Genomic DNA, 71,918 nt, shown 5'->3' with positions numbered 1-71,918 from the left:
TTTCGAGATTAGGTTTTGTCACTCCGATTGTCGGAGAGGTATCTCTGGGCCCTCTTGATGGGGTCATGTACCTAGGGTAGGGTCATGGACCTGATCTAAGTACCTTACCCAAAGACGCCCTTAGAAGAGGTCGCCTTCCAGTCGACCAACAAGGGACTCACTCGACTGACTTGAAGGACTCGACCACGAAGACTCACTCGACCACCAGAAGGTCAAGAGGCACTCTGCACTGCAACGGCCTGTAATCAAGTAGACTTTATGATAGTAAAGGCACTTTATGTGGGGCGTTACCAGTAACGCCCCAGACTTAACTCACCTTAAACCCTCTCCTACGTGGGCTGGCTGGGGTCCTGGCGCACTCTATATAAGCCACCCCCCTCCACAGGCAGAAAGGTTCGGCACCTTGTAACTCATATACTCATAATCCACTCGACCGCCTCCGGGCTCCGAGACGTAGGGCTGTTACTTCCTCCGAGAAGGGCCTGAACTCGTACATCCTTTGTGTTTACAACCTCTCCATAGCTAGGACCTTGCCTCTCCATACCTACCCCCACTCTACTGTCAGGCTTAGAACCACGACAGTTGGCGCCCACCGTGGGGCAGGTGTTTTAGCGATTTTGTGGAGAAGTTGCGATTCTTCCGAGTACTTTCATCATGGTGTCTGCTGGAGTTTTGGTCGGGGGTCAAGAGATCCGTCTCGGCACTCTCACCTTCATCGCCGACAACTCCGCGTGGCTCCATGAGGCTCCACTCGACGTTGATGCGCTCCCCGTCCACGGTGTGACGCATTTCCGTGCATATGTCCGCGGCGTTCTGCTGCGGCAACCGTCGACCCAGTATCGGTCGGCTCCTCCATCGTCCACCCTCCCGGTATCCCGCCAGCGCAAGCGCTCGGGCCGGTCGAGGCTTCAGCGATGGGTGAGGCACGCGGTGGCTCGCCAATCGGCCACCACCCAAGTTGCGGCAATCGAGCCCGACGAATCTCTCTACGGCTTGTTCGATCTGTCGACTGGCTCCGTAGAGACTGCATCCGAGTGCGGTAGCAGTGATCCAGCGGCGGAAATCTTGATGGTCGACGGGCCCCACAGTCCCCCTGGCTTCGCCCGTGATGGTGGAGCAAGTGACGGCGGCGACCCTACACGAGGCTACGAAGAGTACCAGCCCGAGCCACTCGACTCTCTGCAAAGAGAGGAACTTCGCCGTAGGAACGAGGATCCCCTGCGTATTCCCATCGCAGGAGAAACCCCCGAGGCTCGTGCCTTGGAGGAGGCGCGTCTGGCCAATTTGGCCGAGCGCACTCGACTGGAGAACCTTCAGCGAGCACTCGACGAGCGCGCGCGGCAACGAGTTCCCGACACCAGTCGACGTCAACTCTTCCCGCCAACTCAGGTATATCGAACCCCAATTCAGAATTTAGCAGCTGCGACCCGTATAGCAGAGTCCATCCAGCCTTCGCAGTCGGAAGCTGGCAGAGGTTTGCTGCAGATCAGGGATCTGCTCCGGGCAGCAGGAGATCAGAATTCAGCCGTGTCTCAGTCGCGCAACAGAATTCACAGTCGATCCGTCACTGTGAATACGGTTCAGTCGGCTCACAGCCCCAGATCGCCTCCGCGGCGTGAAGGGCGCGAGAATCGGCGAGATCAATATGGCGACAGACTCGACCGAGATGATAGGCGTCGAGTGCCCAATTCCCCTCCGAGGGGTGGGTCTTACGCTCCTCGGCAGCCAGATGATAGGCGTCAGTACAGTACAGGGCGTAGGGTTCCAGTCGACCCCAGAGAACCAGGCTTCGACGCGCGATCCATTATCGTGCAAGGGTTGGTCGACCGGAACAGAGCCCATCGAGGTGGAATCGACAGAGATGTACCCACAAGCAGTCGAGTGCATGTTTCTAGTCCTGAATGCTTCAGCAGAGCTATCAGAGCCGCAGTTATCCCTCCCAATTTCAGGTTGGCAACAGGAGTCAGCAAGTTCACTGGTGAGTCTAAGCCTGAAACTTGGCTTGAAGACTACCGAGTGGCAGTTCAGATTGGTGGTGGGAACGACGAGGTGGCCATGAAGCACTTGCCCCTCATGCTGGAAGGTTCTGCCAGGGCATGGTTGACTCAATTACCTCCTAGCAGCATTTACACTTGGGAAGATCTGTCCCGAGTGTTCATCAGAACGTTTGAAGGAACTTGCAAGCGACCAGCTGGATTGACAGAGTTGCAAGTCTGCGTGCAGAAGGCTAATGAGACTCTCAGAGAGTATATTCAGAGGTGGATCACTTTGCACCATACTGTGGAGAATGTGTCTGATCATCAGGCAGTCTGCGCCTTCAAAGATGGTGTCAAGAACAGAGAACTGAGTTTGAAGTTTGGTCGAACCGGTGACATGACCTTGAGTCGGATGATGGAGATTGCTACCAAGTACGCCAACGGCAAAGAAGAAGACCGACTCCGAAGCGGCAAGCACAAGCCGAGTCAGTCGGAAAAAGGAAACACCAGTCGGAAACAGAAGCGGAAGGCTGAACCGGCAGCTCCTGGAGAGGCTCTGGCCGTGACTCAAGGAAAGTTTAAGGGGAAACCAAAAGGATCCTGGAACTCCAAGAAGGTAAAGGATAAAGAAGGGAACGACGTAATGGATATGCCATGTCACATCCATACGAAGAAAGACGAAGAGGGGAATATCATTTACCCAAAGCACACCACTCGCCAATGTCGACTCCTGATCCAGCAGTTTCAGGGAAAACAATCTAAGGACAAGGAGAAGGAGTCGGACAAGGCCGAAGACAAGGAGGACAGTGAGGAAGGATATCCGCATATCAACTCCACTCTGATGATCTTTGCAGATGTGGAAAGCAGGAGTCGACTGAAAGTGATTAACCGAGAGGTGAACATGGTTGCCCCAGCAAAAGCAAATTATCTGAAATGGTCTCAAACACCCATCACATTCGACCAATCTGATCACCCGACTCATATTGCCACCCCGGGGAGGCAAGCTTTGGTGGTCGATCCAGTTGTCGAAGGCACTCGACTGACAAAGGTGCTGATGGATGGTGGAAGTGGGCTGAATTTGTTGTATGTAGACACACTGAAAGGAATGGGCATTCCGATGTCCCGACTGAGCACTAGTAACATGAGCTTTCATGGAGTTATACCAGGGAAGAAAGCCGAGTCACTCGGCCAAATAGCTTTGGATGTGGTGTTTGGTGATTCGAAACACTTTCGCAAAGAAAAGTTGACGTTTGAGGCCGTGGATTTTCAGAGTGCATATCATGCCATTTTGGGGAGACCAGCTTACGCACGGTTCATGGCTCGACCATGCTACGTATACCTCAAATTGAAGATGCCCGGCCCCAAAGGAGTGATCACTGTCACCGGTGATCGGAAAAAGGCAGAAGAGTGCTTTCAGAAGGGCTCCAAGATTGTCGATTCCCAGGTGACAGCGGTCGAGTTCGAAGAATACAAGCAAAACGCAGATCCGAGTGACTTGCTGCGATCAAAGAAACCCGCCACAGAGTCTGCATTCTAGTCGTCCGGTGAGACGAAGCCTGTTCACATTCACCCGACCGACCCTATGCAGCTCCGACCCGCATCTCCACAACACTCGACCCAAAATAGGAAGAAGCGCTCATCCAGTTCCTCCGTGAGAACTGGGACATTTTTGCATGGAAGCCCGCTGACATGCCAGGTGTTCCCAGGGGACTGGCTGAGCATCGCCTAAGAGTCGACTCATCTGCAAAACCAGTCAAAGAGCATCTTCGGCGGTCCGCCGTCCAGAAGAGAAAAGCCATTGGTGAAGAAGTGGCTCGACTGTTGGCGGCAGGATTTATCCGAGAGATATACCACTCCGAGTGGCTCGCTAATGTCGTCATGGTTCCTAAGAAGGACAAGTCGCTCCGAATGTGCATTGATTTCAAGCACATCAACCGGGCCTGCCCGAAAGATCATTTTCCTCTCCCTCGCATAGATCAAATTGTTGACTCGACCGCGGGATGCGAGAGGCTATCTTTTTTAGATGCCTACTCCGGGTACCACCAGATCCGTCTGTACGGACCCGACAAGGTAAAAACAGCTTTCATCACTCCATTCGGGTGCTTCTGCTATATCACCATGCCATTCGGCCTCAAGAATGCCGGAGCCACATTTATGCGAATGATTCAGAAGTGTCTACTCACTCAAATCAGTCGGAATGTGGAAGCATATATGGATGATATCGTTGTCAAGTCACGAAAAGGTTCCGACCTGCTCGCTGATCTCGCCGAAACATTTGCCAACCTCAGAAGGTATGATATCAAGCTCAATCCATCAAAGTGCACATTTGGAGTTCCTGGTGGCAAGTTACTCGGTTTTCTCGTTTCCGAACGGGGAATCGACGCTAACCCAGAGAAGATTGGCACTATTCTCCGAATGAAACGCCCTGTGCGAGTGCACGATGTCCAGAAGCTTACTGGATGCTTGGCCGCATTAAGTCGATTCATCTCACGACTCGGTGAAAAGGCATTGCCTCTTTACCGACTGATGAAGAAGACAGACAAGTTCGAGTGGACTCCAGAAGCTGATGCAGCGTTTGCCGAGCTCAAAACTCTGCTCTCCACCCAGCCGGTGCTTGCTGCTCCAATCAGCAAAGAGCCTCTGTTGCTCTATATCGCAGCCACAGGACAAGTCGTCAGTACTGTGCTAACGGTCGAGCGGGAAGAAGAAGGAAAAGCTCTCAAAGTTCAGCGCCCAGTGTATTATTTGTCTGAAGTCTTGACTCCATCCAAGCAGAGATATCCTCATTATCAGAAGCTTGTGTATGGAATATACATGACCACAAAGAAGGTTGCTCATTATTTCTCTGATCATTCCATCACAGTCGTCAGCGATGCTCCACTATCAGAGATTTTGCACAACAGAGATGCAACTGGTCGAGTGGCCAAATGGGCGATTGAACTTCTTCCCCTTGATATCAAGTTTGAGGCAAAGAAAGCCATTAAGTCCCAGGCAATAGCAGATTTCCTCGCCGAGTGGATTGAACAGCAGCAGCCGACTGAAGTTCACTCGGAGCATTGGACAATGTTTTTGATGGCTCTAAGATGTTGAATGGTTCCGGTGCTGGGGTTGTCCTGGTTTCCCCCAGAGGAGATAAGCTCAGATATGTGCTCCAGATTCACTTTGATTCCTCCAACAATGAGGCAGAATATGAGGCCCTCTTATATGGGTTGCGCATGGCCATTTCACTCGGCGTCCGTCGCCTGATGGTCTATGGCGACTCGGATTTAGTGGTCAATCAGGTGATGAAAGAGTGGGACGTGAGAAGTCCAGCCATGACTGGATACTGCAGTGCAGTGAGGAAGCTGGAAAAGAAGTTCGAGGGGTTGGAGCTCCATCATATACCCCGACTGAAAAATCAAGCAGCTGATGATCTAGCAAAGATAGGTTCCAAGAGAGAAGCCATTCCGAGTGGTGTGTTCTTGGAGCATATACACACTCCGTCAGTCAAAGAAGATCCTTTCACCGAAGAAACTCCACAACCCAAAAGTGCCACAGATCCGACTGAAGTTGAAGTCCCAGCGGTGGTCGACTTGATCATGGAGGTTTTGGTGGTCATTCCCTACTGGACAGTTCCGTATGTCACTTATATCCTGAGAAAAGAGCTTCCGGAGGATGAGGAAGAGGCTCGACAGATCGTCCGTCGATCTAAGGCCTTTACCGTCATCAAAGGACAATTATACAGAGAAAGCGCGACTGGAGTTAGTCAGAAGTGCATAACACCAGAAGAAGGTCGACTCATCCTCAATGATATTCACTCGGGGACCTGTGGTCATCATGCCTCCTCTCGGACCATCGTGGCCAAAGCATACCGAGCCGGATTTTACTGGCCAAAGGCGAATGAGATGGCAAAAGATATAGTGGATAAGTGCGAGGGATGTCAGTTCTACTCGAATATGTCGCACAAGCCTGCGTCGGCCCTGAAGACCATCCCACTCGTTTGGCCTTTCGCAGTATGGGGACTGGACATGGTCGGTCCTTTGAGAACAGGACGAAGTGGCTTCACGCATGTACTGGTAGCAGTCGACAAGTTCACCAAGTGGATCGAGGCTAAACCAATCAAGAACCTTGACACCGGTACTGCTGTTAGCTTCATCAGGGAACTAATATTCAGATATGGAGTCCCGCACAGCATCATTACGGATAATGGGTCAAACTTTGACTCAGAGGAATTCAGAGATTTCTGCAACTCCCAAGGCACACGGGTCGACTACGCTTCAGTCGCCCATCCGCAGTCGAATGGACAAGCAGAGCGAGCTAATGGACTGATTCTTAAGGGATTGAAGCCTCGACTGATGCGTGATCTCAAACACGCGGCTGGAGCCTGGGTAGACGAACTTCCCTCAGTGCTTTGGGGGCTGCGGACCACGCCTAATCGGTCGACCGGAAGAACTCCATTCTTCTTGGTCTACGGAGCTGAAGCAGTCTTGCCGAGTGATCTTCTCCACAATGCTCCTCGAGTTGAAATCTACAACGAAGCAGAGCCTGAACAGGCGCGGCAGGACGCAGTCGACCTTTTAGAAGAAGAAAGGGAGATGGCTCTGATCCGCTCGACCATCTACCAACAAGATTTGCGTCATTTCCACGCCAGAAATGTGAGAGGTCGAGCCTTCCAGGAAGGGGATTTAGTTCTCCGAGTGGATCAGCACAAACCACACAAGCTTGCTCCTTCTTGGGAAGGCCCCTTCATCGTCACCAAGGTTCTCCACAACGGGGCGTACCGTCTTTACAACGTCGAGCATAATATCGACGAGCCCCGAGCTTGGAACGCGGAACTACTCCGCCCATTTTACACTTAAGTTTTATCACTCGGATGAGTTGCAATAAAGTACTTCTGTAGTTCATGGACCTCAAAATAATAGTGTCATAGTTCCTCCATAATTTCTGTCACTTTTTATTTTTGTCCAATAAAATTCCCCCTCAGTGGGTGACTTAGCTGCGAATCCGTTTCGCCTAAGTTTGTAAAAATCCTACCGAGTGGTGAGCCAGACTCCCACTCGAAGGCTTAGCTGCGAATCCGTTTCGCCTAAGTTATCAAAATCCTACCGAGTGGTAAGCCAGCCTTCCACTCGGAGGCTTAGCTGCAGTCCAAGGACTCGCCTAAGTTATCAAAATCCTACCGAGTGAAGAGCAAGCCTCTCACTCGGGGGCTTAGCTGCAGCCCTGTGCTCGCCTAAGTTATAAAAATCCTACCGAGTGAAGAGCAACCCTCTCACTCGGGGGCTTAGCTGCAGTCCAAGCACTCGCCTAAGTTATAAAAATCCTACCGAGTGAAGAGCAACCCTCTCACTCGGGGGCTTAGCTGCAGTCCAAGCACTCGCCTAAGTTATCAAAATCCTACCGAGTGAAGAGCAACCCTCTCACTCGGGGGCTTAGCTGCAGTCCAAGCACTCGCCTAAGTTATCAAAATCCTACCGAGTGAAGAGCAACCCTCTCATTCGGGGGCTTAGCTGCAGTCCAAGCACTCGCCTAAGTTATCAAAATCCTACCGAGTGAAGAACAACCCTCTCACTCGGGGGCTTAGCTGCAGTCCAAGCACTCGCCTAAGTTATAAAAATCCTACCGAGTGAAGAGCAACCCTCTCACTCGGAGGCTTAGTTGCAGTCCAAGCACTCGCCTAAGTTATCAAAATCCTATCGAGTGAAGAGCAACCCTCTCACTCGGGGGCTTAGCTGCAGTCCAAGCACTCGCCTAAGTTATCAAAATCCTACCGAGTGAAGAGCAACCCTCTCACTCGGGGGCTTAGCTGCAGTCGAAGCACTCGCCTAAGTTATAAAAATCCTACCGAGTGAAGAGTAAGCCTCTCACTCGGGGGCTTAGCTGCAGCCCTGTGCTCGCCTAAGTTATAAAAATCCTACCGAGTGAAGAGCAACCCTCTCACTCGGGGGCTTAGCTGCAGTCCAAGCACTCGCCTAAGTTATAAAAATCCTACCGAGTGAAGAGCAACCCTCTCACTCGGGGGCTTAGCTGCAGTCCAAGCACTCGCCTAAGTTATCAAAATCCTACCGAGTGGTAAGCCGGACTTTCACTCGGAGGCTTAGCTGCAGCCCTACGCTCGCCTAAGTTATAAAAATCCTACCGAGTGAAGAGCAACCCTCTCACTCGGAGGCTTAGCTGCAGTCCAAGCACTCGCCTAAGTTATCAAAATCCTGCCGAGTGAAGAGTAAACCTCTCACTCGGGGGCTTAGCTGCAGCACAGTGCTCGCCTAAGTGGACTGAAGAATAAGTCAATCGCAGTAAAGGCGCCTTGCTTTGAACCTGCAAAAGACATTTCGAGCCAAAGGCAATCGTATTCAAGCACCAAATTCAAGTTTGAATCGATATCTAAAGGAACCGAGAGTGCTCAGGCGTTAAGCCTGTTAAGGTTTATCGGTTACAATTCCACTCGGCATACCGAGGCAAATTTAAAGCGTCGAGCCAGAAGAAGTTTTTTACCCCTCCTGTGGAGGGCTGGAAGGAGCAACGAATTCATCAAGGTCAATTCCGTCGGCGATCCGAGTGGCAGCTGCAAGGAAAGTTTCCATAAAGGACCTGAAGTCGTGCTTCTTGGTGTTGGCCACCCGAAGAGCCGCCAGCTTCTCTTCTCGCGCATCTTTACAGTGGACTCGGGCCAGACACAGAGCAACATCCGCACCACACCGAGCCGAGGACTTCTTCCATTCCTGCACTCGACCAGGGATCGTATTTAAGCGGGCCATCAGCGACTCAAGGTCATTCTGAAGTGTCTCCTCAGGCCAGAGCGTCGAGTCGATGCGAGATGTGGCGGCCTTCAGCCTTGCGAGATAGTCCACGACAGCTGCAACACGAGACTCCAGTCGGAAAACATCCATGGCAACTTCGTCGTTCACCGGGGAATTGACGGGGTCGAGGTTTGGCTCCAGCCGGCTAGTTTCTTCTTCAAAGTTTTGACAAAATTCTGCAAGGATGATCACTAAGTCAAGGGGATGGTCGAATGGAAAAACCACAATTGGAAATGTTTGCCAAGCATAGAGGTTTACCTTCAAGCATAAGAAACAACTTCTTGGCAAGACTACTCAGGAAGGCCTCCAGATCAGTTTTCTTTCCAGTCAATTTGCTGACTTGGTCGGTCAGGGCAGCTTTATCAGTTTTTAGTCGACTGACCTCCTTGTTGGCGATCCCAAGGGCAGCTTTCAGATTGGTATTGTCTTGTTCAAGCTTGGTGACTGAAGCTAACTTCTCGTCAGCAAGCTTGATCTTCTCAGCGAGTTCGAGGTCTTTCTTCTGTTGGGCCTCCCTTACCTTACCTGCGAGTTACAGCAAGGTCAGATTTTGAAACAAGCAAGGGGAAAAGCAGTCGTCAAGGTCTCACCAAACATACCTTCGGTCTCCTCCTTTGCCTTCGTCAGCTTCTCTTGAACCAGCTTCAAGCTCAGCTCGAGTTGAGTGTGCTTGTTTTCCAGCTCAGAGTAGCGAGCCACAAGATCACAGGAGTTCTGCGAAGAACCAATCGACTAAATGTCAAATATAATTCACTTCCGAGTGAAAAAGGAAAAAACACACGATTCTAAGACTACAGCCGAATACAAGCATTTGACCGTAGTCTCGGGGACTACACCCAGTGGGTGCACTCAGCGTGCCCCCACTAATCCTGTTGAAGACAAAGTCGACCAGTCGACCTAAAAAAAAAACGAGATGTATTCTTTAAGACTGTGATCAACTGCAAGCAGTCGACCACAGTCTCGGGGACTACACCCAGTGGATGCACTCAGCGTGCCCCCACCGGTTTGTGAAATCCAGTCGACATAGTCGACTGACAGAAAAATTGACATCATAAAGCCTAAGGCCGACTGCCAGCAGTCGACCTTAGCCTTGGGGACTACACCCAGCGGGTGCACTCAGCGTGCCCCCGCTAACACGGAGTTTATTCGACACACCCAGTGGGTGACTACTATAAATTCCGGAAAGGAAAAGTTTTTGGTAGCATATCCAACAGAACAAACAGTGGTCGACTGACCTGGACATTGCTTTGGAGGGCAGAACTGGCGTCATAAGCCGCCTGGCTCGCATCCCGGATGGTCTTCAGCTGCTCCATCATGATCCCCGCCTGGAGTATCGCCTCCTTCGCTGCGCCAGCTTGGTCCTCTGGGACGTGGTGCGTCGTGAAGAGGGAGGGCTGCTGAGCACTCGTCAATGGATCTGCGAAGGACACCGTGTGTCGAGTGGTGTTCTCTTCCTCCACAGTCAGAATCTCAGGCGCCGTCACATCCTGAGGCACCTTACTGGCGGACGCTTTCCGACTCCTCCTGCGCTTCAGCGGCTCTTCATCCTCATCATCATCAGGGAGATTGATAACAGTATTGGGTGGAGCTACGGAGAAGAATCAGGATCAGAGATCACGAGTCAGTCGACATCAAGATCAGAGATCGCGAGTCAGTCGACTAAGAACGGCGTTAAGAATACAGTACTTGGGTTCGAAGTTGCTGCGTCCTCCATCTCGTGGTCATCAGCCCGGGCTGAGGTTTCAGAAGTAGCAGCACTGCAACTCCAAAGGGTCAGTCGACTAACTTCAGCGTCGACCAGAGACAAAGTCCACACAAAATAAGAAGATTCAGCAGCACGATTACCCTGATATGGTGGGGATGGACACCTTCATCTTCGGTAGGAGCTTGATCGTCTTCGACGAGGCCGCCCTGGGCTGCTTCGGCGCCTTTTCAGTCGGCACCGGAGAGGTGGTCCGAGGGCGCTTGGTCGACTGACAGCGGTCGCAACCCCCTTACCACGTTCAGTCGAAGGGTCGTGGACAAGCTTCGACCGCCTTTCTGAGCGCGGTGGTACGACCTCCTCCTCCTCTTCTTCCTCGTCCTCGACGTCATCTTCATCACCGTCATCATCATCATCGTCGTCATCATCCTCTGCAACATCCGAGTCCCATTCCTCCTCTTCCTGGCTCTCGCCCCCGCTCGCCTCGCCCTCCTCAGTCGAAGCTTGTGCCCCATTGGGCATCGAGTACAGCTCGGTGAGGGCCTAGCAGATGTCCAGACAAGGATCAGTCGACCAGTCGGCAGGGTAAACAGAAATGAATGCGACAAGAGCGCAGTGGAGAGCAGGGCAAGTGTACCTTGTTTGGATCGCTGTTGTGGTCGAGTGGAGGAATCCTTCTGACTCCGCGTGGGTTATCCTTGTTTCCGGTAACGGCTACCATCCATCTTTCCAGAGTGACGTCATCGACTGCTTCTGGATGGACTCTAGTCTCGTCTTCGGTCCCACGGTACAACCACATGCAGTGGCTCCGGAACTGAAGGGGCTGGATGCGACGCCTGAGGAAGACCTCCAGGAGGTCCATGCCCGTCACTCCCTCCCGAACCAACTGCACCACGCGCTCCATCAACATCTTCACGTCAGCTTTCTCCTCCGGAATCAGCTTCAGAGGGGAGGGCTTGTTCACTCGGTCCATGGTAAACGGAGGGAGTCCACTCGACTGCCCTGGCATCGACTGGACCTGGCAGTAGAACCAAGTCGACTGCCAGCCTCTGACGGACTCGGGAAAGGTCATGGGCGGGAAGGTGCTCTTATTCCTCACCTGGATCCCCAGACCCCCACACATTTGGACGACTCGGGTCCTCTCATCACCTGGGCTCGCCTTCTTCACGGTCTGAGAGCGACACGTGAATATATGCTTGAACAAACCCCAGTGCGGTCGATAGCCCAGGAAGCCCTCACACATGGACACGAACGCGGCAAGATAGGCAATAGAGTTTGGGGTAAAGTGGTGGAGCTGCGCCCCAAAGAAATTCAAGAAGCCACGGAAGAAAACACTTGGCGGCAAGGAAAATCCACGATCAACATGGGTGGCCAAGAGCACACACTCACCCTCTTCTGGCTGGGGCTGCCACTCCTTCCCCGGAAGCCTCGCAGCTCCATGAGGGATCAAGCCCTCGTTGGCCATGTCGAGGAGGTCATTCTCGGTGATGGTCGACTGGATCCAGTCTCCTTGGACCCAGCCCTTCGGCAGGCGGGATCTGGACGAGGACCCGCCGCGGCTGGTGGATCTCCCCTTTGCCTTCTCCGTCGCCGACGCCTTCTTCGCACGTTCCAGCGCCGCCGTCTTCTCCTTGGCCATGGTTGCCGGCGAGATGCGCGTGGGGAAGTTGTGCGGGGGCGAGAGCGAGCGCGCTGGACGGGGACGAAGGGAGCGGAGAGAGAGAGAGAATGACTGAGGCGCAGTACAGAAATCCTCGCCGGGCGCATTTATAAGGTCCCTTCCGAGTGGCTGACAGGTGGGCCCGGTCGATCTAATCATATCAGGAACAGTTGTGCAGACGGGATACGTGGCGAAGAAAGCGGCGCGGAGATCGAGGCATCTATGCCCCGTCCCCTCCGAACGCCGCGGTCCGCTCCGCTTCGCGCGCGTCCCCAAATTTCGCATCCCGCGGAATCCGCAAACGGCAGATCGGTCTGTCAGACGTGGGGTTTCCCGCGATCCGTCGCTCGGAGACCGTCGAAGCCCGAAAAATCACTCGACGAAAGAAGAGAATGGATCGAGTCGACCGAAGACAAGTTGCTCACTATCGACGAAGAAATTCTTTGGCCCAGAACAATGCACGACCAGTGTGCAAAGGTTAATCGGAAACGACATCAACTCCTTCCTCACTCGAAGCCTCAATCCATTCGGGGGCTAATGATGGGGTCATGTACCTAGGGTAGGGTCATGGACCTGATCTAAGTACCTTACCCAAGGACGCCCTTAGAAGAGGTCGCCTTCCAGTCGACCAACAAGGGACTCACTCGACTGACTTGAAGGACTCGACCACGAAGACTCACTCGACCACCAGAAGGTCAAGAGGCACTCTGCACTGCAACGGCCTGTAATCAAGTAGACTTTATGATAGTAAAGGCACTTTATGTGGGGCGTTACCAGTAACGCCCTAGACTTAACTCACCTTAAACCCTCTCCTACGTGGGCTGGCTGGGGTCCTGGCGCACTCTATATAAGCCACCCCCCTCCACAGGCAGAAAGGTTCGGCACCTTGTAACTCATATACTCATAATCCACTCGACCGCCTCCGGGCTCCGAGACGTAGGGCTGTTACTTCCTCCGAGAAGGGCCTGAACTCGTACATCCTTTGTGTTTACAACCTCTCCATAGCTAGGACCTTGCCTCTCCATACCTACTCCCACTCTACTGTCAGGCTTAGAACCACGACACCTCTCGGTAATGCACATCACTATAAGCCTTGCAAGCAATGTGACTAATGAGTTAGTTGCAGGATGATGCATTATGTAATGAGTAAAGAGACTTGCCGGTAACGAGATTGAACTAGGTATTGGATACCGACGATCGAATCTCGGGCAAGTAACATACCGATGACAAAAGGAACAAAGTATGTTGTTATGCGGTTTGACCGATAAAGATCTTCGTAGAATATGTAGGAGCCAATATGGGCATCTAGGTTCCGCTATTGGTTATTGACCAAGAATAGTTCTAGGTCATGTCTACATAGTTCTCGAACCCGTAGGGTCCGCACGCTTAAGGTTTCGATGACAGTTATATTGTGAGTTTATGAGTTTTGATGTACCGAAGGAGTTTGGAGTCCCGGATGAGATCGGGGACATGACGAGGAGTCTCAAAATGGTCGAGACGTAAAGTCGATATATTGGACGACTATATTCGGAGTTCGGAAAGGTTCCGAGTGATTCGGGTATTTTTCGGAGTACCGGAGAGTTACGGGAATTCGCTGGGGAGTATATGGGCCTTATTGGGCCATACGGGAATAGAGGAGAGAGGCCAAAAGGAAGGAGGCCTGCACCCCCCTCTGGTCCGAATTGGACAAGGGGCGCAGCCCCCCTTTCCTTCTTCCTCTCCCCCTCTTTCCCCTTCTCCTACTCCAAACAAGGGAGGTGGAATCTTACTAGGACTAGGGAGTCCTAGTAGGACTCCACACTTGGCGCGCCCCCTCCTAGGGCCGGCCTCCTCCCCCCTTGCTCCTTTATATACGGGGGCAGGGGGCACCCCATGACACACAAGTTGATCTACGGATCGTTTCTTAGCCGTGTGCGGTGCCCCCCTCCACCATATTTCACCTCGGTCAAATCGTCGCGGAGTTTAGGCGAAGCCTTGCGCCGGTAGAACATCATCATCGTCACCATGCCGTCGTGCTGACGGAACTCATCCCCGACGCTTTGCTGGATCGGAGCCCGGGGATCGTCATCGAGCTAAACGTGTGCTGAACTCGGAGGTACCGTACGTTCGGTACTTGGATCGATCGGATCATGAAGACGTACAACTACATCAACCGCGTTGTCATAACGCTTCCGCTTACGGTCTACGAGGGTATGTGGACAATACTCTCCCCTCTCGTTGCTATGCCATCACCATGATCTTGCGTGTGCGTAGGAATTTTTTTGAAATTACTACGTTCCCCAACAGTGGCATCCGAGCCTAGGTTTTATGCGTTGATGTTATATGCACGAGTAGAACACAAGTGAGTTGTGGGCGATACAAGTCATACTGCTTACCAGCATGTCATACTTTGGTTCGGCGGTATTGTTGGATGAAGCGGCCCGGACCGACATTACGCGTACGCTTACGCGAGACTGGTTTTACCGCCGTGCTTTGCACACAGGTGACTAGCGGGTGTCTGTTTCTCCAACTTTAGTTGAACCGAGTGTGGCTACGCCCGGTCCTTGCGAAGGTTAAAACAGCACCAACTTGACAAACTATCGTTGTGGTTTTTGATGCGTAGGTAAGAACGGTTCTTGCTAAGCCCGTAGCAGCCACGTAAAACTTGCAACAACAAAGTAGAGGACGTCTAACTTGTTTTTGCAGGGCATGTTGTGATGTGATATGGTCAAGACGTGATGAGATATAAGTTGTTGTATGAGATGATCATGTTTTGTCGGCAACTGGCAGAAGCCCTATGGTTGTCTCTTTGTTGCATAAGATGCAAGTGCCAAATAATTGCTTTACTTTATCGCTATGCGATAGCAATAGTTGCAAGAGCAATAGTTGGCGAAACGACCATGTGACGACTCATTGATTTAGATCAAGATGATGAAGATCATGGTGTCGTGCCGGTAACGATAGAGATCATGACAGTACTTTGGAGATGGAGATCAAAGGCGCAAGATGATCATGGCCATATCATGTCACATATTTTGATTGCATATGAGGTTTATCTGTTATACATCTTATTCTGTTTTGTTTGACGGTAGCATTATAAGATGATCTCTCACTAATTATCAAGAAGTGTTCTCCCTGAGTATGCACCGTTGCGAAAGTTCTTCGTGCTGAGACACCACGTGATGATCGGGTGTGATAGGCTCTACGTTCAAATACAACAGGTGCAAAATAGTTGCACGCGCGGAATACTCAGGTTAAACTTGACGAGCCTAGCATATACAGATATGGCCTCGGAACACGGAGACCGAAAGGTCGAGCGTGAATCATATAGTAGATATGATCAACATATTGATGTTCACCGTTGAAACTACTCCATCTCACGTGATGATCGGACATGGTGTAGTTGATATGGATCACGTAATCACTTAGAGGATTAGAGGGATGTCTTTCTAAGTGGGAGTTCTTAAGTAATATGATTAATTGAACTTTAAATTTATCATGAACTTAGTCCTGGTAGTATTTTGCAAATTATGTTGTAGATCAATAGCTTGTGTTGTTTCTTTCATATGTTTATTTTGATATGTTCCTAGAGAAAATTGTGTTGAAAGATGTTAGTAGCAATGATGCGGATTGGATCCGTGATATGAGGTTTATCCTCATTGCTGCACAGAAGAATTATGTCCTTAATGCACCGCTAGGTGATAGACCTATTGCAGGAGCAAACGCAGACGTTATGAACGTTTGGCTAGCTCAATATGATGACTATTTGATAGTTTAGTGCACCATGCTTAACGGCTTAGAATCGAGACTTCAAAGATGTTTTGAACGTCATGGACCATATGAGATGTTCTAGGAATTGAAGTTAATATTTCAAGCAAATACCCGAGTTGAGAGATATGAAGTCTCCAACAAGTTCTATAGCTAAAATATGGAGGAGAATCGCTCAACTAGTAAGCATGTGCTCAGATTGTCTGGGTACTTCAATCACTTGAATCAAGTGGGAGTTAATCTTCCAGATAAGATAGTAATTGACAGAATTCTCTAGTTACCATCACTAAGTTACTAGAACTTCGTGATGAACTATAGTATGCAAGGGATGACGAAAACAATTCCCGAGCTCTTCGTGATGTTGAAATTGACGAAGGTAGAAATCAAGAAAGAGCATCAAGTGTTGATGATTGACAAGACCACTAGTTTCAAGAAAAGGGCAAAGGGAAAGAAAGGGAAACTTCAAGTAGAATGGCAAACAAGTTGTCACTTCCGTGAAGAAGCCCAAAGCTGGACCTAAGCCTGAAACTAAGTGCTTCTACTGCAAAGGAAATGGTCACTGGAAGTGGAACTACTCGAAATATTTGGTAGATAAGAAGGATGGCAAAGTGAACAAGGGTATATTTGATATACAGGTTATTGATGTGTGCCTTACTAGTGTTTATAGTAGCCCCTGAGTATTTGATACTTGTTCGGTTACTAAGATTAGTAACTCGAAACAAGAGTTACAGAATAAACAGAGACTAGTTGAAGGGGAAGTGATGATGAGTGTTGGAAGTAGTTCCAAGATTGATATGATCATCATCGCACACTCCCTATACTTTCGGGATTAGTGTTAAACGTAAATAAATGTTATTTGGCATTTGCGTTGAGCATGAACATGATTTGATCGTGTTTATTGCGATACGGTTATTCATTTAAAGTTAGAGAATAATTGTTATTCTCTTTACATGAATAAGACCTTCGATGGTTATACACCCAATGAAAATAGTTTGTTGTATCTCGATCATAGTGATACACATATTCATAATATTGATGCCAAAAGATGCAAAGTTAATAATGATAGTGCAACTTATTTGTGGCACTGCCGTTTGGGTCATATAGGTGTAAAGCGCATGAAGAAACTCCATAAAGATGGATTTTTGGAATCACTTGGTTATGAATCATTTGATGCTTGCGAACTGTGCCTTTTTGGCAAGATGACTAAAACTCCGTTCTCCGGAACAATGGAACAAGCTACTGACTTATTGGAAATAATACATACCGATGTATGCGATCCAATGAGTGTTGATGCTCGTGGCAAGTATCGTTATTTTCTGACCTTCACAAGATGATTTGAGCATATATGGGTATATCTACTTGATGAAACATAAGTCTGAAATAGTTGAAAGGTTCAAAGAATTTCAGAGTGAAGTGGAAAAATCATCGTAACAAGAAAATAAAGTTTCTGCGATCTGATCACGGAGACGAATATTTGAGTTACGAGTTTGGTCTTCAATTAAAACAATGTGGAATAGTTTCACAGCTCACGCCACCTGGAACACCACAACGTTATGGTGTGTCCGAACGTTGTAACCGCACTTTATTGGATATGGTGCGATCTATGATGTCTCTTACTGATTTACCATTATCGTTTTGGGGTTATGCATTAGAGACAACTGCATTCACGTTAAAAGGGCACCATCTAAATCCGTTGAGATGACATCATATGAACTATGGTTTAGAAGTAAACCTAAGCTATCGTTTCTTAAAGTTTGGAGTTGCGGTGGTTATATGAAAAAGGTTTTCAACCTGATAAGCTCGAACCCAAATCGGAGAAGTGCGTCTTCATAGAATACCCAAAGGAAACTGTTGGGTAATCCTTCTATCACAAATCCAAAGGCAAAACATTCGTTGCTAAGAATGGATCCTTTCTAGAGAAGGAGTTTCTCTCGAAAGAAGTGAGTGGGAGGAAAGTAGAACTTGATGAGGTAACTATACCTGCTCCCTCATTTGAAAGTAGTTCATCACAGAAATCTGTTCATGTGACTACTACACCAATTAGTGAGGAAGTTAATGATGATGATCATGAAACTTCAGATTAAGTTACTACAGAACATCGTAGGTCTTACAGAGTAAGATCCGCACCAGAGTGGTACGGTAATCCTGTTCTGGAAATTATGTTACTAGACCATGACGAACCTACGAACTATGAAGAAGCGATGGTGAGCCCAGATTCCGCAAAATGGCTTGAGGCCATGAGATCTGAGATAAGATCCATGTATGAAAAAAAAGTACGGACTTTGATTGACTTGCCCAATGATCGGCGAGACATTGAGATTAAATGGATCTTCAAGAGGAAGACGGACGCTGATAGTGTTACTATCTATAAAGCAAGAATTGTCGCAAAAGGTTTTCGACAGGTTCAATGTGTTGACTACGATGAGAGTTTTTCACTCGTATCTATGCTTATGTCTGTCTGAATCATGTTAGCAATTGCCGCATTTTATGAAATCTGGCAAATGGATAAACAAAACTGCATTCCTTAATGGTTTTTTTAAAGAAGAGTTGTATATGATGCAACCAGAAAGTTTTTGTCAATCCTAAAGGTGCTAACAAATTGTGCAAGCTCCAGCGATCCATCTATGGACTGGTGCAAGCATCTCGGAGTTGGAATATATGCTTTGATGAGTTAATCAAAGCATATGGTTTTATACAGACTTTTGAAGAAATCTGTATCTACAAGAAAGTGAGTGGGAGCTCTGTAGCATTTCTAATATTATATGTGGATGACATATTGTTAATTGGAAATGATATGGAAATTCTGGATAGCATGAAAGGATACTTGAATAAGAGTTTTTCAAAGCAAGACCTCGGTGAAGCTGCTTACACATTGAGCATCAAGATCTATATAGATAGATCAAGACGCTTGATAAGATTTTTCAATGAGTACATACCTTGATAAATTTTTGAAATAGTTCAAAATGGAACAGTCAAAAAAGGAGTTCTTGCCTGTGTTACAATGTGTGAAGTTGAGTAAGACTCAAGACCCGACCATTGCAGAAAATAGAAAGAGAATGAAAAGTCATTCCCTATGCCTCAGTCATAGGTTCTATAAAGTATGCTATGCTGTGAACCAGACCTATTGTATACCTTGCTCTTTTTTGGCAAAGGAATACAATTTTGATCTAATAAGTAGATCACTGGACATGGGTCAAGAATATCCTTAGTGAGGACTAAGGAGATGCTCGATTATGGAGGTGATAAAAGAGCCCATTGTAAAAGTTACAACGATGCAAGCTTTTACACCAATCCAGATGACTCTAAGTCTCAATCTGGATACATATTGAAAGTGGGAGCAATTATCTAGAGTAGCTCCGTGCAGAGCATTGTGGACATAGAATATTTGTGAAATACATACGGCTCTGAATATGACAGACCCGTTGACTAAGCTTCTCTCACGAGCAAAACATGATCATACCTTAGTACTCTTTTGGGTGTTAATCACATAGCGATGTGAACTAGATTATTGACTCTAGTAAACCCTTTGGGTGTTGATCACATGATGATGTGAACTATGGGTATTAATCACATGCAGATGTGAATATTGGTGTTAAATCACATAGCGATGTGAACTAGATTATTGACTCTAGTGCAAGTGGGAGACTGGAGGAAATATGCCCTAGAGGCAATAATAAAGTTATTATTTATTTCCTTATTTCATGATAAATGTTTATTATTCATGCTAGAATTGTATTATCCGGAAACATGATACATGTGTGAATACATAGACAAACATATAGTCACTAGTATGCCTCTACTTGACTAGCTCATTAATCAAAGATGGTTATGTTTCCTACCATAGACATGTGTTGTCATTTGATTAATGGGATCACATCATTAGGAGAATGATGTGATTGACATGACCCATTCCGTTAGCCTAGCACTTGATCGTTTAGTATGTTGCTATTGCTTTCTTCATGACTTATACATGTTCCTGTAACTATGAGATTATGCAACTCCCGTTTACCGGAGGAACACTTTGGGTGCTACCAAACGTCACAACGTAACTAGGTGATTATAAAGGAGTACTACAGGTGTCTCCAAAGGTACATGTTGGGTTGGCGTATTTCGAGATTAGGTTTTGTCACTCCGATTGTCGGAGAGGTATCTCTGGGCCCTCTCAGTAATGCACATCACTATAAGCCTTGCAAGCAATGTGACTAATGAGTTAGTTGCGGGATGATGCATTATGTAACGAGTAAAGAGACTTGCCGGTAACGAGATTGAACTAGGTATTGGATACCGACGATCGAATCTCGGGCAAGTAACATACCGATCACAAAGGGAACAAAGTATGTTGTTATGTGGTTTGACCGATAAAGATCTTCGTAGAATATGTAGGAGCCAATATGGGCATCCAGGTTCCGCTATTGGTTATTGACCAAGAATAGTTCTAGGTCATGTCTACATAGTTCTTGAACCCGTAGGGTCCGCACGCTTAAGGTTTCGATGACAGTTATATTATGAGTTTATGAGTTTTGATGTACCGAAGGAGTTTGGAGTCCCGGATGAGATCGGGGGACATGACGAGGAGTCTCAAAATGGTCGAGACGTAAAGATCGATATATTGGACGACTATATTCGGAGTTCGGAAAGGTTCCGAGTGATTCGGATATTTTTCGGAGTACCGGAGAGTTACGGGAATTCGCTGGGGAGTATATGGGCCTTATTGGGCCATACGGGAATAGAGGAGAGGGGCCAAAAGGAAGGAGGCCTGCGCCCCCCTCTGGTCCGAATTGGACAAGGGGCGCAGCCCCCCTTTCCTTCTTCCTCTCCCCCTCTTTCCCCTTCTCCTACTCCAAACAAGGGAGGTGGAATCCTACTAGGACTAGGGAGTCCTAGTAGGACTCCACACTTGGCGCGCCCCCTCCTAGGGCCGGCCTCCTCCCCCCTTGCTCCTTTGTATACGGGGGCAGGGGGCACCCCATGACACACAAGTTGATCTACGGATCGTTCCTAAGCCGTGTGCGGTGCCCCCTCCACCATATTCCACCTCGGTCAAATCGTCGCGGAGTTTAGGCGAAGCCCTGCGCCGGTAGAACATCATCATCATCACCATGCCGTCGTGCTGACGGAACTCATCCCCGACGCTTTGCTGGATCGGAGCCCGGGGATCGTCATCGAGCTGAACGTGTGCTGAACTCGGAGGTGTCGTACGTTCGGTACTTGGATCGGTCGGATCGTGAAGACGTACGACTACATCAACCGCGTTGTCATAACACTTCCGCTTACGGTCTACGAGGGTACGTGGACAATACTCTCCCCTCTCATTGCTATGCCATCACCATGATCTTGCGTGTGCGTAAGAAATTTTTTGAAATTACTATGTTCCCCAACATAATATTGATGTTAATGTGATAATAGGTTGACTCCGTTCATATAGTACTGGTGACGGATATTTATTGGAACTATTTTGATGCTTAATTGCATTCGCAAGCACATCCATATTGGAGCTAAGGTAAAAAATGACACTATAATTTTGTTAATATTTTTTGTATTGATGTACTATTGTGAATAATGTGCATGCCGCTGCAAATATTATTATTTGTAGATAAATGATTGTTATCGTATGATGTGAAAAAATTATATAAAGCCGAAAGAAATTAAATGTTTTACTCATATGATATTAAAATGTTATTATTGTACTATTATGTTTACTGGTTGTTTGGATAGCGAGTAATTACAGTGGGTTTTGTCATAACCTGTTGTAAGAAAAATAGTTTTTACTAATAGTCATATTTTCAAAAGCTCAGTTTTTGCATGTTATGAGAATCAATTTAGGATATTTTTGGGGTAGTTAGAGAAAAGCAAAGAGAGTTTTAGTTTGTGACGCTAGTAGACAAGTTTGAGGAAAAAAAATCTCTAAATACCCGTTAACCAAACAACCCCGAAAAGTCTAAGCAAATGGTTCTAAAAACAAAATAAATATTTGTAACGAAAATATGATTATTATTTTAGTCGTATGATATGTAAATGTTGTCATCGTACTACTACTAAATGTTCAGTTACTAATTGTTTGAAATGTAAACATGTATTTTGGTTAGGTACTATGGAAAATTTATTAGTGTACTATGGAAACGTCTTACAGGACGGTCCTTTCGGGGTGGATGTGTCCTTGTGCGAGTCGACTACAGTTGTAGTTAGAGACATGGTGAACGTGGGTTACGCAGCTGTCAGAAGGTGCATCCGAGCGGTGTTTGGCCCAGGGATGCAGGGAAAAAATGACAATGGAGGCCTTCGTCGCTGACGGAGCAAAAGATGGGACAGCTTCCCGTTGGGGTTTGTGGCCTGTCACAGGTGATCAGTCGTGGGGGTCGTACATGAGGTTTGCAAGCAATCCCAATAACCCAGTGTTTGGTCAGCCGATGGTGTATGTGGAGTTCATTTCAGTCACTGATGTTGCCGGATGTAGTAGCAGGGGCGGTGAGTGAAGGAAATATGCCCTAGAGGCAATAATAAAGTTATTATTTATTTCCTTATATTATGATAAATGTTTATTATTCATGCTAGAATTGTATTAACCGGAAACATAATACATGTGTGAATACATAGACAAACATAGTGTCACTAGTATGCCTCTACTTGACTAGCTCGTTTATCAAAGATGGTTATGTTTCCTAACCATAGACAAAAGAGTTGTCATTTGATTAACGGGATCACATCATTAGGAGAATGATGTGATTGACTTGACCCATTCCGTTAGCCTAGCACTTGATCATTTAGTATGTTGTTATTGCTTTCTTCATGACTTATACATGTTCCTGTAACTATGAGATTATGCAACTCCCGTTTATCGGAGGAACACTTTGGGTGCTACCAAACGTCACAACGTAACTGGGTGATTATAAAGGAGTACTACAGGTGTCTCCAAAGGTACATGTTGGGTTGGCGTATTTCGAGATTAGGTTTTGTCACTCCGATTGTCGGAGAGGTATCTCTGGGCCCTCTCGGTAATGCACATCACTATAAGCTTTGCAAGCAATGTAGCTAATGAGTTAGTTACGGAATGATGCATTACGTAATGAGTAAAGAGACTTGCCGATAACGAGATTGAACTAGGTATTGGATACCGACGATCGAATCTCGGGCAAGTAACATACCGATGACAAAGGAAACAAAGTATGTTGTTATGCGGTTTGACCGATAAAGATCTTCGTAGAATATGTAGGAGCCAATATGGGCATCCAGGTTCCGCTATTGGTTATTGACCAATATTAGTTCTAGGTCATGTCTACATAGTTCTCGAACCCGTAGGGTCCGCACGCTTAAGGTTTCGATTACAGTTATATTATAAGTTTATGAGTTTTGATGTACCGAAGGAGTTCGGAGTCCCGGATGAGATCGGGGACATGACGAGGAGTCTCGAAATGGTCGAGACGTAAAGATCGATATATTGGACAACTATATTCGGAGTTCGGAAAGGTTCCGAGTGATTCGGATATTTTTCGGAGTACCGGAGAGTTACGGGAATTCGCCGGGGAGTATATGGGCCTTATTGGGCCATACGGGAATTGAGGAGAGAGGCCGAAAGGAAGGAGGAGCGCAGCCCCCCTCTGGTCCGAATTGGACAAGGGGTGCAGCCCCTCTTTCCTTCCTCCTCTCCCCCTCTTTCCCCCTTCTCCTACTCCAACAAGGAAGGAGGGAGTCCTACTCCCGGTGGGAGTAGGACTCCCCTTGGCGTGCCTCTCCCTGGCCGGCCGCCTCCTCCCCTTGCTCCTTTATATATGGGGGCAAGGGGGCACCCCATAGACACACAAGTTGATCTACGGATCGTTCCTTAGCCGTGTGCGGTGCCCCCTTCCACCATATTCCACCTCGGTCATATCATCGTGGAGTTTAGGCGAAGCCCTGCGCCGTTAGAGCATCATCATCGTCACGACGCCGTCGTGCTGACGGAACTCATCCCCGAAGCTTTGCTGGATCGGAGCCCGGGGATCGTCATCGAGCTGAATGTGTGCTGAACTCGGAGGTGCCGTACGTTCGGTACTTGGATCGGTCGGATCGTGAAGACGTACGACTACATCAACCGCGTTGTCATAACGCTTCCGCTTACGGTCTACGAGGATACGTGGACAACACTCTTCCCTCTCGTTGCTATGCCATCACCATGATCTTGCGTGTGCGTAGGAAATTTTTGAAATTACTACGTTCCCCAATAGTGGTATCAGATCCAGGTTTTATGCGTAGATGTCATATGCACGAGTAGAACACAAGTGAGTTGTGGGCGATACAAGTCATACTGCTTACCAGCATGTCATACTTTGGTTCGGCGGTATTGTGAGATGAAGCGGCCCGGACCGACATTACGCGTACGCTTACGCGAGACTGGTTTCACCGTTACGAGCACTCATGCTTAAAGGTGGCTGGCGGGTGTCTGTCTCTCTCACTTTAGCTGAATCGAGTGTGGCTACGCCCGGTCCTTGCGAAGGTTAAAACAGCACTAAATTAACGAACTATCGTTGTGGTTTTGATGCGTAGGTAAGACCGGTTCTTGCTAAGCCCATAGCAGCCACGTAAAATTTGCAACAACAAAGTAAAGGACGTCTAACTTGTTTTTGCAGGGCATGTTGTGATGTGATATGGTCAAGACGTGATGAGATATAAGTTGTTGTATGAGATGATCATGTTTTGTTGAAGTTATCGGCAACTGGCAGAAGCCCTATGGTTGTCTCTTTGTTGCATAAGATGCAAGTGCCAAATAATTGCTTTACTTTATCGCTATGCAATAGCAATAGTTGCAAGAGCAATAGTTGGCGAGACGACCATGTGACGACACATTGATATAGATCAAGATGATGAAGATCATGGTGTCGTGCCGGTAATGATAGAGATCATGACAGTACTTTGGAGATGGAGATCAAAAGGCGCAAGATGATCATGGCCATATCATGTCACATATTTTGATTGCATATGATGTTTATCTGTTATACATCTTATTCTGTTTTGTTTGACGGTAGCATTTTAAGATGATCTCTCACTAATTATCAAGAAGTGTTCTCCCTGAGTATGCACTGTTGCGAAAGTTCTTCGTGCTGAGACACCACGTGATGATCGGGTGTGATAGGCTCTACGTTCAAATACAACGGGTGCAAAACAGTTGCACACGCGGAATACTCAGGTTAAACTTGACGAGCCTAGCATATACAGATATGGCCTCGGAACACGGAGACCGAAAGGTCGAGCGTGAATCATATAGTAGATATGATCAACATATTGATGTTCACCATTGAAACTACTCCATCTCACGTGACGATCGGACATGGTGTAGTTGATATGGATCACGTAATCACTTAGAGGATTAGAGGGATGTCTATCTAAGTGGGAGTTCTTAAGTAATATGATCAATTGAACTTAAATTTATCATGAACTTAGTCCTGGTAGTATTTTGCAAATTATGTTGTAGATTAATAGCTTGCGTTGTTGCTTTCATATGTTTATTTTGATATGTTCCTAGAGAAAATTGTGTTGAAAGATGTTAGTATCAATGATGCGGATTGGATCCGTTATCTGAGGTTTATCCTCATTGCTGCACAGAAGAATTATGTCCTTAATGCACCGCTAGGTGACAGACCTATTGCAGGAGTAGACACAGACGTTATGAACATTTGGCTAGCTCAATATGATGACTACTTGATAGTTTAGTGCACCATGCTTAACGGCTTAGAATCGGGACTTCAAAGATGTTTTGAACGTCATGGACCATATGAGATGTTCCAGGAATTGAAGTTAATATTTCAAGCAAATACCCGAGTTAAGAGATATGAAGTCTCCAACAAGTTCTATAGCTAAAAGATGGAGGAGAATCGCTCAACTAGTAAGCATGTGCTCAGATTGTCTGGGTACTTCAATCACTTGAATCAAGTGGGAGTTAATCTTCCAGATAAGATAGTGATTGACAGAATTCTCTAGTCACCATCACTAAGTTACTAGAACTTCGTGATGAACTATAGTATGCAAGGGATGACGAAAACAATTCCCGAGCTCTTCGTGATGTTGAAATCGATGAAGGTAGAAATCAAGAAAGAGCATCAAGTGTTGATGATTGACAAGACCACTAGTTTCAAGAAAAGGGCAAAGGGAAAGAAAGGGAAACTTCAAGTAGAATGGCAAACGAGTTGTCACTCCCGTGAAGAAGCCCAAAGCTGGACCTAAGCCTGAAACTGAGTGCTTCTACTGCAAAGGAAATGGTCACTGGAAGTGGAACTACTCCAAATATTTGGTGGATAAGAAGGATGGCAAAGTGAACAAGGGTATATTTAATATACAGGTTATTGATGTGTGCCTTACTAGTGTTTATAGTAGCCCCTGAGTATTTGATACTTGTTCGGTTACTAAGATTAGTAACTCTAAACAGGAGTTACAGAATAAACAGAGACTAGTTGAAGGGGAAGTGACGATGAGTGTTGGAAGTAGTTCCAAGATTGATATGATCATCATCGTACACTCTCTATACTTTCGGGATTAGTGTTAAACCTAAATAAATGTTATTTGGCATTTGCGTTGAGCATGAACATGATTTGATCGTGTTTATTGCGATACGGTTATTCATTTAAAGTTATAGAATAATTGTTATTCTGTTTACATGAATAAGACCTTCAATGGTTATACACCCAATGAAAATAGTTTGTTGGATCTCAATCATAGTGATACACATATTCATAATATTGATGCCAAAAGATGCAAAGTTAATAATGATAGTGCAACTTATTTGTGGCACTGCCGTTTGGGTCATATCGGAGTAAAGCGCATGAAGAAACTCCATAAAGATGGATTTTCGAAATCACTTGGTTATGAATCATTTGATGCTTGCGAACCGTGCCTTTTGGGCAAGATGACTAAAACTCCGTTCTCCGGAACAATGGAACGAGCTAGTGACTTATTGGAAATAATACATACCAATGTATGCGGTCCAATGAGTGTTGATGCTCGTGGCGGGTATCGTTATTTTCTGGTCTTCACAAAATGAATTGAGCAGATATGAGTATATCTACTTAATGAAGCACAAGTCTGAAACATTTGAAAAGTTCAAAGAATTTCAGAGTGAAGTGGAGAATCATCGTAACAAGAAAATTAAGTTTCTGCAATTTGATCGCGGACACAAATATTTGAGTTACGAGTTTGGTCTTCAATTAAAACAATGTGGAATAGTTTCACAAACTCATGCCACCTGGAACACCACAGCTTAATGGTGTGTCCGAACGTCGTAACCGCACTTTATTGGATATGGTGCGATCTATGATGTCTCTTACTGATTTACCATTATCGTTTTGGGGTTATGCATTAGAGACAGCTGCATTCACGTTAAAAGGGCACCATCTAAATCCGTTGAGACGACACCGTATGAACTATGGTTTAGCAGTAAACCTAAGCTGTCGTTTCTTAAAGTTTGGAGTTGTGATGCTTATATGAAAAAGGTTTTCAACCTGATAAGCTCGAACCCAAATCGGAGAAGTGCGTCTTCATAGAATACCCAAAGGTAACTATTGGGTACACCTTCTATCACAGATCTGAAAGCAAGATTCGTTGCTAAGATGGATCCTTTCTAGAGAAGGAGTTTCTCTCGAAAGAAGTGAGTGGGAGGAAAGTAGAACTTGATAAGGTAATTGTACCTTCTCCCAAATTGGAAAGTAGTTCATCACAGAAATCAGTTCCAGTGATGCCTACACCGATTAGTGAGGAAGTTAATGATGATGATCATGAAGCTTCAGATCAAGTTACTACCGAACCTCGTAGGTCTTCCAGAATAAGATCCGCACCAAAGTGGTACGGTAATCCCGTTCTAGAAGTCATGTTACTAGACCATGATGAACCTACGAACTATGAGGAAGCGATGATGAGCCCAGATTCCGCGAAATGGCTTGAGGCCATGAAATCTGAGATAGGATCCATGTATGAGAACAAAGTATGGACTTTGATTGACTTGCTCAATGATCAGCAAGCCATGTTAAATAAATGGATCTTCAAGAGGAAGACGGACACTGATAGTAGTGTTACTATCTACAAAGCTCGACTTGTCACAAAAAGGTTTTCGACAAGTTCAAGATGTTGACTACAATGAGATTTTCTCAACTGTAGCGATGCTTAAGTCTGTCCGAATCATGTTAGCAATTGCCACATTTTATGAAATCTGGCAAATGGATGTCAAAACTGCATTCCTCAATGGATTCTTTAAAGAAGAGTTGTATATGATGCAACCAGAAGGTTTTGTCAATCCTAAAGGTGCTAACAAAATGTGCAAGCTCCAGCGATCCATCAATGGACTGGTGCAAGCATCTCGGAGTTGGAATATACGCCTTGATGAGTTGATCAAAGCATATAGTTTTATACAGACTTTTGGAAAGGCTTGTATTTACAAGAAAGTGAGTGGGAGCACTGTAGAATTTCTGATATTATATGTGTAAGACATATTGTTGATCAGAAATGATGTAGAATTTTTCTGCAAAGCATAAAGGAGTGTTTGAAAAGAGTTTTTCAAAGAAAGACCTCAGTAAAGCTACTTACATATTGAGCATCAAGATCTATTGAGATAGATCAAGATGCTTGATAAGATTTTCAATAAGTACATACCTTGACAAGATTTTGAAGTAGTTCAAAATGGAACAGTCAAAGAAAGAGTTCTTGCCTGTGTGGCAAAGGTATGAAATTGAGTAAGACTCAAATCCCGACCACGACAGAAAATAGAAAGAGAATGAAAGTCATTCCCTATGCATTTAGTCATAGGTTTTATAAAAGTATGCCATGCTATGGACCAGACCTATTGTATACTCTGCCCTGGTTTGGCAAGGGAGTACAATAGTGATCTAATAGTAGATCACTGGACAGCGGTCAAGAATATCCTTAGTGAGGACTAAGGAGATGTTTCTCGATTATGGAGGTGATAAAAGAGCTCGTCGTAAAAGTTACATCGGTGCAAACTTTTACACTGATCCAGATGACTCTAAGTCGCAATCTGGATACATATTGAAAGTGGGAGCAATTAGCTAGAGTAGCTCCGTGCAGAGCATTGTAGACATAGAATATTTGCAAAATACATACGGCTCTGTATGTGACAGACCCGTTGACTAAAACTTCTCTCACGAGCAAAACATGATCATACCTTAGTACTCTTTGGGTGTTAATCACATAGCAATGTGAACTAGATTATTGACTCTAGTAAACCCTTTGGGTGTTGGTCACATGACGATGTGAACTCTGGGTGTTAATCATATACAGATATGAATATTGGTGTTAAATCACATGATGATGTGAACTAGATTATTGACTCTAGTGCAAGTGGGAGACTGAAGGAAATATGCCCTAGAGGCAATAATAAAGTTATTATTTATTTCCTTATATCATGATAAATGTTTATTATTCATGCTAGAATTGTATTAACCGGAAACATAATACATGTGTGAATACATAGACAAACATAGTGTCACTAGTATGCCTCTACTTGACTAGCTCGTTTATCAAAGATGGTTATGTTTCCTAACCATAGACAAAAGAGTTGTCATTTGATTAACGGGATCACATCATTAGGAGAATGATGTGATTGACTTGACCCATTCCGTTAGCCTAGCACTTGATCGTTTAGTATGTTGCTATTGCTTTCTTCATGACTTATACATGTTCCTGTAACTATGAGATTATGCAACTCCCGTTTACCGAAGGAACACTTTGGGTGCTACCAAACGTCACAACGTAAGTGGGTAATTATAAAGGAGTACTACAGGTGTCTCCAAAGGTACATGTTGGGTTGGCGTATTTCGAGATTAGGTTTTGTCACTCCGATTGTCAGAGAGGTATCTCTGGGCCCTCTTGGTAATGCACATCACTATAAGCCTTGCAAGCAATGTAGCTAATGAGTTGGTTACGGAATGATGCATTACGTAATGAGTAAAGAGACTTGCCGGTAACGAGATTGAACTAGGTATTGGATACCGACGATCGAATCTCGGGCAAGTAACATACCGATGACAAAGGGAACAAAGTATGTTGTTATGCGGTTTGACCGGTAAAGATCTTCGTAAAATATGTAGGAGTCAATATGGACATCCAGGTTCCGCTATTGGTTATTGACCAAGAATAGTTCTAGGTCATGTCTACATAGTTCTCGAACCCGTAGGGTCCACACGCTTAAGGTTTCGATGACAGTTATATTATGAGTTTATGAGTTTTGATGTACCGAAGGAGTTCGGAGTTCGGAGTCCCGGATGAGATCGGGGACATGACGAGGAGTCTCGAAATGGTTGAGACGTAAAGATCGATATATTGGACGACTATATTCGGAGTTCAGAAAGGTTTCGAGTTATTCGGGTATTTTTCGGAGTACCGGAGAGTTACGGGAATTCGCCGGGGAGTATATGGGCCTTATTGGGCCATACGGGAATTGAGGAGAGAGGCCGAAAGGAAGGAGGCGCGCAGCCCCCCTCTGGTCCGAATTGGACAAGGGGTGCAGCCCCTCTTTCCTTCCTCCTCTCCCCCTCTTTCCCCCTTCTCCTACTCCAACAAGGAAGGAGGGAGGCCTACTCCCGATGGGAGTAGGACTCCCCTTGGCGCGCCTCTCCCTGGCCGGCCGCCTCCTCCCCTTGCTCCTTTATATACGGGGGCAGGGGGCACCCCATAGACACACAAGTTGATCTACAGATCGTTCCTTAGCCGTGTGCGGTGCCCCCTCCACCATATTCCACCTCGGTTATATCATCGTGGAGTTTAGGCGAAGCCCTGCACCGGTAGAGCATCATCATCGTCACCACGCTGTCGTGCTGACGGAACTCATCCCCGAAGCTTTGCTGGATCGGAGTCCGGGGATCGTCATCGAGCTGAACGTGTGCTGAACTCGGAGGTGCCGTACGTTCGGTACTTGGATCGGTCGGATCGTGAAGACGTACGACTACATCAACCGCGTTGTCATAACGCTTCCGCTTACGGTCTACGAGGGTACGTGGACAACACTCTCCCCTCTCGTTGCTATGCCATCATCATGATCTTGCGTGTGCGTAGGAAATTTTTGAAATTACTACGTTCCCCAACAGTGAGGTCGAGTTGGCCATCACATCAGCCCCTAGCATCGGCCCATCGGAACCGACGGGCGACCAGCCTGTGTATGACACAGGATATTGGTCTGCGGCCGTTGACATAAGTGAACACGTGGAGGGATTGCCGGAGGCGCTCGATGATGACGATCACTCTTCCGCGTATTCCGAGTCAAGCGAAGAAGAAGATGTTCCTCCCCAGAGGGCGGTCGCGGCGTCACTGCAACCTGGGTTTTTACAGGATATGAGCATCACAAATGAATTTCACTCTGTTTCTGGCCTAGAAGCGGGGAGTCTGGAGGTTGGGCAGGTTTTCCTAGACAAGAAGTCTGCTTACCAAGCAATTAATAGGTATGCAATCGCCCTCCACCGCCAGCAAAAAGTGAAGCAGTCTGATAAAAAAGAGTTGAAGGTCATATGCATCCACACCGCGAAAGGTTGCCGTGGAAGAGTTCTCGCTAGACTGAAGCCTGGGGTATGTCAGTCATGGCATATCACAAAAATAGTGCAGCATAGCTATGAGCAAACTGGGACTCTTTCAAATCACTGCAATGTGACGGCAAGATATGTGGCACAGGTGATGGAAACAATTGTGCAGGGAAGTCTCAACATTAGTGTTAGGGCTTTGCAAAAAGATGTAGAAGATCAGATTGGCTTCCCTGTCAGCTACAGCAAGGCTAGGCATGCGAAGGAAAATATATTCAAGAACTTGTATGGAACCTATGAGGAGGCCTATTCTTATGCCCCCAGAATGCTTCATCAGATAGCAAGTGCTAATAGGGGGACTCAAGTTTGGCGGAGAGAACGTCAGAACCCAAAGAACCCGGGTGAGCTAATCCTGGACCGCTTATTCTGGGCATTCGCCCAGACTATACAAGCCTTCAGGCACTGTCGCCCGGTATTATCAGTTGATGGTACCTTTCTCACTGGAAAGTACAAGGGCACACTATTGGTGGCGATTGCAGCAGATGCAAATAATCAGCTTCTTCCTATTGCATACACACTGGTCGAGAGCGAGAACAAAGATAGCTGGTTGTGGTTCCTGAGCTGCATGAAGATGGGTGTCGTGAAAGAGCGTTTAGGTGTTTGCATCATCTCTGATCGCAACACAAGATTATTAAGTGCTCTCGACATAATTAAGCAGTCGTCAGAAGAGTGGAAGTGGCCTGATCTAGAGGGAAGGTGGTGCATGCGGCATTTGGCAGCAAACTTTTACTCCAAATTCAAGAATAAGGATTGGTTCAAGTTATTCAAGAGGATGTGCATGCAAAAAACTCAAGCCAAAATGAATGCCATCTGGGCAGGTATCAATGGTGAGATCGAGCGCGCGGCCTTGCTGCAGAGAGAAGACGGGAGGGGTCGAAGGACGGCCATAAATTTGAGCCAGTGGATCGGCGAGAATTGCCCTGATTTGTCCAAGTGGGCGCAGGCTCACGACACCGGGCTCGGTATGGAATAATGACCAGCAACATGTCAGAGGTGTACAATGGTGTTCTTAAAGGGGTGAGAGCCTTGCCTATCACAGCCCTAATTGAAGAAACTTGGAACCGGACACTGTCATACTTTGTAGACAGGGTTACCGTGGCTAAAGCACAAGTTGAATTGAACAAGCCATGGTCCGAGAAGATGCAAAGACATCTGGACGAGAACACAAAGAAGTCCCAAAGCCATGGTTGCAGGAAAGTGGACGCACTTAGGAATAAGTGTGAGGTCAATGTGCGAGCCAAGTACGTTAAGGGTCACCACAAAGGATCCAAAAAGCAAACTGTCACCCTCGGCCCAACGTCATGTGAGTGCACGTGTAACAAGCCCAAGATTGAGGGCTACCCTTGTAGTCATGTGCTCCGGGAGGCTGCAGATCAAAAAATCAGTGTTGAGCCATACATATCACCGTACTTCAACATGTACAATCTGTACAACACTTGGAACGGTGAGTTCTGCGCCTGGGGCATTGATATGAACTACAAAATAATGTTGCCAGATGGGCCAAAATGGGTTCCGAACGCCGACTTGATGAGAACCGCCAAGGGACGACGTCGGTCTAGGCGTCATCGCAATGACATGGACCATAGCCAGATGGGAGAACCAAGGCGATGCCGCGTTTGTAGGTGTCCTAGACATCCATGCAGGGAATGCCCGTATCGAGCGAACAACACCGCATGATGTTGATTTATCTGTACTCGCTATGTCTACTTATATTTGTACTATACTTTTATTAATTTAAATTGAATCTGTTTGTATTATTGAATCTCTTTGTGTTATTGTATTTATATTTATTTTAAATTGAATCTCTTTGTATTATTGTACCTGTGATGTTAACTTCAGCTAATTAATGTAAATTATATCTCTTTGTATTATTGAATCTCTTTGTGTTATTGTATTTATATTTATTGTACATTGAATCTCTTTGTATTTTCTTTGTATGTTTGTGTGCAGGTTATGGCTGAAGTGCCGCGGCTTTTGGAGGGGCCCCATGACGCCGGCCACCGTTGCCATCTATTTTTGAATCCAAATAAAGAACATGATTATCGGAGTTTCAGACTTCGAACCATAAAGAAAACCTGGCCAATACACAATTATTTCATTCCTCACCTTGACGCTTATGGACTACATGCTTTTGCTAGGCTCACATCAAGCGAAGATCAATCCCAGTTACGTTTGGACCCATCCCTTTTGACATCCCTCGTTGACCGGTGGAGACCTGAAACCCACACCTTTCACTTTCGTTTTGGGGAGCTTGCACCTACACTGAAAGATGTTTCTATGATCCTTGCTCTACCTCCTGGCGTGGCGGCAGGTGCCACGTGTCGCCTATCGCGCCTGCCGCCACCACTGAGGGGGTCCTTTTTGTCAAACTGATCCAGAGGTAGTCTTTTTTGCCACATTTTTTAGGACCCCCTCAACGGTGGCAGATAACTACATGGCCTAGACTGAGCTTGTGTTTACAAATAGGCTAGGTAATGTTTTGTACATGTATGTAACGCGAATTGAAAAGTAAACCTTCTTTCTTTTCCTTTTTCTACATCGATCTTTTTCTTACCATTTTCTTTTTTTCTTCTTTCTAGTTTTTTTCATGGTAATACGTGTCTTATTTATAAAATAAAGATGCGGTTATAAGGCACATAAGCACCGACATTACAACACTAAAAAGCAGTGGCGGATGTACAGGGTGGCCAGGGTGGGTCGCGGCCCATCCTGGGATTTTGAAACTGCTTGTATACCTATATCTCTAATTTGGGCCAGAGAGCAAAAAAAAGGCCCACTAATCTATACAGGGACGAACGCACGAGGAGAACCCTCGCGCCCCTCGCGCAACAACTCGTCTTCGTTATGACCGAACTCGACACCCAGCCGGCCAGCCACCTCGCCGTCGCGGCTTCGCCATTCCTCGTGGCTTCGCCGGTCGCCCGCCACCCACCGGAGCTCGGAGCCCCCTGCCCTGTGACTGGCCGCCCGCGTAGTCCAGCCGCACCCCTGCCCTGCGCTCCGGCGGTCCGGATTCCCGCCGGCCCGGGCGCCACCCAGCAAAGCCCAGCCAAGCCACCACGGCGGCAAACAAGTTATAGGTACTTTTTGCCCCAATTTCAGACTTAGGGTTTTCCTTTTTGCCCCCAATTTCAGACTAGGGTTTGCCTTTTTTGCCCCAATTCCCTTTACATGAAGTGATGAACACATAGATAATTTTGCACAAGTACTTTAATATGTTCAAATCGGTCTATATGCAGAAATGATGTAAAATTTTAGTTGGCTTGAATGAAACCACAAAGGATTGAATTCAGCCTCAATTACTTTCATTATACCTTCATGACAATGCAGAAGCGTAAGCAAGAAACATAGGCTTTTTGAACTTCTCAAGGTATGTCTATGGTCCATATAGTATGTACTATGTAGGCTTATTTATGCAAAAATTAGTCTTAAGAATTCTAGTGTGTTTGTAAGACCATATTGATATATTTCTATGTGATACCGAGAACTAGTTAGAACGTTCACATGTCATATTTTTGTCAAAAAATTTTTGGGGGGCGGACCACCCTGACGACAAATGCTAGCTCCGCCACTGCTGAAAAGATATGATAATCGTATGCAAAATACCAGCGCTTGTTCCTCTTCTTCGACACCACCGAAGCGGCCATCAAAGGGAAAGAAAACAGATCACCTCTTCACCCGAGCTCGGCGCAGCTCCATCGCTGATCAGCAACTTTACGGACCTCGAAAGTAGTTTGCCAGAAGCAAAACCATTGTCGTTGAAAGAATCAGACCGGGGCAACATGTCCCCGAACACGCCATCAAACTCTAGATCTGACACCCCCGCACGACAACAACGTCGAAGGAGCAAACCAGAACTCTCAGCCACCAACCACAAACCCAGCATGGGATGCACCATCTTCCAGCTGTCACTTGCGCAGACAACCATGTGCGCGTACTCCTGGACGACAAAACCTCCCTGCTCCACCATGACGTCGGAGACAACACCACAACAATGGGGACGGAGCAGAAGGAGAGGCACACCTGATGGAGTCGCTGTCATCGCCTTGCCAACACCATCCATGAACCCTAATACAGCCGATCTGAAGGATCGACAAACACACGATGCCATCAACTCCGAGACGCCGCCATGAAGGGCACAACCAATGTGGGAGTGAAGCTGAGGCGGATTTTTCGTCTGGGCGCCGCTCCCACTACCCCAAAGGCGCACCACGACCTACAAATCCAAAATCTAACTACGGAGCGGAGGAACGGGGTCCCTCCTCCCTCCTGCATCCGGAGCAGCCAGAGGGAGAGGGGGCCAACGCCCTGTCCGGCTGAGATCGGAGGAAGAAAATCGCCTCCCTAGTCGCCTGGCGCGGCGGCGGCTGGGGTAGGGAAGAGGATATCAAGAAGCCTATTTTTCTTTTCTAGTCTCAATGACTCATCTACTCTGTTAGTATGGTTATATACGCACTGTCTAGCGGATAATTTAGGTACAAACATCAGGATAACTTTTTTGCCTAGTGAAAAAGTTGTTAAATACACAGCTTGGCGACTTCAATATAAATAACATGGCAATATACGCACAACAGATCAGAAAACTTAGGCAAATACATCACGATAACTTTGACCTGAGGAAAAGATTTATCATAAACATACCTGACAACTTAATTATCAAAAACATATCGTGACAATTTCTGTATAAAATAACATGGTAATATACACACAACTTACCTGGTAGCTTAGCACAAACACCACGATAACTTTTACCCGAGGAAAAATTTTGTTGAAGACACCCGCTATAACTTCTGTATAAATACCATGGTAATATACGCATAACAGTGATGACTTATGTACAAGCACCATGGTAACTTTGAACAAAAGAAAAAAGGTTGTTGAAAACGTAACCCCAGTTACTTTTGTGTAAGTATAAACGCTACAGACCTAATAATTTAGGTACAAACATCACGGTAGCTTCTACTTGGGGAAAAATTTGTTGAACACACATTAACGATAGCATATGTATTAATAGCATGGTAGACAGTACTGGTGGGGTGTTGAGAAAGGGAAAAGAAACATAGCGTGGCTGAGTTGGGATAGAATGATGCTACCAATATCTAAGGGCGATATGGGGTTCCGCGACATGCAAGCGTTCAATTAGGCTCTCGTCGCCAAACTAGCTTGGAGATTGTTGGATACTCCAGGCCGTCTTTGTGCAAGGTTGATGCGGGCAAAATACTATCCTAAAGGTAATCTGCACGCGTCCCAAAAAAATGTTTATACAATGCACAAAAATGTTTGTTTAATGCAAAAAAATTACAATTCAAAATATGTTACAACTTATATTTAAAACGTTGAAAAAACATCTATTTGGAAAAATGTTAACCGTGCAACAGACATACAGTGTATATGAGAAACATAGACATCAAAATATATATTTGAAAATAATGCTAATATTGTGTTTAAAAAATGTGAGATGTCTATTAAAATAATGTTTCAGATGTATATGAATAACGTACAGCGTGTATCAGGAAAAAGTAGACATCGAAACATATTTTTTTTGAAAAAATTAATCATGTGCTTTAAAAAAGTTAAATGTGTATAAAAATGTTTCAAATGTACACGAAAAAATTATGTTATGTTTGAAAGAAAGTAAACATGTGTTTTAAAAAACAGAAATACTAAAAATTAACTGTCAGATTTATAGCCATGGCAAATCAAATGTTTTTCACGACAGTTTATGTTGACACGAGGATGGAAATTTTGTTGGCAAGCACGGCAATTCCCCGGCAAAAAAATAAACTAGGGTAGATTTTCTGCTCGCCAATTAAAATTGCCATCTTCGGCAAACATAAATTGCCATAAAAAAATGTTTGATTTGCCATGCTAAAATAATCTGACGTCATATTTTTAGTGGATACTAGAAATGGTGAAGGAAAAAAACAAAGAGAATACCAAGAAAGAAAAATGAAAAAGAAAAAATAAAGAAAAATGAAAAACCATTGCAAAACAGTAGAACACGGTAAAAATCGAGAAAGAACCAACGAAAACCGAGGGAAAAATTAAAAAACCAACAAAAGAAACTGAAGGAAAAAAACAGAAAAAGGCAAAACAGTGCAAAATGGTGCTACATCACTGTGTCGGCCTAGTACTGCAGCGACCCGACACTTGGCGACTACTTTGGGCTACCAGCGGCCCCGCCTAACCCAGTCGAGTCGGCCGGCGACGGCAGCCTCCTCTCTCCGCTCGCCGGTCGCCACTGCTTCCGCTTTGCCTCCGGGCTCGTCGGCATCCACCTCCTCCGGCCGCACGCTCGCGCACCTCACCAGCGTCGCCTCCTGTGACTAGGCGACTCCAGTCTCCACTCGTCACTGCTCCCGCGCCGCCTCCGATCTCACCGACATCCATCCGTCCCGGCCGCACGCCTGTGCACATCACCAGCGTCGCCTCCGTGGTAACAATCCCTCCCTCTTTCCTGGCCGACCCCTTATCGCCGCTTAAGCCCCTATCTCTGGGGGCTTTAGGTCTTAATCAGCTTCCGGAACCCTAGACTTTTGCAGTGGCACCTACTAATTTCATAACGCCGTAGTCATATTTGGTGAATAGTACAATGAAAATCGAAAAAAAAATGCCCACTTGATGCGAACCTGTTGTCTCTATTGTGCATATTTGGGTGTTCTTGCTCGCCTGATTATTGGGCAACATGATAAGCATACTCCCCTGTTGTTGTTGCAGACAAAATGTGACGCCTGCCCTCAGTGATGCCGCAGAAGTTGCGCGTTGCCGCATCCAGTGATGGTGTGCTGCCTGAAGACATGCTGCTTCAAATCCTTGTGCGCCTCCCGGCAAAGACGGTATGCCTCTTCCGAGCGGTCTGCCGATCCTGGAGGTCCCTCCTCTCAGATCTGCTCTTTGTTGCAGCGCACAAGTCCCACCACTCTGGGCCACTAATCGCCACATGTAGTAGATTGTATGGAAGCGGCACCATTGACATTCTGGACTTGTCTGGCTCTGTTGTTAAACGGATAGCCACCAGCATGGCTGCTCCCAGGTTGGTGCGCACATGCCGCTTGGACCTTATATGTGTCACCGGAAGTAACCACTTTGCGGCCTGCCATGTGATCAACCCTGCCACAGGGGATACGTTTGCATTGCCCATTCACCGTGCAAAGGAGCATGCACATGTGGAACATTTCTTCCCAGTATCATTTGACTTTGGACAGGTTGGCTCCACGGGAGAGTACAAGGCTATACGCTGTGTCAGTATCGACAATTCCGATAGCGAGTCGAGCCCGATGGTCTGTGAGGTCATCACCCTTGATGATGGTCGCCACGCAAGATGGAGGGGCAAACAGGGCCCTCCGGCCCCTATCGCAAGTAAGCGTGACAAAAGTGTCACTGTCAAAGGAGTTGTCTACTTCTTGCTGGAATTTTGACGTCCCACATTTTCTGGCGACCATGTCGAACCGGGTAGCATGGCTTTGTTCAACCTTGAGACAGAGGAGTGGATGGGGATTGTCAAAGGTCCAATGTCAGTGCGCAGCTTTGTTGAGGATAGCAATGGCAGGTCCAGTTACGTTAGTCTAGACTTGGAGCTATCACTGGTATGTTTGGATGGGTTCTTAGGTAAGGCCCACGATTCTGAATATTGCCCTTGGGACTTATGGTTTTTGATGGATATTGAGAAATGTCTCTGGAATAAAAGGTACAGCATAGATCCCCAACGTGAAAATCTCTTTGCTCAACCAGTGGACATTCTAAATGATGGGAGGATAGTCATCTCTGCACCAGGATTGCTAAGGTTGTATAATCCAGTTACCAAGACTTACACTGATTGTGGGATGAGGAAATCCTCATCTGTTGGTACTTACACTGGAAGTCTATTGTCTTCAGAGAGCACGTTCACTTCTGAGGTGAGTGTTATCCTCATATACTTTGGAATTATGTATGTATGTTTGTACTGTCCTTACTATTATTTGCTTTTATCATTGTATCTTGGAGATAATTTTCTAGGTGATGTGGGGAACACCTGTGGGTTAAAGAATTATAGCTGCATTTTTAGGAAAAACAGTTGTTGCAGCGTCATAGGTGTGACACACAACATTAGCATATGGATTTTTCCATTTATTTATGGTCATGTTTTTCAATCGATTCTATGCCCTTCAAATTGATTTATATGTATTTGTAGGTATCATATAATGGTTATTAGGTCTGATTGATGGTACTTATTCTATATTCAGATTTTTATTGTAGTGTCAAGAGCCTACCCCAACTTGTTTGGAACTAAAGGCTTTGTTGTTGTTGTTGTTGTCAAGCTGTTCAGTTTTGGGCAATTGCAGATTATAATCCCTTCTTTTTAGAATGGAAATTATGGTCACATTGATAAATTTAGAATGCTGACTATATGATGGATCTTTTTGAGAAGTGGGTCTTATTCAAAGATCCACCAGTGAGAGTATCACATTTAAGAAGTGTCCGTCTGTCGATGTGTGTCATAGCACTCAGATATAGAATTAAAAAAAAGGATCTGATTTGCCATGGTCGCTACAAACCTACCTACAGCACCGATGTTCAGATTTGTGCAGTTTACTTTTGTGGCTGCTCGTCCTATTTATATGCCGTTGGTTAATTATGTTATAGATTGACAGGTTATCTACATTTTATGGTTGTCTAGTTTGTGTACTCTTCTTCTTTCCGGTTTGTGACACATACACATACTCCACCCTTTCGGGTTTGTAAGGCTGAATGCGTATTCTGAGATTTACTTTGACCATCAATAAAGTGGCAGACCGGTGCATGTAGCTCCCGCTTGCGCAGGGTCCAGGGAAGGGTGACTTTGGGTCTATTGTACGCAGCCTTTCCCTACATTTCTGTAAGAGGCTGTTTCCCGTGACCTCATGGTCACAAGGCAGCAGGCAGCAGGCAGCAGCTTTACCATTGCGCCAAGGCTTTACTTTGACCATCAATATTATATGAAATGTATGCCTTGAAGATTATACCATTGGAAACTTCTTTCAAAATTCAATGGTATTACTTTTTGTGGCATACATATCACATATTATTGGTCTAAATAATGGTCAAAGTAAATCTCGAAATACATATTAGGCCTCATAAACCCGGATAGAGGAAGTGCATACTTTTTTGTCCCAATGAATTTAAGTAAACTGCCAGCCATGCTAGATTGGGAGATTGATAATGAAATATCAAGAATGGATAATGAGTAGTGATTGGTAATGAAATCAAGAACGAATGATGAGTAGTGATTTTCACAATATATTTTGAATTGGTTCAGAACTGTAGTGTGGTAGGTTGTGACATCCACATCTAGGATCATTTTGGTATTACTATATCTCTGGGTTTGACTGCAGATCTGACGCACCCCTTTTTTGTTACAGGCTGAACGATGCACTACCTGCGGCTGCTATTTCACCCTCGAAGCCGATAAATATTCTGACACCTGTGAAGATTGTATGTGGCGTGCATATGCATGGTCATGTTGAACTTCCCGGGCATCTTTTCGCCATGGCCCATATTGGCTCTAGGTGTGTATGCACTATGCAGCGCACACCATTTTTGCATTTGGAAGGCGGTGGTGAACTGGGCATCCATTGGTTTTTACCAACTGCCAATAGACAATTTCAAGTATGATTCAACAAATTTAGTTTTCAAATGCTTCCCTGGTTGGATTTTGGAGAACGCTGTTGCGAGTCTTTTCTTGATGGAGCTTGTTTTGAAACATATGTTAGGTACGGAAGAAAATATGCTTCATCTTGTGATTTCCTGATGCAGTATATGGATTTACCATTGTGGACCTAGAAAAGAGTGAAGCCTTGTGGAACAAAAAATCTGGAACCTGTGGCAAGAAATCTGGCGCTGCTCTCTTCCAAGCGTGAGCCTAGCGTCGCCTATAACGGGCGGAACAAGCCGATCTAGCCGGCCGCACAAGTCAGGATTTTGTTGTTTGTTTTTGACATTGTTCCAAAGTAGTGTACGGACTAGTGGAAAATACCGTGATGAACCTGATATGGGATTTTTTTTTAGCAATTTGACTTACTGCCGTACTCGTATAAATTTTTTGACAAAGAAAAACTCCACCTAAAAATCTGGGTGAACAAAATAAAGTTAAAGGACAATATAAAGTGAATAGTAATTCTATTATATTGGTACGGATTCACTTTATAAAGGCCAAGATTTTGTTTATAGAGTTAATATATATTCCCTCCGTTCCAAAATACTTGTCTTTCTAGGCATTTCAAATGGACTCAACATACGGACGTATGTAGACATATTTTAAAGTTTAGATTCACTCATTTTGCCCCGTATGTAGTTACTTGTTGAAATCTCTAGAAAGACAAGTATTTAGGAACGGAGGGAGTAGTGAATAGTAACTCTAATAGAGTAACTCTAATAAAGTTAAAGGACAATATAAAGTGAATAGTAACCCTTTATATTGTCCTCTAACAAAAACGCATGACAAACATATATGCCCTTGCACTCTAATATAAAGTTAAAGGACAATATAAAGTGAATAGCAAACAAGAAATCCACAAAAACGTCACTAGAAAGAATATAGACAAAAAAGAAAACCCGACACGGCGTGTAGCCACACCCAAAGGCTTACTAGCAAAATGTATAGATTTGTGATAAAAATGCAAACTAATACAAATTATGCACATCCTAGTGCAAATTTATTTGTACTATTTTTTCGGCGACCATTTTCAGGGGTTTAAGCCATACGAGGTGGGTCAGGTGGCCATCAAGGTTTAAGGGTGTGTTTAGTTTCAGTCATCAAGTGGAACGACATGGGTTGGACCCGTCCCTGGGCCTCGTTCAAGCGTTTGGTTAGCAAATGAACAGAACCCACTCGTTCCCACCGAACGAATATTCCGTGTATATCCAGAACCAAGCCATGCCTCCAAATTGGACGGACCACGCGGAACGGGCGCCTCCTTCCCCTCCCCCCGACTTGCACGCAGCCTCAAAATCTCAGCGCCGCCACTCCCCCGACTCCCACCTCGCTCATTCTCCGTGTATATCCAGAACCAAGCCATACCTCCAAAGAATCAAAACTCCCTCTCTCTCTCTCTCCAAAAAGAAAAAATACCAACCATCGTCCGGCTGGGAAGCATGGCAGTTGCGAACGACTTGCATGGCAATTTATGTTGACTGAGGATGACAAATTTATTTGCCAAAGATGATAAATCCGCCTAAGTTTAGTTTTTTATTAAGATTTACCGTGCTTGCAAACTAAATTCGTCATCCTCATGACAATATAAACTGCCGTAAAACACCTTCTATTTGCCACCTTCCTAGCGAACGTCGGGTTTATAGCATTATAAAAAACAAAGGATGGTATATTTCGCTCAGAAAAAACGATGGGATTATCCACCGGCCTATGGAAGACCAGGTTCCTTCGAGAGGACGCTCGGCCTCGCGCACCGGCGGACGGAGCCCCCGACTTCAAAATTCAAAATTTTCCAATGGCCACGTTCCTCTTTCGCCCCCCTTTTCACGGCCGCCTCCGCCCCCTCCGCCGCCTCCTCCTCCCCCAGCCCGAACCCCTCTTCCTCCCCAGCAGAACCCTCCGCCTCCGCTCCCCCAGGCTCACCATGGCCTCCTCGCCTCCTCCCCCTTCGTCCCCATCCACCTCGACGCTCCCGCCGCCGCCCGAGTGGCCCTGCGCCCGCTGCACGCTCCGCAACCCGCGGAGCGCCGCCGCCTGCGCCGCGTGCGACGCCGCGCGTCCCGTGGACGTCGACGACGCGTCGCTGGGCCAGTCCGCCGTCGTCGCCTCTTCGTCGTCTCGCCCGCTCCCGCCGGCCCAGTGGTCCTGCGCCCGCTGCACGCTCCTCAACCCCGGGAGCTCCGCCGCCTGCGCCGTCTGCCGCGCCGCGCGTCCCGTGGCCGTTGACGACGGCGACGACCTGGACTTCTCCGCCGTCGCCGGCGCCTCGTTCCTCCCGCTTCGTCGGGACCCGAGGAACATAGGTCGCTCTGATGCCGCGATGAAGTTAGCTCGCGCGGCGTCGCCGGACGCTGTCTGCGAGCGCGCCGGCTCAAACGAAAGGGATAAGACTGCCGCCGAAAAAGGTTCATCTAGGGTTATATATATATTTTGCTTATTCTGTATGCAAAATAATCTTTACTTTGAGTTCTCTATCAAGATTCTTCTACAGTATCTAGGATTGAATTAAAAAGGGTTGTTTTGATTTTGTGTGCTTTAAGAAAATAAATATTGGAGTTCTTCTAGTTATTGAATGTGCAAAAACCGATTCTCCGTTGTGTTCTCCTGATCGATGCTGTCTTTTTATCTGAATCTTTTCGAATGTTATTTTGTAATCTTTCTTGTTTTTGGATGAAATGTTGGGATCTTATACAAATTTCAGTCTGACACATCTTAAATCACGGCAAGTTGACTATAGTTAGTGAGGTAAAAGAGAGTAATGCTCCTGATTGCCCTTAAATCGTTTGTTAAGAGAGTTGGATACCTATGGTACAATCAACCTGAGTAATTAGGAGCGAGTAATAATGCTAATGGCATATGTAAATGGGCTTAAATTCCCATGTCAGATGACCACAGATAGAATTTCAAAACATGGAAACTATATGAGAAAATTGATGTACTATGATGAGAGATATATCTGATCTTCATTGTGTTTGAGGCTTTAGCATGGTTGCTAAGTAGTGCTCCCCTCTGTAAACTTTTATAAGACATTTTAGGTCAAACGTCTTATAAAAGTACGTCTTATAAATGTTTACAGAGGGTGTACAACATAGAGCTTGCAGTTTCTGCCTAAATGTATTACTTTTTCATGCAAAATAACGTCACTTTGTTATGTCAAATTTCTTCTACAATATGACCTTGTCAATGCAATAATATTTCCTTTGGTTTATCTAGGGTGCTCTAGGAAGAGAGGCCACACAGCAACGTCAGACATCGTACACGAGGGCGACGGCTCGAACAAAATTGATGAGACGGCCACTGAAAAAGGTTTTTTCTAGGGTTAAAGTAAAAAAGGATTATTTTGATTTTGCATGTTTTTTGACAAATCAAGTACTGGAGTTTTTCTGCTTATCTATAAATCTATAATTAGTGAGGTAAAAGAAGAGTAAATGCTCCTGATTGACCTCATATTGTTTCATAGTGGACTCGAGTAAACTATTTTAAAGTCAAGCTGTATAATTGGGAACGAGTAATAATGTAAATCAAATCTTGGAAGGGGCTTAAATTCCCATGTCAAATGGGCACATATGGAATTTCACAACATAGTAAACTACCTAAGAAAATCGATGTACAATGATGAGGGATATATTGGTATTTGATTTTTGCTCCAATTTGTGTTCACTTGAATTGTATTTGAGCCTTTACCATGGTTACTAATTAGTACTCCCTCCGTCCCAGATTACTTGTCTTAGATTTGTCTAGATACGGATGTATCTAACACTTTTTTAGTGTTAAGTTTACGATATATTCGTATCTAGATAAATCTAAGACAAGTAATTTGGGATGGAGGTAATACAACACAGGGTTTGCAGTTTCTGCTTAATGTATTACTTTTTTATATAAGATAATCTTGACTTCCTTCTCAAATTTATTCTACAGCATGACCTTGTCTGTGCAATAATATTTACTTCATTTATCTAGAGTGCTCAAGGAAGAGAGGCTGCGTAGCGTCAGCAGACATCGTCCATGAGGCAAGGATTACGAGTCGACGAGTCGTTGAGTCGTTCCGAGGTTGAGACTCATAGACTAATCGGACTAGTCTTAGACTAGTGCTAGACTAGTCGACAAAGTACTGTAGTAGTCAACTACTAATACCTAGTAGCAGTATGTAGTAAACTCTACAACACATTACAGTATATACAATAAAACCAGCAGTAATAGCCAACGCTCGCCAGGCCCAGCCCAGTGCAGCTCAGCATGCCACCCCAAGCTGGCCCATTTGGGCCCAAGTAGCCAGCCTACTTAGCCTACTTCCTGTCCCAGCCTCTGTAACCCTAGCTTCCGATCGATCCCGTCGCCGCCGCCTGCGCCATCAGGCACAAAAGTGCGCGCGCGCGACCCGCGCCTCCGCCGTTGGCGAGCCCGCCGACCACCGCCGTGCATCCTCTCCTCTCTCTCTCTCTCTCTCTCGTCACAGGGCCACACGCGCCTACGGGGCACGGCCATGGCCGCCGCCCGAGCACGAGCTTCGGCCGGCTGCCGCGCCTTGCTTCGCCATCCGCCGTCCCGGCGGCGGGTCAGTGGGTGCTGGCGGTGGCCTCGTCCAGGCGGCTTGTTCTCATAGCTCGCTCTCCAATTTTCCCCTCCCAAATTTGAGTCGAGCGACTCAGACAACAGGACTAGTCCAGACTAGTCGTAGACTAGTCTCTCGACCGCTCGACTCACCGAATTAGTCTACACGAGATTTGCAGTCGACACCACAGTTGCGACTCATAGACTAGTCCATCGACTAGTCTCGACTAGTCCTTCGACTCGTAATCAGTGCCATGAGGACGCCGGCTCCAATGAAAGGGATGAGACAACCATCGAAAAAGGTTTATCTAGGGTTAAAGTAAAATGGATTTATTTATTTTGGTATGCCTTTTCTGAATGAAGTACTGGAGTTTTCTAGTTGTTGAATGTGCAAAAATCGCTCCTCTACTACATCTGTCCCTATAACGCATGGGTACAGCAATATGGATACGGACACTGCGATACGTCATTTTTTCAAAAACACAGATACGTTGGTACGTTTGTATATATATAATATTAGCTCCCTCCCAAAAAGATTGCCTTCGATTTATCTAGATACGGATGTATCTAACACTCAATGTATCTAGACAAATCTAAGACAAGCTTTTTGGGACAAGGGAGTAAATATTAAAAATATATAGAAATTGGTGTTTTTTATACAGCAATTCGTAAAATTGACAATTTCGGGTTGCATTTGGAGGAATCTGAGCAGCACTCAACATTTGGACTGCATTGACCAGGAGCTGTGGCAGTGCTCAGAATGGGTGATGGAGCAGCAGTGTCATGGAGCTCTCCTTGTCTGGTGTGGCCGCGCTCAGAACAGGGAAGAGAGCAGCGGCGGGCTGGCCTTCCTTACCTGTTTAGCGGTGGCACCAGCTCAGGTCGGGATGGAGGCAGAATTAGGAGAGAAAGAGGGAGGAGGGTGTCGTGGGTAGGGATAGTGGGATTTAGGACCCCTCAAAAAAAAATAGTGGGGTTTAGGGTTTTCCCGTCTTCGGCAGGTATCCCATGGGTATCCCACAGGTATCCCACAGGTATCCCATGGGTATCCCACAGGTATCTGAAATAATTTATTTTTTTGGAAAAGGGAAAATAGATGGATACATATCCGTTACGTTCCTGCAGGTATTTGGACATATCTGATGCGTACAAACGCTATGCCAGTTTCCAGAAGTATCCATGTAATCTAGGTCTCTCCTGATTCATCTTCTTTTCATCCGAATCTGTTCAAATGTTATATTGCAACATTGGACTTTCCCCCCTTCTTTTTTGATTTTCGGAATTTAAGCATGTCATCCTGAACGTTTTTTGATGGCAACTTTAGTTGCTGCGAGGTGGCAACTTTAGTTGTTAACACATGGCAACTTTGTTCCAGTTCGATTTTTTGTCAAAAAATTGCCATGTTTGTCAACATCGCCTTAACTAAAGTTGCCATGAAAAGAGTTCGGATTAGCATGCTTAAAAATCGAACGTTCGGGACTTATTGAGGTCCTAAAATTTTGGGATGCTACACAACTTTCAGTGCGACCCATCTTATTTCATGGCAAGTTATCTATAATTAGTGAGATAAAGGAAAAATAAGCATCCCAATTGCCCTCACATTGTTTGTTAACAGACTTGGATAAACTACGGCAAATCAACATGAGAGTAATTAGGAACGTGTAATAATGTCCGATGGCCACATATGGAATTTCACAATATGGTAAACTACCTAAGAAATGACAAGAGATATATTTTATTATTTTTTCACTCTAATTTTTTGTCATCTTCATTTTGTTTGAGGCTTTAGGACGGTTGCTAACTAGTACTCCCTCTGTCCCATAATTCTTGTCTTAGATTTGTCTAAATACGGATGTATCAAGTCATGTTTTAGTATTAGATACATCCGTATCTAAACGAATCTAAGACAAGAATTTTGGGACGGAGGGAGTACACCATAGAGCTTGAAGTTTTCTGCCTAAATGTTATTACTTTTTCTTTGTCTGTCAATGTCAAATCTCTTCTAGAATATGACCTTGTCCATGCACTAATCTTTCCTTTGGTTTACCTAGGGTGCTCGAGGAAGATAGGCCGCGTGACGTCGCCAGCCATTGTCCACGAGGGTGGTGGCTCGAATGAAAGGGATGAGCCAACTGCCAAAAAAGGTATATCTAGGGTTAAAATAAAAAAAGGACTATTGTAAATTTGTATGTTTTTAAAAATTAAATACTGGAGGTTTTAGTTGTTGAATGTGGAAGAATTGCTTCTGTATTACGTCTCTCCTGATTGATGGTGTCCTTTCATCTGAATCTGTTCAAATGTACTCCCTCCATCCCATATTAATTGTCATTCATCCGTTTGAACGACAATTAATATGGGACGGAGGGAGTAGTATATTGCCCACAGACTGATGCTGAGTAGTTCTATATAGTCTGTTTCCTGTTATGCTGAATATAACTCAGCATGAATGCATGATCCCTTTAAAAGTCACTAACAGATTTATCTTAGATATCGTATGTTCTTTGTCTTGAAACCCAGCATGAACTTATCTTGAAACCAGTGAACCCTTCTATGTTGTTTGTCTAAACTGATGAACAAAAGAAATATTTCTAGCTACTTTATGCAGGTTATTAGAGGCTAAATATTTATAATGCTTTCCACAGTAAATTCTGAAACTCATTTGGATAAGAAGACCATCAAAGTCATGACATACAACGTATGGTTTCGGGAGGATTTGGAACTGACGAAAAGGATGTATGCTCTTGGAAATCTTATTCAGCACCACAACCCAGATCTTATATGCTTCCAGGTCCAGAGTTTTTCAGTTTGAACTTATTGTTATTTCTTTTCCCCTTCTCAATTTCCCTGTGTAACTGCAGGAGGTTACACCAAACATATATATGCTTCTCCAAAAATCTGGCTGGTGGCAAGAATACAAATGCTCTCTGTCAGCTAGGATGGCCATGCAGAGGCAATATTACTGCATGCAGGTACTCACCGTGCTTCTCGCAAACTTCATATATGGGATGAGTGCAAGCATATGTGAATTTTGATTTACTCATCTTCTTCTACAGTTTACATGCAACTGTTAACTTTTAATCTCCATTAAAATAAAGTGTGCCTTTTATATTATGGCCACCAAGATGCACATATGACTAATCTGTTTATATAATGCCATGTAAAGCGCTACTGCTCTCAAACATTCTATTGCTCCTCTTTGTAGCTTTAGAGCATGTATCCTCTTATCATTTCATTCATGTATTTCAGTGATGTGATTCGATTGCAATAACTGCAGATGAGCAAGTTGCCCGTGAGTTCATTCGAATGCATGCCATTTTCCAACTCAGTCATGGAAAGGGAGCTGTGCATGGCAGACATCAACATTGGAGGTGCGACCAAGTTGGTGTTGGCCACAAGCCACCTGGAGAGCCCCTGCGCGTGGAATCAGATGTACAGCAAGGAACGAGTAACTCAGGCGAATGCATCCATGAGGATATTGGACAAGTTCCGCAACGTGATATTCTGCGGAGACATGAACTGGGACGACAAAGGCGACGGGCCATTCCCTCTCTCAGACGGCTGGGTCGATGCCTGGGCTGAGCTGAAGCCAGGCGAGGACGGCTGGACGTACGACACGCGGGCTAACGGTATGCTGGCAGGCAACCGCAAGCTGCAGAAGAGGCTGGACCGGTTTGTGTGCAAGCTGCCGGATTTCGAGATCAACACCATTGAGATGATCGGGAAGGAGGCGATACCTGGGATATCACACTACAAGGAGAAGACTGTCCGCAAGGTAGTCCAGAACATTGAGTATCCTGTGTTGCCTAGTGACCACTTCGGGCTTGTTCTGAGCATCACCTACGCATCATAGGGTTGAAAAGTATGTGTAAAAACGAGTATCACCTACGCATCACCTACGCATCACCTAGTAGTAGTAGTAGTGGCGGTGAATTTTGTAGCCCAATGGAAAGTACTCCTATCAAGTATCTCTACCCCTGGTTGAGAAGATAACTTAGAGACCGTTTCTGTCCCCTACTGTTTACTTCAGTTACTGGGGAAACATTCTCTCTTTATCGTGCTCAATTTTCGTTCTTGCACTACAGTGCCCAAGCAGGGGCTGCCTCCAGCAGGGGCTGGCCGTGTCACGCAAAATATGAAACGAAAGCATTACCTCGATGCTGGTATGAAACCCTAGTTCATCGATGTTCTTCGCTTGGTGTCGGAGTGACGGGCCACGGGTCTTCGCCTTGCTGCGCCCCAAGCTGAAGCTCCGCCCTTCGGGGGGCCGGCCAGCTCGACGGCCGCCACAGGGCGGCCAACCACCAGCCGACGGCACCACGAGCAGCCGACTCCATCCAGCTGGCCTCTAGAGAGGGCGGCGTCAAGCAGGCGGCCACCTCGCGCCCTCAGAGTTTGTGCCCCCTTCAAGAGGACGTGATGGGGCATGGCTACAGTGAAGCCCTTATCCCCAAATCATGGGTTCGGCGTGGCCACAGTGCCTCGTACGGACGGAGATCTCGGCACGGCGTGGCACTGTTGCCACCTATCCTTGGCGTCACACTGGACATGCAGAGCCCTGATCCCCACGACGGCCTGTCGGTACGGCCCGCGGGCTGCGGGCCCTCCCGGGCAGTGACACCCCAGAAGACGGCGCCAGCCTAATCAGTCGGACCAAGGGAAGGCCGGCCTCCAGCAGGTGGCCGTCCCCACCCTCGAAGCAAGGGCGCCATTGACCTGATGAGACCAGGTGTGGCTACAGTGATCTCCCACCAGGCGGCGGGACTGTAGCCACACTGAGCTGACCAAGCCCGCGTCATTAGCAGCACGGCTACAGTGAGCAGCCGCCAACCAGACCCGCCCGCGGCGGGGGCGACCTGTCGGCTCCGTACCAGGCCAGTCGGCGGGGGTAGTCGGCGGAGAAGCCGGAGGCTGGAGACACTGACAACCGGGCCCAGCAGCCGGCTAGATTACCATTGTACCCCTAGGGGGTAGGCCTATATAAGCCCCCCAGGGCACCCATGCAAAGGGTTCCCACTCTGATAGAACTAGCCAGATCACTAGAGCAGGGGAGAGCTAGCCTTGCCTTCTCCTACCTCTAGCATACAGCTCAAGGAGCACATTTGTATCACTTGTGCCATAGTAATCATGCGGAGACCCCGCAGAGCAGGAGTAGGGGTATTATCTCCAAGGAGAGCCCCCAACCTGGGTAAAGTACGCCGGCGTTCGTGTCTACGCCTCATCCCGCTTTCGGGCACCGGGGACGTTCTACTCGCTCCTACCATGATAAGCCATCCTTTGGCATATGTCGCACCCAACCCCCGACATTTGGCGCCCATCGTGGGGCGAGGTGCACCATCTCCCGGAGATCTGCTTTGGACGGGAACCTTGTTCCTTCCTGGCGAGCGAAGCCAGCCCAGCACGCCCGACAGCGTCAGCCTCGACGCGCTGAACGACGCGGAGATTGCCTGTGCGGCGAGCTGCCTCGCCGACCTTGTCGGCGAGATCCACCTCTCCGACGAGTCGGCCTCCGACGCGGGCACCGCCTGCCCCGAGAGCCGCCTCGACCAACTTCACGTCACCAGCGAGCCAGCTGTGGACCTAGAGTCCGTTGGCTCCACCGATCCGATGATCGTCGACTCCGACACGGCGTCGTTTGACGCGTTCCCCACCAACATGGTGGTTTACGATGAGCCGCCTCCATGCGAGCACAGCGGTGGGAGCACCGTCATGGAAGTGCTCGTCATTCACATCGGCGAGCACTCGGACGGGCGCGCTCGAGACCCACTCGACGCGGCTCTGTGAGACCTGTCGGCGCCCATCCCAGAGGGCGCAGATGCTGAGATGCTGGAGGCACGCCGCGTCCAGCTTCTCGAGAGCGCTGGCCGACTGGCCAGCGTGCGATGCCTCTCGGATGCCTACCGGCGCGAGATGGATTGGGCCGTTGGCGGCACGCCGGCTCTTGAGGGGCCTAGCCGCCTCGGCACGGTCCGGCAGCGTGGCGCGACCATCGCCAGCATGTTTGGGGCAGAACGCCCCGTCCACGCCACGCCGGCTGAGAACATCCGGGCCGCCTAGGCGGCGACGGATGAGCTGGAAAAATATGACGGCGACGAGCGCCGCCACATGACGGAGCGAGTCCAGCAGCTCCTAGACGCGGCTGCCGCGCAGCACAAAGTCGGCTGCCGTGCTGAAGTGCCCACCCAGCGGAACGAAGAGCCGCCCCTTCGCCAAGATCACGGCGCAACGTCCCGGACGCCGACTGGTGGCGCCCGCGAAAGAAGAGGTAACGAGCCGGCTGCCAGCCGCAGCCGGACACGCCTTTCCATCGAGTGAGACGAAGACGGTCGCCCTCGAGCGGTGGAGCGGCGAGGCGATCCGCCTCCTCCTCCGCCTCGTGGAGTGAGGCACCCCACTCCGCCGCCTGTCACGCACCCGACACTCGGCGACCGCCTTGGCCGCCGAGAGGGAGTCGGAGAGAATGACGCCCGCCATCGGATCGATCATCTCAACAGATCCCTGGCGCTAGAAGAAGAGGGCGCGTTGGGCCCGCCCTATTTCGGCCCGCGAATCCGAGACGAGCCCTTCCCCAAAGGGTTCACCCTCCTGCGAGATACGCCCAAATACACCGGCTCCTGAAGCCGGAGGACTGGCTGGTCGATTACTCCACGGCCGTCAGCATAGCGAACGACAACAAGCGCGTTGCCATGAAGTACGTCCCACTCATGCTTCAGGGCACAGCCTGGACATGGCTCAACAGCCTAAAGCCCCGCAGCATCAACAGCTGGGTTGATTTCACCGAGGCCTTCATCCGCAACTTCACCAGCACCTACAAGCGGCCTCCCAAGCCCCGACAACTCTCCTTGTGCATCCAAGGGCCCAGTGAATCGACTCGCGACTACCTCACGCACTGGGCCGAGCTGCGCAACTCCTGCGAAGGCGTGCACGAGGTGCAGGCAACCGAGTACTTCAATGCCGGGTGCCGAGAGGGCACCCTCCTCAAGCATCGGCTTCTCTGCGACGAGCCTGCGACGCTCGATGAGCTGCTGATCATCGCCGATAAGCACGCCACGGCCGACTCCTCCATGAAGGCGGAAATCTTAGTTGATGCGTCCGGCAAGGTGGCATCCCAGGCCCCTAGGACTCCGGCTGGTGATACCAGCCGGCGGCAGCATCCAAGCGACACCAAACGGAAGGCCACTCAGCCAGCTTCCACCAGCCGGCAGGTGGCGACAGTTGAGGATCAACAGCCGGAGGGGCAGCCGACGCCCAAGCGTCAGAAGGGCGGCAAGTCCAATTGGTTGCCCGCCTTCTCTTACGAGAAGACCCTCGATGCACCTTGCAAATTCCATAGTGGCGCGAAGCCATCCAACCACACCACGCGGAAGTGTCATTGGCTCAGCAGGATTGCTAAGGGAGATGGCCTCCTACCTCCTCCGCCTACCGGCCTGCCGCCTCCTCAGCCCCAGCAGCCGGCGGCCCGGCTAGTCGGCGCCATACAAGACAAGTATCCAGAAGAGCACGAAGCTTATGTTGTGTTCACCAGTGTGGCCGATGACAGACGAAGCAGGCGGCAGCAACAGCAAGAAGTGCAAGCAGTGGCCTCAAGTACTCCAGAATTCATGCATTGGTCTGAGAAGCCTATCAGTTGGAGCAGGGCCGACCACCCGGAAGTGATGCCTTCCCCAGGTTCATATGCCTTGGTCCTAGATGCTACCTTTGCAACAGAGAGGCGGGCAGTACGCTTCTCCAGAGTCCTGATAGATGGTGACAGCAACATCAATATCCTATACTGTGACACAATGGAGAAGTTGGGAATCAAGCAGAAGCAGCTCATCCCCAGTCGGACTATATTCCATGGCATAGTCCCTGGCCTTTCCTGCTCACCAATTGGCAAAACCCAAATTGATATTCTCTTCGGAGACAAGAATCATTTCCGTCGTGAGCCAGTGTGGTTTGAAGTGGTGGACCTCGAAAGCCCCTACCATGCACTGCTTGGCCGACCAGCTCTGGCCAAGTTCATGGCAGACCCCCACTATGCTTACCTCAAGATGAAGATGCCGAGTACCAAGGGGATCCTGACCGTAGTCGGAGACTACAAGAAGTCGGTCGCCTGTGCCGCAGATAGCAGCCGGCTGGCCGAGTCCCTTGTGATTGCAGCTGAAAAGCGGCTTCTTGACCGGGTGGTGGCGTTGGCAGGCAAGAAGCCGGAAATGTCACCCATCCCCAAGGAGTCGGAGGTTGAGGGCTCGTTCAAGCCGGCCAAGGAAACAAAGAAGATACCCTTGGACCTGGAGCACCCGGAGAGGCACGTTGTCATAGGTGCGAACCTTGACAGCAAATAGGAAAGCGAGCTCATCGATTTCCTCCGTGAGAATCGGGACATCTTCGCATGGTCTCCCAAAGACATGCCGGGTGTTCCGACGGATTTCGCCGAGCACAAGATACATGTCCGACCTGACGCCAAGCCGGTCCGGCAGCCCTTGCGCCGCCTGCCAGAAGAGAAGAGAAGAGTAGTCGGAGAAGAGATAGCCCGACTTCTAGCAGCCGGATTCATCCTGGAAGTGTTCTTTCCAGAATGGTTGGCCAACCCAGTCCTAGTATTGAAGAAGAATAAGCAGTGGCGCATGTGTATTGACTATACCAGCCTCAACAAAGCTTGCCCCAAAGATCCCTTTGCTCTACCAAGAATTGACCAAGTGATAGACTCCACAGCTGGATGCGAGCTTTGAGTTTCTTAGACGCATACTCAGGGTACCATCAGATAAAGCTGAACCCGGCCGACAGGCTGAAGACCGTCTTCATCACGCCATTTGGAGCCTTCTGCTACCTGACCATGACGTTCGGCTTGAGAAACGCCGGCGCCACATTTCAGCGTTGCATGCAGAAGTGTCTTCTCAAGCAACTTGGTAGAAATTCCCATGTCTATGTGGATGATGTGGTGGTGAAGACGGAGAAGCGTGGCACGTTGCTAGAAGATCTCAAGGAAACCTTTGAGAACCTGCGCCGATTCCAGATCAAGCTCAACCCAGAGAAATGCATCTTTGGAGTACCAGCCAGCCAGCTTCTTGGCTTCCTGGTCTCAGAGCACGGCATAGAGTGCAACCCTGTGAAGATCAAGGCCATCAAGAAGATGAAGGTGCCCACCCGACTGCTGGACGTGCAAAATTCACCGTCTGCTTGGTATCAATTAGCTGTTTCATCAGTCGGCTGGGCGAGAAGGCTCTTCCCTTGTACCAGCTCATGAAGAAGACCACTTTTTTCGACTGGAACGACAAGGAGGACGAGGCTTTTCTCCAACTCAAGAAGATGTTGGCAACCCCGCATATCCTGGCGTCTCCGACTGAGAAGGAGCCCATGCTCCTCTACATCGCGGCCACCAGCCGGGTTGTCAGCATAGTCATGGTGGTATAACACAAGGAGGAGGACAGAGCATTGCCGGTCCAGAGAGCGGTGTATTACTTGAGCGAAGTACTGTCCGCCTCCAAGCAAAACTACCCACATTATCAGAAGATGTGCTATGGCATGCACTTTGCCGCCAAAAAACTGAAGCCTTACTTTCAAGAGCACCCAATAACTGTCATCTGCACAGCTCCGCTTGCCGAGATCATCGGAAGCCGAGATGCTTCTGGCCGAGTGGCCAAGTGGGCTATTGATCTGGCCCCCTACACCATCTACTACCAGCCTCGCACCGCCATCAAGTCACAAGTGCTGGCCGACTTCCTCGTCGACTGGGCCGAGACCCAGTACTTGCCGCCAGCACCAGACTCCACCCATTGGCGGATGCACTTTGATGGTTCAAAAATACGCACCAGTCCGGGAGCCGGCGTCGTCCTCACCTTTCCCAAAGGCGACAAGCTCAAATATGTGTTGCAAGTCCATTTTGCCGCCTCTAACAACGTAGCAGAATATGAGGCACTCATACACGGACTCCGGCTTTCCAAGGAACTCGGCATTCGCCGGATCTTGTGCTATGGTGACTCCGACTTGGTGGTCCAGCAGTCGTCAGGCGACTGGGACGCCAAGGATGCAAATATGGCAAGCTACCGCTTCCTCGTGCAGCAGCTCAGTGGATACTTTGACGGGTGCGAGTTTCTCCATGTGCCAAGAAATGATAATGAGCAAGCAGATGCCTTGGCACGGATTGGCTCCACCCGACAAGCAATACCAGTCGGCGTTGCCCTACGCCGCCTTCTCAAGCCATCCGTTAAGCCATCCCCAGAATCAGATTCCATCTTCGTTCCGGCCCCTCCCGAAGCAGTCGGATCCGACTTGAGGGTCCCAGAAGCCGGCACGGGGACTTCAGGAGACGGCCCGGGGACTGCTGCAGCTGCACCCGGCTCAGGGACTCCAGAACCCGGCCCGGGGATTGCATCAGTCGACCCGGGGACTTCTTCAACTCAGCAGGCAGAAGCAGTTGCCAGCCCGCCACCTCCCGGCCCAACCGCCCTCATACAAGTTGCAATTGAGGCAGTCGAAGAAATAGCAGCACCATCATGGGCTCAGCCAATTATCAAGTTTCTGGTGAACAAAGAACTACCGACTGATGAGATCTCAGCCAGACAGGTGCAACGGCGAGCAGCAGCATACACCATCGTCAATAGAGAGCTGGTACAACGCAGTGTCACACGCATGTACCAGCGCTGCGTAGAGCCGGAGAAAGGCCAAGCAATCCTCAGAGACATTCACCAAGGCGAATGTGGTCACCACGCGGCCTCAAGAGCACTTGTCGCCAAAGCTTTTCGCCACAGTTTCTTCTAGCCGACTGCTCTGGAAGAGGCCAAGGAATTGGTCCAGAAGTGCCAGGGGTGCCAGAGATTCCGCTCCAAGCCACAGTTGCCAGCTTCTGCACTCAAGACTATTCACATTGCTTGGCCCTTTGCGGTTTGGGGTTTGGATATGGTGGGGCCATTCAAGACAGCCCATGGCGGCATGACTCATCTGCTTGTCGCTGTGGACAAGTTCACCAAGTGGATAGAGGCAAAGCCAATTAAGAAACTGAATGGGCCGACTGCCGTGACTTTCATCGCCGACATCACCACTCGGTACGACATACCACATAGCATCATCACCGACAACGGCACAAACTTTGCCAAAGGAGCCTTGACTCATTTCTGCGCGACTCAGGGCATCCGACTGGACTTAGCGTCCGTTGCCTATCCGCAGTCAAAAGGCCAGGTCGAGCGAGCAAATAGCCTCATCTTGTCCGGCATAAAGCCCCTACTGGTCGAGCCTCTAGAGCGTTCGGCCGGCTGCTGGCTCGATGAGCTGCCGACCGTCCTCTAGAGCCTGCGCACAACTCCGAACTAGTCGATCGGCTTCACACCCTTCTTTCTTGTCTACGGTGCTGAAGCCATCATCCCGACGGACATAGAGTTCGACTCCCCGCGAGTCACCATGTACACCGAGGTGGACACCAAGGAGGCGCGAGAAGACGGTGTTGACCTACTGGAGGAGGGCCGGCTATTGGCCCTCAGCCGGTCCGCCATCTACCAGCAGAGTCTGCGCCGATACTACAACCGCAAGGTGAAGCCAAGATCCTTCCAAGAGGGAGACCTTGTGCTCCGGCTGATCCAGCGAACAGCCGGCCAACACAAGCTCTCCGCACCTTGGGAAGGCCCTTTCATCATCAGCAAGGTGCTGGGTAATGACTCCTACTATTTGATCGACGCTCAGAAGCCCAGAGTGTGCAAAAGAGATGATTCAGGCAAGGAGATGGAGAGGCCGTGGAATGCAAACCTCCTCCGAAGATTTTACAGTTGAAAGCAGTATGTATCACGCTACCTTTTTGGATTATGTACAAAGACTCCGGGTCCCACGAGAAGAACTCGTGGACTACCCTCCTTTTATCTATATGATAAGTGTTATGCCTATGAGTATGCATTCTTTCATCATTTTCCGCCTGGCACCGGGTCCGACCAGTTGCCCTGGAGGTTTGCCGCCTTCTGCTATATGCCGCCTCCTGCAGTCGGACAAGTAATGTGCTGGCACCTAAAGCTTCCTCTGTCAGAAGCCGCAACTTGCAGAGCAACTGAATGGCGGGCAGGGGTTGCAACACAATACCCACATGAAAAATGGCTAAGGAAAAAGCGTATATAGTCGAGGTCGGCACCACACCTATTCGGTCGGCTGCCGAGCAGACGGCCGGCCGGCTTCTGTTTTACTTGCCAAAATCTCCAAATGGCTAAGTACTAGCCCTCCCGCAAAAAGCTAACTACGCAAACCAGCCGTAGTCCGCAGAGCGGCTGCCTGGCTGGCAAGAGGATAGCTAAGGGAGGACGGCAAAGGAAAAAGCAAGGAGTATAAAGCAAAGAAAGACAGGAGTCGGCAAAGCAAAAATTGCGATCAGATATTTACATAGATAAAGGCTCATCGGCCGGCATTCAACAAGTTTGATATACACCCCGCGGGTGGAATTATGCGATTAATCAAAATGTCTAGACTAGCAAGCAGGAAAAGGAAAAGATAAACATCCTAAGGAGCAGCGGAAGATTCCGGCTGGGCGCTGGGGTCGGCTGTGCCGGTTGGCGCGGCAGGCGGCTCTGGCTGGGCGTTGGGGTCGGCTGTGCCGGTTGGCGCGGTAGGCGGCTCCGGCTGGGCGCTGGGGTCAGCAGTGACTGTTGGCACCACGGACGGCTCTGGCTGGACGTTGGGGGTCGGCGGTGCTAGTTGGTGCTGCAGGCGGCTCCGCCTGGATGATGGAGTCAGCCGCGCCGGCTGACGCAGCAGGCGGCTCCGACTGGGCACTGGAGTCCGCGGCACCGGTCGGGACGACGGGGGGCTGGATGACGGAGTCTATGGCGCCCGTTGGAGGCACGGGCGGCTGGTCGATCTCCGCTTGGCCGTCTCCAGCAGCAGTCGGCGCTTTGGAGCACGGATCGTTGCTTGAGGCCCGGTCAGGTTGGGGCTGACCATCCGCCCCAGCTTCCAGCATGTCGTCATCACTCTCCTCCTCCTCCTCCTCCTCCTCCTCCTCCTCCTCCTCCTCCCCTTCATCACTGGAGTCGATGACCTCGGCCGAGTCCTTGCTGTCCTTCGGGTTCAGCCCGAGCCACTCCTACGGCGCCTCGGCGCCTTCCTCGACCACCTCCGGAACGAAGATGCTGGTCTCGGCGAAGTCGGCGATCGCCGCCGCCCTGTTGATAAGCTCGGCTTCCACCGCCACTGAGGGAGTCCCGGATTAGGGGGTGTCCGGATAGCCGGACTATAACCTTTGGCCGGACTCCTGGACTATGAAGGTACAAGATTGAAGACTTCGTCCCATGTCCGGATGGGACTTTCCTTGGCGTGGAAGGCAAGCTTGGCGATACGGATATGTAGATCTCCTCCCATTATAACTGACTCTGTGTAACCCTAGCCCTCTCCGGTGTCTATATAAACCGGAGGGTTTTAGTCCATAGGACGAACAACAATCATACCATAGGCTAGCTTCTAGGGTTTAGCCTCTCTGATCTCGTGGTAGATCTACTCTTGTACTACCCATATCATCAATATTAATCAAGCAGGAGTAGGGTTTTACCTCCATCGAGAGGGCCCGAACCTAGGTAAAAACATCGTGTCCCTTGTCTCCTGTTACCATCCACCTAGACGCACAGTTCGGGACCCCCTACCCGAGATCCGCAGGTTTTGACACCGACATTGGTGCTTTCATTGAGAGTTCCTCGGTGTCGTCATCTTTAGGCCCGATGGCTCCTCTGATCATCAACAACGATGCAGTCCAGGGTGAGACTTTTCTCCCCGGACAGATCTTTGTATTCAGCGGCTTTGCACTGCGGGCCAACTCGCTTGGCCATCTAGAGCAGATCGAAAGCTACGCCCCTGGCCATCAGGTCTGATTTGGAAGTTTGAACTACACGGCTGACGTCCGCGGAGACTTGATCTTCGGCGGGTTCGAGCCACAGTCGAGCGCGCCACACTGTCACGATGGGCATGATCTAGCTCTGCCGCCGAATAGTGCCCAGGAGGCCGCACCAGTGTCCGCTCCGACCCTTAGCTCAGAGCCGACTGCGCCAATCGAGGACGGGTGGTTGGACACCGCCTCGGGGGCTGCAATCTCCACAGTGATCGAGCCGAACACCAGCCTTGTCTTCTGCGAAGCCCGCGACTCCAAGGTGCCGGACTCCTCCCCGGACTCCGAACCTCCCACGCCCCTGCCGATCGAATCCGATTGGGCGCCGATCATGGAGTTCGCCGCCGCAGACATCTCTCAACACTCGCCCTTCGGCGACATTCTGAATTCACTAATGCCTCTCACTTTATCAGGAGAGCGCTGGCCGGACTATGGTCAGCAAGGATGGGATGCGGATGACGAAGTAAACTCCTGAAGGCTTCGTACAACCCGCTCTCCACGGATGAAATCCTTCCAATCACCGTATCCATCAACGCACGGTGTTCTTCTGAGATAGACGCTCGCCCAAGCAGATCCTTCAACTCCTCCGACCGTGCACCGGACGGTGCCGGACTCGTCCGATGGCCTTTTTTGAAGGCCGGACACGGAGGGCCTTGGGGGGCCATACGACTACCTTCCGGCCCTGCTGGATTCGGAGAAACCCTCCATGATGACACCTCAGGGTCGCCCGCCTCGCAAGGTGGTAAGGCAGGGGGAGGCGTTCCGCTCTCCATCATATCCGAACAAAGATCCCATGAAGATGAGCTCTGCTGAGAAGGGCTGCGATCCGAACTACAAGGTAAAACTTCGGTTATCTTCCTCGGAAATAGAACATGGATGTCTCTCATTTTAAAATCCCCCTCTTTACTTATGGCTCGGTGGAGAGCTGATCCCCTTGGGGGCGCAATGCGACCGAGGCCCCCCTCGGCGCCGGACCCTCTGACGAAGATTTCTTCCCCCGCTTTGAGGCCATGGCCTCCGGGTCTTCAGAGGCGGTCCTCTTCTCCCCTGGTTAGAGGAATTCTCGATTCCTCCTTTCCTGACAGCCTCCTTCGGGGAGGCGGTAGCTTCCTTGTTCCCCTCTTCGCCTTCTTCCAAAGGCGCAACCTCCAGCATCCTGGTTAACACGGGATCCGGCGTAGTCTCAGGGAGGGGGGCCGGACACCTGATTAGCTTTGCTTTTGCTATCCACTCCTGTTTAAGGGATAGCTCTTTTAAGGGCAATTTTATGACAAATATACGGATAGCGTGTCCGGGTACAGGGATGCTTACTTGAGTATCCGGGCGATTGCAGCTCAGACCTGCGTCCTCGGACGAGTCCGGACACATTGCTCATGATCCAAAGAACAATTTGTACATCTCCATGGGCGTCGCGCCCACAAAATGTTGGAGGGCTCGTGGTCCTTCCGGATTAAACTCCCACAGGCGGAGGGGGCGACATTTGCAGGGCAGGATGCGGTGAATCAACATAACCTGCGTCACTACAGCCAGATTGATATCTCTTTCTAGGAGATCTCGAACGTGGCCCTGCAGCAAGGGCACGTCCTTGGACGGCCCCCAGTTAAGCCCTTTATTGACCCATGACGCTAACTGTGGTGGGGAACTCGAGCGAAAGGCAGGTGGCGCCACCCATTTGGTGCCCCTGGGAGCTGTGATATAAAACCACTCTCGTTGCCATAAGCTGAACTCCTCTTGAAAGAAGCCCTCGGGCCATGGAGCGTCAACATTCTTGCTTATAACAACACCTCCGCACTCGACGTGCTGCCCCTCGATCATCTTTGGCTCTACTTTGAAGGTCTTAAGCCACAATCCGAAGTGAGGAGTAATACGGAGGAAGGCCTCACACACAACAATAAACGATGAGATATGGAGGATGGACTCCAGAGCTAAGTCGTGAAATTCCAGCCCATAATAAAACATGAGCCCCCTGACCAAGGGGTCCGTCGGGAAGCCTAGCCCCCAAAGGAAGTGAGACGCAAACACCACACTCTCACTAGGCTTGGGAGTGGGAATAACCTGCCCTTGAGCAGGCAGCCTATGCGAGATTTCGCCGGTTAGATACCTGGCATCTCTTAGCTTTAGCACGTCTTCTTCCGGAACAGAGGAAGGCATCCACCGGCCTTGAAGGTCGGAGCCGGACATCATCGGAGGTCCGAAGAGCCTGAATCTGGAGCTTTGGGTGTTGGAACTCAAGGTGAGAGGCGGATTTGATTGAGATTGAAAGAAAGGAGTCGAGCCTTGGTCTCTTTATAAAGAGGTTGAATACCAAGAGCCCTCCCCGTGACCGTTTGGGACTCGCCTTCGATTGAGGAGACATACCAACAGGCACGATTGGGTTACCCATGCCCGTATTGGTGAGAATCCCGGAATAAGGGGACATGATCTCTGCTTTGACAAGACGTGCCAAGGAAACCGCCTCGCTAAACGTGCTGAGGTGGGACAGTAAAACGATTCGAATAAAGGCTTGGCCGTGGCGTGATGTCACGCTGCGGAATACGTCAGTAGATTAGATTTGTGCAAATATTATTCTCTCTACGGTGGTATGTGGAACTTGTTTTGCAGAGCCGGACACTATCCTTGTGTTCAAAATCTTCTATGAAGTATTCGGAGGAGGAACCCGCCTTGCAATGCCGAAGACAATCTGCGCACCGGACTCGTCATCATTGAAGCCTGGTTCAGGGCTACTGAGGGAGTCCCGGATTAGGGGGTGTCCGGATAGCCGGACTATAACCTTTGGCCGAACTCCTGGACTATGAAGGTACAAGATTGAAGACTTCGTCCCATGTCCGGATGGGACTTTCCTTGGCGTGGAAGGCAAGCTTGGCGATACGGTTATGTAGATCTCCTCCCATTGTAACCGACTCTGTGTAACCCTAGCCCTCTCCGGTGTCTATATAAACCGGAGGGTTTTAGTCCGTAGGACGAACAACAATCATACCATAGGCTAGCTTCTAGGGTTTAGCCTCTCTGATCTCGTGGTAGATCTACTCTTGTACTACCCATATCATCAATATTAATCAAGCAGGAGTAGGGTTTTACCTCCATCAAGAGGGCCCGAACCTGGGTAAAAACATCGTGTCCCTTGTCTCCTGTTACCATCCGCCTAGACGCACAGTTCGGGACCCCTACCCGAGATCCGCCGGTTTTGACACCGACAGCCACCATCTCCTCCCGTGCCTCCAGCCGGAACGTGGCTAACTAGGCTAGATCTAGCCTAGGATACCACGCCTTGACAAACTCAAGGGCCCGGCGCGCTCCTGCCCGGGCTGTAGAGCCTTTCCAGGCCACCAGGCGGCCAGCCGCCACCTCCAGCCAGTCGGCGGTCTGACTTGGGGTGCGCAGAGCTGGCAAGCCTGGCCAGAGGGCGGAAACTTCTTGGGCTCCGACGCACTGAAGACGATGCAACACTTGATGGGCGGGCCAAAGATGGGCCTAGATGCTGAGGATCTGCTCGTTGAGGGTCTGGGGGGCGTCAGCGGCAATCTGCACGCCTTCCGCCATCCGCTCCGCGCGCTGGGCCTCAATGATTTGATTCGCAGTGACGGAGTGACCCGGGAAGAAATCTGCTCGGGCAGAAGGCAAGAAGAACAAAGTCATAAACAAGCAGTCGGCTTAGACAAAGGCCGGCAGCTCAAGACAAGACATAAGAAGAATAAAAGCTTACCATCGACAAAATCCTTGATGCTTCTGAAGCAGGCCGTCGTCTGCGCCTCCTTGTCGGCCCAGGCGGCGCGCTCGGTTTCAAACTCGGCGAGGAGATCAGTCTCCTTCGACTTTGCCTCCCGTTGGGTCGTCTTGAGGGCCTCCGTCTGCTCGACGAGCTGAGCGACCAGCCGGTCTTGCTCCTCGGTCAGCTTGTTGCACTCCGCCTCCTTGCCGCGCAGAGCAGTGTTGGCTTCGCCCAGCTGCTGCTGCAAGGCTGCGCCTCTGTAAATGGAAAAGAAGAAAGAGCATCAGTCAAAAAGACAAAGAGGTACGCAGTTGCCGGGAGATCTGGCCCGACTGCTCAGCAGTCGGCCCGAATCTCGGGGACTACAGCCCACGGGTGCGCCATCGCGCCCCCGCAGAGAAGAAGCAATTAACAAAGGTAGATCCACTAAGGAGATTCGGCCTGACTGCTCAGCAGTCGGCCCGAACCTCGGGGACTACAGCCCGCGGGTGCGCCAGCGCACCCCCGCGAAAAAAGAAGAAAGTCGAAGCTTACTCTGGCTCTCGAACAGATGGGAGGTCTGCATCTCCAGCTCCCGAACCCTGGAGTTGTAGGCGACCGAGCGAAGATTGTGGTAGTCTTGTAGAAGGGATACCAGACGAAGTCAGCATTTGACACTTGCAAGATAAAGTTTCGGACCGCCTGCTCAGCAGCCGACCCGAAACTTGGGGACTACACCCAGTGGGTGCGCTTGCGCGCCCCCACGAAGGAAGCAAGAAGATCAACCAATGAAGAGAGCCAAAGAAAACTTACGCGGATGGCGGCCCGCGAGTCCAGGAAGGCCTCGTTGCAGCGCTTGAGGGCTTCGGCTTTGGCCCGGAGTTTGGCCTGGACGTCCAGGGGTGCCTGGTTCAGGGTACCCGTGTTGGGGAACGTTGCAGAAAACAAAAATTTTCCTACTCGTTTCACCAAGATCATCTAGGAGTTCATCTAGCAACGAGTGATTAGATGCATATACATACCTTTGTAGATCGCGAGCGGAAGCGTTCAAAAGAACGGTGATGATGTAGTCGTACTCGACATGATCCAAATCACCGATGACCAGCGCCGAACGGACGGCACCTCCGCGTTCAACACACGTACGGGACGGGAGACGTCTCCTCCTTCTTGATCCAGCAAGGGGGAAGGAGAGGTTGATGAAGATCCAGCAGCACGACGGCGTGGTGGTGGATGCAGGGCGTCACAGCAGCAGGGCTTCGCCGAGACTACGAGGGAGAGACGTAACGGGGGGAGGTGGAGGCGCCAGGGGCTGGTGTATGAAGTCCCTCCTCTCCCCCACTATATATAGGGGTGCCAAGGGGGTGGCCGGCCCTAGTAGATGAGATCTACTAGGGGGGGCGGCGGCCTAGGGGAGGTTTCCCTCCCCCCCAAGGCACCTAGGGGTGCCTTCCACCACTAGGACTCCTCCTAGGGGGAAACCCTAGGCGCATGGGCCTATAGGGGCTGGTGCCCTTGGCCCATCTAGGCCAAGGCGCATCCCCTACAGCCCATGTGGCCCCCCGGGACAGGTGGCCCCACCCGGTGGACCCCCGGGACCCTTCCGGTGGTCCCGGTACAATACCGATAACCCCGAAACTTGTCCCGATGCCCGAAATAGCACTTCCTATATATAATTCTTTACCTCCGGACCATTCCGGAACTCCTCGTGACGTCCGGGATCTCATCCGGGACTCCGAACAACATTCGGGTTTCTGCATATACATATCTTCATAACCCTAGCGTCACCGAACCTTAAGTGTGTAGACCCTACGGGTTCGGGAGACAAGCAGACATGACCGAGACGACTCTCCGGTCAATAACCAACAGCGGGATCTGGATACCCATGTTGGCTCCCACATGCTCCACGATGATCTCATCGGATGAACCACGATGTCGAGGATTCTATCAACCCCGTACACTATTCCCTTTGTCTATCGATATGTTACTTGCCCGAGATTCGATCGTCGGTATCCCAATACCTCGTTGAATCTCGTTACCGGCAAGTCACTTTACTCGTACCGTAATGCATGATCCCGTGACCAGACACTTGGTCACTCTGAGCTCATTATGATGATGCATTACCGAGTGGGCCCAGTGATACCTCTCCGTCATACGGAGTGACAAATCCCAGTCTTGATCCATGTCACCCAACAGACACTTTCGGAGATACCCGTAGTCTGCCTTTATAGTCACCCAGTTACGTTGTGACGTTTGGCATACCCAAAGCACTCCTACGGTATCCGGGAGTTACACGATCTCATGGTCTAAGGAAAAGATACTTTGACATTGCAAAACTCTAGCAAACGAACTATACGATCTTGTGCTATGTTTAGGATTGGGTCTTGTCCATCACATCATTCTCCCAATGATATGATCTCGTTATCAATGACATCCAGTGTCCATAGTCAGGAAACCATGACTATCTGTTGATCAACGAGCTAGTCAACTAGAGGCTCACTAGGGACATGTTGATGTCTGTTATTCACACATGTATTACGATTTCCGGATAACACAATTATAGCATGAATAAAGACAATTATCATGAACAAGGAAATATAATAATAATGCTTTTATTATTGCCTCTAGGGCATATTTCCAACAACCCGCCCCGCCCCCGCGTATCCAGCCGACCAGCGCGGCGCTGGTCGCCTCGGTTTCAGGGATCGACGAGCTCGCGGCACCGGCCTCCAACGGCCGTGGTGCTGAAGCCGCCTTCTCAAGACGGCAGCGTACGGGTGTGCGGACCTCAGGAGTAAGGTCTGTCACCACCACGTCCTCGGCTGGTAGCACTGGCGGCCCTGCCGGCTGCTCGGCCTGCATCTCGCTTGTCGGCGGCGGCGGTGGCACGATGACGTCCGACATGGCCACGTCGCCGCCCTCCCTCTCCATGATCGGCTGCTCATTGCCGGCTCCTCCGGTCGCCGCCTCAAACTCCGATGGAGGTGGCACGGTGTTCAAAGGCGTCACGAGCAGTGGCTCTTGGCGGAGTGCAGCCTTCGCGAGCCGCTCCCTCTCCGCGGCTTCGGCCTCGGCCTGCGCCAACTTCCTCGCCGCGGACGCTGCTGCCTTGTCCGCCTCTGCCTTCGCCAGGCGGTCGGCCTCTTCCTCATGCGCCTCCCGCGCGTTCCGTTCCGTTGCCTCCCGGAGGTCGGCGGCCGGATCAATTCGCCGGCTGGTGGAGGAGGTCGCCGCCGACCTGATGGCCGAGGCGGCTCCCGACTTCTCGAGAGTTAGCGGGGCACTGAGATAAGAAGACAAGTCGGAAAGTTTTTTCAGACCGGATAAGCGAAGAAGCGGAAAGCATGGGAAGAACACTTACGCTGACACCATAACCGGCACCTTCGGTTGCCTCTGATATTTGGCCACCTTGGCCGCGGCTTCCTTCGCTTGGTCGCTGTGACCGGGTTCTTGGGCTTCTTTGGCACGCTGCCAAACAGGGCAGCGCCTTGCCTCCGCCTGCGCTTGCTGCCACGGGCGGGCGGCCCAGAAGAGGGGCCGGCGCCGGTGTTGGCAGTGCTCCGGGCGGGGCGCAGCTCATCTTCATCATCGTCATTGAGGGAGTTCCGGACTAGGGGGTGTCCGGATAGCCGAACTATCATCATCGGCCGGACTCCAAGACTATGAAGATACAAGATTGAAGACTTCGTCCCGTGTCCGGATGGGACTTTCCTTGGCGTGGAAGGCAAGCTTGGCGATACGGATATGTAGATTTCCTACCATTGTAACAAACTCTGTGTAACCCTAGCCCTCTCCGGTGTCTATATAAACCGGATGGCTTTAGTCCGTAGGACGAAGAACAATCATACCATAGGCTAGCTTCTTGGGTTTAGCCTCCTTGATCTCGTGGTAGATCCACTCTTGTAACACACATCATCAATATTAATCAAGTAGGACGTAGGGTTTTACCTCCATCAAGAGGGCCCGAACCTGGGTAAAATATCGTGTCCCTTGTCTCTTGTTACCATCCGCCTAGACACATAGTTCGGGACCCCCTACCCGAGATCCGCTGGTTTTGACACCGACATTGGTGCTTTCATTGAGAGTTCCTCTGTGTCGTCACTGATAGGCTCGATGGCTTCTTCGACCATCATCAACGATGCAGTCCAGGGTGAGACCTTTCTCCTCGGACAGATCTTCGTATTCGGCGGCTTTGCATTGCGGGCCAATTCGCTTGGCCATCTAGAGCAGATCGAAAGCTACGCCCCTGGCCGTCAGGTCAGATTTGGAAGTTTGAACTTCACGGCTGACATCCGCGGGGACTTGATCCTCGATGGATTCGAGCCACAGCCGAGCATGCCGCACTGTCACGGTGAGCATGATTTAGCGCTGCAGCCGGACAGTACCCTGGAGGCCGCACTCGAACCCGCTCCGATCTTCAATTCGGAGCCGGCTGCGCAGATCGAGGACGGATGTCTAGACACCGCCTCGGGAGCTGCAACCTCTACGACGATAGAGCCGAACAATGACCTTGTCCCTCATGAAGCTCGTGACTCCGAGGTGCCGGACTCCTTGCCGGACTCCGAACCTCCCACGCCCCCTCCGATCGAATCCAATTGGGCGCCGATCATGGAGTTCACCACAGCGGACATCTTTCAACACTCACCTTTTGGCGACATCTTGAGTTCGCTAAAGTATCTCTCGTTATCAGGAGAGCCCTGGCTGGACTGCGGTGAGGACGGTTGGGATGCGGACGACAAAGAAATTCAAAGCCCACCCACCACCCACTTGGTAGCCGCTGTCGACGATCTAACTGACATGCTAGACTACGACTCCGAAGACATCGACGGTATGGACGAACATGCCGGAGACGACCAAGAACCAGCGCCTACTGGGCACTGGAAAGCCACCTCATCATATGACATATACATGGTGGATATCCCAAAGGATGGGAATGGCAAAGAAACAGCGGAGGATGACCCCTCCAAGAAGCAGCCCAAGTGCCAGCGTCAGCGGCGCCGCTCTAAATACCGCCACAACAAGAATGAAGACTCCGGCACCGAAGATAATAATACACCGGACAGTGCCGAAGATAACCCACTCCAGCAAGATGCAGCGCAGGAGGACGGAGACGCCAGCCCTCATGAGAGAGCGGCAGAAGAAGAGGTAGAGGATTATATGCCTCCCTCCAGAGACGAGGCAAGCCTCGACAACGATGAATTCGTCGTGCCTAAGGATCCCGTCGAACAAGAGCGTTTTAAACGCAGGCTTATGGACACGGCGAACAGCCTCAAGAAAAAGCAGCAACAGCTTAGAGCTGATCAAGATCTGCTAGCCGACAGATGGACTGAAGTCCTCGCGGCCGAAGAGCATGAGATCGAACGCCCCTCCAAAAGCTACCCTAAACGCAAGCTGCTCCCCCGATTAGAGGAGGAAGCGTATGAACCCGCATCACCAGGAGACAATACGGCTGACCGACCACCCCGTGGTCGCGACAGAGAGGCCTCTAGGCCCTTCACTAGACCCGTACCCCAGCTTCCCGTACCGCCAGTTACCCTCCGACACCTTGAGGTTGGAGATCTCGTTCACCATCTGCGCGACCTCGGCAGTCGGCATCTCCTTCGTGCACAGCCGGCTAGGGTCGCGACGCCCGCTCATCTGGAAGATCGGATGAGGGCGGCCCTGGAGCGGGAGGACTCGGTGCTCGAGGAAGGAGATGAGGAGGTCGGAGCCCACGAGGCCCTCCGACTCCTGGAGCACCCGGAGTCGGCCGATGGCGGCTGCGGCATCCGGCGACACCGGCTTCGGCTTGTATCCCCAGTTGGGCCGGAGCCCAGTGGGAGGACCGGCCTCGTAGGCCGGCAGGTTGATGAAGTCGACAGCCGGATCAACATTCTCAAAGTAGAAGTAAGATTGCTGCCACATCTTTACAGACTATGGCAACTTGACTACGGGGAAGGCGTTCCGTTTCGCCGGCCGACGCACGGCGACGAACCCGCCGCACTCGGCCGCCGTGTCCTTGGCAGAGGTGCCAAGCGTCCCAGAGAAGAATGCTCCCCATAGCTCGAGTGTGGGGAGGATGCCGATGTAGCCCTCGCATGCCGTGACGAAGCGGAGAGTAGAGTCACGGTGTTGGGCGTGAGGTAATGAGGTTGGAGGTGATTGAAATCGAGGAATGAGCGGAGGAAGCCGCTCACCGGAAGGCCGAAGCCACGGAGGAAGTGCAAGCGGAAGACGACCCGCTCGTTCCCCCTCGGCACCGGCGAAATCTCCGCCTCCGGCGGCACCCATGCCTTGACGAATGCCGCGTTCGGCATCTGGCGCGTGTCGCGGTGGAAGGAGATGTGATCTTCAATCACCGTCGATCCGTCCCAATCGCCACCCTTCTCACGCACCATGGCTCCAAGCAGGGCCGTGAAAGAGGAGGAGTGCGTCGGCGGCGAACGGCGGCAGCACCACGACAGCATGGAGCGGCAGTGGCGGCGATGGAGGAGAGAGCAGAGGAAGAAGAAAGAGTGGGAGGGGGCGCGTGAGCTTTGCCAAACCCCTCCCTCCCCCTACTTATAGCCCTTGGGCTACAAAGCCAAGGGGGCAGGGCGTGGGTCGTGGGATTAACTGCGCCCACGACCCCACGACCCCCCATTTACCGCGCGCATTCACCATGCCTCAATCGGTCGTGGGAATCGCAACCGCCCCCCTCGGCGCAACGGATCTGCCCGGGTGCCGAGGCGCGGTCGTGGCGGGCCCGGCCCTCTGTCACGTCCCATCAGGAGCGTGGGATGGCAGGCTGGCTGGGCTAGCGTGCGCCTCGTGGCGTGTCCATGGTGGGCGACGGCCCCGGGAGGCTTCGCAGGCACGCCACCTGTTTTCCCGCCTTGAAGTTCAAAAAACAACCAAAAAGTCCTGCCTGGCCAAGGCCGACTCCAGCAATCGGCTAACCGCGAAGCGGATCGAACATTTTTTCCGGAGCTCGGTGGGGAGGGAAGCCGCTGAGACTTCGCAGCCTCTCGACAACGCCTCACCGGCTTCGGGGACTACTGTCGGAGTAATGGGCCACGGGTAGCCTCACCCGTGTCCCAAGATTTATCAAGACTTTGGGCCAGCTTTGCCTTGCTGCGCCCCAAGCTGAAGCTCCGCCCTCCGGGGGCCAGCTAGCTCGACGGTCGGCCACCAGAGGGTGGCCAACCACCAGCCAACGGCACCGCGAGCAGCCGACTCCATCCAGCCGGCCTCTAGAGAGGGCGACGTCAAGCAGGCGGCCACCTCGCGCCCTCAGAGTTTGTGCCCCCTTCAAGAGGACGTGATGGGGCGTGGCTACAGTGAAGCCCTTATCCCCAAATCGTGGGTTTGGCGTGGCCACAGTGCCCCGTACGGACGGAGATCTCGGCACGGCGTGGCACTGTTGCCACCTACCCTTGGTGTCACACCGGATAGGCGGAGCTCTGCTCCCCATGACGGTCTGTCGGTATGGCCCGTGGGCTGCGGGCCCTCCCGGGCAGTGACACCCCAGAAGACAGCGCCCACCGGATCAGTCGGACCAAGGGAAGGCCGGCCTCCAGTAGGCAGCCGTCCCCACCCTCGAAGCAAGGGCGCCATTGACCTGATGAGACCAGGTGTGGCTACAGTGATCTCCCACCAGGCGGCGGGACTGTAGCCACACTGAGCTGACCAAGCCCGCATCATTAGCAGCACAGCTACAGTGAGCAGCCGCCAACCAGACCCGCCCGCGGCGGGGGCGACCTGTCGGCTCCGTACCAGACCAGTCGGCGGGGCCCGCCAGGCGGCAGGCCCTAGTAGTCGGCGGAGAAGCTGGATGCTGGAGACGCTAACAGCCGGGCCCAGAAGCCGCCTAGATTACCATTGTACCCTTGGGGGTAGGCCTATATAAGCCCCCCAGGGCACGCATGCAAAGGGTTCCCACTCTGATAGAACTAGCCAGATCACTAGAGCAGGGGAGAGCTAGCCTTGCCTTCTCCTACCTCTAGCATACAGCTCAAGGAGCACATTTGTATCACTTGTGCCATAGTGATCACGCGGAGACCCCGCAGAGCAGGAGTAGGGGTATTATCTCCAAGGAGAGCCCACAACCTGGGTAAAGTACGTTGGCGTTCGTGTCTACGCCTCATCCCGCTTCTGGGCACCGGGGACGTTCTACTCGCTCCCACCATGATAATCCATCCTTTGGCATATGTTGCACCGAACCCCTGACACTTGGTTCTAGCTGTGGATACGGTGCCAACAATTAAGCTTGCAGCTGCAACAGCAATTCTGCCTTCTGCTTCATTTGGGCATTCTTGTATCTTGCTCCGATTTCCTCATTTGTTGGTTCCATAGATGTATTTGTGATGATATTCTTTATGAAGTCTGAGAGAGAAGGGTGAGAATTACTCCCTTCGTCTGGAATTATTTGTCGCAGAAATGGATGTATCTAGATGTATTTTTAGTTCTGGATGCATCCATTTCGGCGACAAATAATTCAGGACAGGGGGAGTATCATCTAAGGCGTGATGGGTTTATAACACACAAAATTCACACCCACTTATCCTTTATATCTTACCATACTGGAGTGACATGTACTGCAATTCCACTTCCGTTCTAAATAATACTCCCTTCTTTCCAAAATATTTGAAGTTTTGGTTTGTCCTAAGTCAAACTTATTTAAGTTCAACCAAGTTTATTGAAAAACATACCAACATCTACACACCAAATCAACTTCATTAGATTCACTAAACATGTATGGTGCTAAACTGGTTAACGTCGCACACCCTAACCCTAGCCATGAGTTCCTCCTCCTCCGCCATC

The 71,918-nt window shown here is 49.3% G+C and overlaps 2 protein-coding genes across 4 annotated transcripts; both read left to right on the top strand.

Annotated features, from left to right (window-relative positions):
- Window positions 1-37,547: 37,547 nt before the first annotated feature.
- On the top strand, window positions 37,548-41,437 carry LOC123136492 (uncharacterized). Of its 3 annotated transcripts, XR_006467030.1 has the most exons (5): window positions 37,548-37,845; window positions 38,127-38,245; window positions 38,313-39,304; window positions 40,787-41,033; window positions 41,138-41,437. XR_006467030.1 is itself a non-coding variant. In XM_044555873.1 (3 exons), the coding sequence occupies exons 2-3, from the start codon at window positions 38,867-38,869 to the stop codon at window positions 40,889-40,891; spliced, it is 543 nt and encodes a 180-aa protein (XP_044411808.1). In that variant the 5' UTR covers window positions 37,548-37,845; window positions 38,127-38,866; the 3' UTR covers window positions 40,892-41,437. The 3 variants fall into 3 exon arrangements, 1 of the variants encoding a protein (XP_044411808.1); XR_006467029.1 differs by having other exon boundaries at window positions 38,127-39,304; XM_044555873.1 differs by having other exon boundaries at window positions 38,127-39,304; window positions 40,787-41,437.
- A 1,419-nt stretch (window positions 41,438-42,856) lies between these two features.
- Window positions 42,857-49,675, top strand: LOC123136491 (uncharacterized). The gene is made up of 6 exons (XM_044555872.1): window positions 42,857-43,481; window positions 44,290-44,382; window positions 47,679-47,771; window positions 48,270-48,415; window positions 48,486-48,596; window positions 48,902-49,675. Exons 1-6 carry the CDS (start codon window positions 42,872-42,874, stop codon window positions 49,475-49,477), a joined length of 1,629 nt encoding a protein of 542 aa, XP_044411807.1. The 5' UTR covers window positions 42,857-42,871; the 3' UTR covers window positions 49,478-49,675.
- Window positions 49,676-71,918: the final 22,243 nt, after the last annotated feature.

This window comes from Triticum aestivum, chromosome 6B (genome assembly GCF_018294505.1).
Source record: "Triticum aestivum cultivar Chinese Spring chromosome 6B, IWGSC CS RefSeq v2.1, whole genome shotgun sequence".
Classification (NCBI taxonomy): domain Eukaryota; kingdom Viridiplantae; phylum Streptophyta; class Magnoliopsida; order Poales; family Poaceae; genus Triticum; species Triticum aestivum.
Note: the sequence above shows the minus strand (reverse complement) of the source record. Positions and strands in the feature narration are given on the sequence as shown.

Excerpts from the sequence above, each read along its gene's own strand:
- LOC123136492 (XM_044555873.1), top strand. The coding sequence starts at position 38,867 with ATGGCTTTGTTCAACCTTGAGACAGAGGAGTGGATGGGGATTGTCAAA. Across the intron at positions 39,305-40,786 it reads AGAGCACGTTCACTTCTGAG|GCTGAACGATGCACTACCTG; the intron begins GTGAGTGTTATC and ends TTTTTGTTACAG.
- LOC123136491 (XM_044555872.1), top strand. The coding sequence starts at position 42,872 with ATGGCCACGTTCCTCTTTCGCCCCCCTTTTCACGGCCGCCTCCGCCCC. Across the intron at positions 47,772-48,269 it reads TGAGCCAACTGCCAAAAAAG|TAAATTCTGAAACTCATTTG; the intron begins GTATATCTAGGG and ends TGCTTTCCACAG. Across the intron at positions 48,597-48,901 it reads GGCAATATTACTGCATGCAG|ATGAGCAAGTTGCCCGTGAG; the intron begins GTACTCACCGTG and ends CAATAACTGCAG.